Raw genomic sequence first — 72089 nt, 5'->3', positions numbered from 1 at the left:
TGCACAGTAGAGTGATATATGTGACTCTTTGAGGATGGTTCTTCTTATACCCCCTTCCTTAGGTATGTACATTCTCCCTTGAAATCTCAATAGTCCATCTCGTTCAAGGACATATCCCTCAAACTTTGGTTTTATCTACTTCCCACTCTGGAGTGCTGATATAACCTTTAGATACCAACTATCTTCAAAGAGTTTCTCCAACACACGTTCCCTCAAATTGACCCTCAAGGGTACTAGGGAGAAGGTTCATGGCCTCCTGCTTAGTGCATCGGCCACCACACTCTCCTTTCCCTTAATGAATGAGATACCAAAATCATACTCACTCATGAATTCGCTCCACCGCCTTTGTCTAGCATTCAAATCCCTTTGAGTGAAGAGGTGCTTCAAGATTTGATGATCTGTTCTTAACTCAAATCTTCTCCCAACGAGGTAGTGTCTCCACAATTTCAAATCTAACATCACTGCTGCTAACTCTAAGTCATGGGTAGCATACAACTCTTCATGTTTCTTCAATTTTCTAGATGTGTAAGATATTACTCCACCTTCTTGCATCAATATTTCTACCAATCCTTGCTTAAAAGCATCTATGCAGACAGTGAAGTATTTTTCCATGTCCGATACTGGAAGGATTGGTGCACTAGTTAGTAACCTCTTTAGTTCAGTAAATGCAGTGTCACATTCATATGTCCATTCATACCTAACCCCCTTTTCGTTGTAATGTGGTGATGGGTTTTGCAATCCTCAAAAACCCTTCCACAAACCTATGATAATAAACTTCTAGCCCCATAAAACTATGCACCTCATGAGAATTTTTCGGTATTGGCCAATCCATTATGGCCTTTACCTTTTTCAGGTTAACTGAAATCACCTCTCCTAAAATGATGTGCCCAAGATAATGAACTTTCTTATGAAAGAAGGAATATTTTGACAATTTTCCATACAATTGATTTTCCCTTAAGCAGGTCAATACAACCCTTAGGTTCTTTTCATGCTCCTTTTCATTCTTGGAATGCACAAGAATGTCATCCATAAAGACTTTCACAAATTGGTGCAAATACTTCCTGAACACACCATTCATGAGGCTCATGAATACTGCTAGTGCATTGGTTAAACCAAATGGAACAACTATGAACTCATAGTGCCCAAACCGAGTTCGAAATGTAGTTTTTGAGATGTCACATTCCTTAATCCTCAATTGGTGGTATCCAGATCGTAGATCGATCTTTGAGAAAACCGTTGCTCCCTTCATTTGATCAAATAAGTCATCTATTCTAGGTATCAGGTACCTATTCTTTATCGTGGATCTATTCAAGTCCCTATAATCTATACATAGCCTTAAGGAACCATCCTTCTTCTTGACGAAAATCACTCGTGCACCCCAAGGTGTAATACTAGTTCTGATAAATCCCAAGTCTAAAATCTCTTTTAACTGCATCTGCAACTCACAAAGTTCTAGAGTTGTCATCCTATAGGGTGTCTTAGATATTGGTTTTGCACCAGGTTTTAGGTCTATTGTGAAATCAATCTCCCTTACAAGAGGTAATCCAGGCAATTCCTTAGGAAAAACATCCTTGAATTCTGATAAATTTGGGTGTTGATCTAGGTAGGGTCCTTTCTGGTTACTTACAGCCTCGACCATATATAGTTTGCAACCTTGTCAGAGACAACATTTTACCTTCATCATGGATATGAATCGTAGGGACACTCCTCTCTTGATTCCACAAATCTCAATTGACCTACCTTCATCATCTAAATAAATCACCTTCTTCTTGAAACAGTCTACCAAAGCTTGATGAGCTTCTAGCCAGTCCATTCCAATAATTACATCGTACATCCGCAATGTTGTGACGTATGCCTTCAACTTAGTTATACACACCCCAAGGTTTACCTAACATTGGTAAACACTAGGTCCTACTGCTTGTTTTATCCCAGAAGCCATATCCACTTGCTTAAAGTCATCGTGCTCATAGGCTGCCAAACCACATTTTTCTAATGCAACTAGTGAAATGAAACTATCTATAGCACCTAAATCAAACAAAATTTTAAGTCTTACTTTGTTTATCATACCTAAGGTTTCTACCATGACAAATTGGTGTTCCACTTTTTGGTTATCAACTGCTACATATATTCAATGGTGGCTACTTGCTCCCCCCATTGGTTCTTTTCCTTCTCTATGGTTGTTACTAGTTTGTAACTCAGGACAGTCATGCTGGTAATGAGGTCCCCCACATCCCCAACAAGTGATGTGTGGTAGACTTTGAACATAATGTTGTGGAGTTCTTGGGAAGGAGTTCCTTCCCCATAAACCTGGGCTGTTGTGGAAAAATGGTTTTTTTCCACCCTTTAAGTTTAAGTTCTCTTCAACATAACGAGCATGTTCCATAGCTTTTGCAACTGAGGATGGTTTCCACATCTGCACTATTGCCCTAATCTTAGGGTTCAATCCATAAATGAAATGATATGCTTAGCATTGATTAGTATCCATGTAGGAGACATACTTGAACAATTCCATGAATCTAATCTCATATTCTTCTACTATACGATTTCCCTGTACCAAAGCATGGAATGCTCCTACCTGTTGTTCTTCATAATATGCTGTTAGGTACTTTTTCCTGAATCTCTCCTCAAATAACTCCCAAGTTACCCCACCAATTTAGAGCACTATATTTGAGTTGTAATATCACTATTTTAGCTTTTGAATTGGAAGTATAATCTCTTAGTGAGAAGTACTTTCTCATTCCTTCTAACTAGGCTTCTGCACGTTCGCTGGCATGACCTCCAGCAAACTTTGGGAGCTTAATCTTTTGGAGCTCCCTAGTAATGTCCTCGATTGGAGGTCCTTTATCAGAGTATCTTAATCCCTCGAGATTGCCCAACCTTGATGGAGGGTGCTCTACTTCCACTTCAATTATTTGGAGCCCTCTTAAACTCTCATTAATTGCTTCTCGGGAACGCAAGATGAGAGCCAGCTCTGGTGATGGTAATGGGTTATTTGTAGGAGGTCCTTGTGATGACCCTCCTTGACCTTGATTTCTTCGTGTCCTCACTGTTTTGAATTGTTCACATATTTGTATGATACATGAGACTTATCAATTCAACTTAGGACTTGTCCACTCTTAGATGACTCACACACATGTATATAATGATAGTCATAAGTTTTTCTTTTACTATGCTCGTAAACAAGCATTATTAATATTGAGTAGATTCCCAAGGATCTACCAAATCCTCTAATGTGTGAGTTCTTCATAACTTACAAATTTTCTCTTGATACTAGTTAGGGTACTAGTGCAATGTACTTGTAAGTCATGCTCTAATGCTTTATTAACACAAAATTTCTTTCTTTAGTAACCATAATTATTTATTTAATTTAATATTAAAGCTAATTAATAAATTGGTTTAATATATTCAAATAATTAAATTAAATACTAATGTGAATAATACCCTTTTAGTCTTCTCTTCCTTCTATGGTCATTAGTTTCTTCTTCCCAACCTTTATACTATGTTTTAAAATCATTTATATCCATTTTATGAATCTTAAGATTTCTTAGAGGTCATATAAACAACTTTTTTTTGAATCCCGAATGCGGGTGTTTAAGTTGGCTTTAAATTCAATGGGACTGGAGTGGGGTGAGAAAGGCCGCCACCTGCCAGCCTTGTACAGCAAAGTTATTAACCAGTGAACGGATGATCATAGGCATGTGGGCATTGCTATGTTTAAGGGAAATAGTGCAGGCGACCTTGAATTATCTTTCACCTCCGCACACTTTGATATGTTCTGGCTCTCGGCCCCCATGAATGCCATAGTAATAGTGGGCGAGTCTCGAGGTAGGGGAAAGGGTAATAAAACTAGCCTCCGCCATGGGTTCGTTCAAGTGTCTCTCATGTTATGTTGGTTGGATGCAACGAAGCTGGGCTCCTGCTCTGTTAGTTCGGAGAAGCAGCCTCAGTCTATTTCCTTGATTCTCTATGAAGCTTTGGGTTCCTGTCTGATTGTTCGCTTGTCTGGCCTGTGCCCTGCTTCTCTGGTTGCTCGTTCTGGTATCTACAAAGGCGTCGTCGCTGTCAAAATGCCCCGACTCCGCCAAAGGATGATAAGTCGCAGAGGCACCTCTCGGAGGGCGCCCTCTAGCCCTTCATCCCTCTCTCCCTCCAGTGACTTCATTTCAAGCCATTACCCTCGCACTCGCAGCGATAGAGGGCGCTTTCTGTGGCCCAGTCAATTCCTTGAGCCCAATTCTCCAGGTTCCTCATCCTCACCCTCCTTCAGCTCTACAATCTTCACTTTTAATTACACCCTGAACCATCCAAGGATTACCACTCATGTCTCGGTGCTCTTTCTTGAGGAAGCCCAGGAAGGGGGAGAGTCCAGTGCTCATCAGGAGGACCCAGGCTTAGTTTCTGTGTCGAATCCTAGCTCTCCGCGAGCTATGGAGATTCCTGTTAGCAATGTTAATGACATAGTGATAGAGCCAATAGTCCCGGGTACGTTTCTGAATGATGCTACTTGAGCTCAAGATCTGATTGACGGTGGATGGTGCAGAATCGTGGAGTAGCCTCTAGACGCCTAATTCATGCTCTGTAGCCCTGTCTCAGGTTGTGCAGCCCAGTATAGAGGGCTTTTTGCCACAATTGATCATTTTTGTAGTTGTTGTTACGCCAAGGTTAAGGCCTGGATGGTTAACATTGGATCCCCTATGTGGGACTGCATAACATGGTCTCGTCCAAACTCATTGTCTTGGAGTATTCTCTATTTCATTCTGCCTTTCCTTCTGGGCAACTGTTTTTGACGCTAGTCATGCTGTAACTATACACCTTTAATGTGAATAATAGAATAGTCTTATTTAGAAAAAAAAAAAAAAAAAAAAAAAAAAAAACAATTTTTTTTTGAAGAAAAGTTTAGCAAATAACCATGAATGTATGTTGTACTTTTTTCCATCAATTGTCATCATAGGTCAATAGCAAGTGGTTATTTCAAATTATTGTTCTATAACTCCACCCTTTCAAATCCCAATCATTCGTAACTGATGATAATATAAAGAATATATAACACATTGAAATAGTATGAAAGTTACTAAATTCCTCTAGATGATATATGACTAAAAACAATTTTATGTCTATTGCAATATTAATTTTATAAATAATTTTCTCATAAATTTATGTCATAATTGAATATACCTATTATGGTTTATCACTTTTATTTATTTTTTATAACCTCTATATTCTTATGTTAAAACCCTTAAATCATGGCTTCCTCTTTAATATACAGATTTTAAAAGCAATTTCAACTAAAGTTAAAATATTATGAGTAATTCAAACCTAAATGAATATGCTTTGACTTTAATATTTTATTCTATCCACACACACACACACACACATATATCAATTTATTTAATTCAGTGTAATTTTTTTTATATAAACAAGGTCATATAAATTAAAGATATATCACATATATTAGCAAATCATAAAAGTAATAAATGGAAAATAAATGATAAGTTGAAAACCTATAACTAATACATAGACAAGTTACCTTGTTAAAAGGTTGATATTATCTATTTTAAAATTATTCTAATTAAAGTGTTATTTATTTATTTATATAAGTGGTCAAATTTACTCTAAAATTGTTATATGTATTTATTAACAAGTTATAATGTGAGAAGGTTAAAATTTTCGTAAATAATTTATCAAATTTTTTTAGAATCTACATATATATATTTATCATGTAAAAATATTTAAACTAAAGTTATATGTATTATAATTATTAATTGTATAATTTATAAATTATATGGTTTCTTAATAATTTTCTTTTTCTTTTTTAATAATTTCTGGAGAGACACTAAATTTCATATGCAAAGATATTGATAGCAGTATAACAAAGTGTGTTGATAGCAATATAAAAGAGTTATTTTTTTTCACTAGCCTAAAAGAGTAGAATTTAACAAAGTGTGTTGATAGAAGTATAATAAAGTCTGTTTCTTTTCACCAACATAAAAGAGTTATGGAATAAGTTATTACACCTTATTCTAAGAATTTTTTTTGTTTGTTATGGAATAAGCTATTACATCTGATTCTAAGAATTATTTTTTTGCCCCAAAGCTAAGATATAGTAAAAAAGTTATTTTTGTGATCCCATAAAGTTATTATTGATGTAAATAGATTTCCTATTGTCTTATTCGAAGATGGTGTTCCAGAGGATGTGTGTGGCTCAAAATATTGTACATGGTGCAAGATTTCACACACACCAAGATGCTCACCAAAGTTATTTTTGTGATCCCATAAAGTTATTATTGATGTAAATAGATTTCCTATTGTCTTATTCGAAGATGGTGTTCCAGAGGATGTGTGTGGCTCAAAATATAGTACAGGGTGCAAGATTTCACACACACCAAGATGCTCACCATCAAATACCGCGTTAAGAATTCTTCTCACTACCAACGCATTCACATATTGTGCAAGCAATGACAAAGTGATTAAAGACCAGGAAGATTTCTTTTGTGGTTGCTCTTTCTTTTCAAACTAAGTTCAAATAAAATTCATGGTTATGATCTCACTGAAATTCATGGTTTGATATTAGGTGTGCCAATATCCTTTCTATAACCCTATTTCATTGCCTTGTAACTAGGTTCCATCACAAAACATTGCGAGCTTCCTCCCTGTAAATATTTATGACTATAAATATTTATAACCCTTCTTTTAGTTGCCTTGTAACCAGGTTCCATCACAAAACATTGCGAGCTTCCTCCCTGTAAATATTTATGACCCTTTTTTTATCATTGTAACTAAATTTAATTTTTTTGTCAGGAAATCATATACGACAAGTTGGGTTACATTAAACTTGATTTTTTTAGAGGAAAAAAGATTATTAAACTTGATTTCTTCAGAGTGTTTTCACTATAAGTAGCAGCAATACCCTACGCATTTGCGACTAAATATTTGCAGTGGAACTTTGGGAGTTTCCCCTGTTTCTGAGCAATGATGAACAATATTCAAAATTCAGCCCAAGCTAGTGACAGTACTTCAAAGATGGTGAGGATGGGTGTACGGTGGTCATGGAACCTTCGACTTGGTCTCAGTCATGGGTGTTTCTTCTATATGTTGATGATAGATGCAAAAGTTGGGATATGAGGGCTAAGATAGAGGCATAATTTTTGCACTGTAATTTTGTAACCAACCAAAGTATAGGATGCGCAGGGAGGAAGTTTCTGGTTTCTGGGATCTTTGAGACATGTAACCTTTCATTTAACTTTAAAAACCCCTAACTTATTGCATATTCTCTCATTCTTCATCATTCAAAGGAGACATGCTCCACGCTAAAAACTTAGTTCAAATTTAAAATTTTATATACTTGCTCTCTTGTTTAACACCATTGTTTTGTGATATATTTTTTTTTTCAAAAGATTTTAATTTTTCAAAATGTTGATGGTTAAATCTATAAAAAAAAATTACATCGTGGTTACATCTAGCAATGATAAATTCTACTCCTTTACAAATTCTAGGGAAAAAGTAAACATGACATTCTCTCTCTCTCTCTCTCTCTCTCTCTCTCTCTCTCTCTCTCTCTCTCTCTCTATATATATATATATATATATATATATATATATATAAGTCTACTATATATTGATTTTGCTGAAAATATGGAAAATAATAAATAGAAATATAAAAATATTATTTTCCATCATTTAAATTTATGGTCAATGTCATTTAATAATTTAATAATTCAGTTTATTTTGGTTTCTAATATAATTAAATTTGTTTGCAATGTTGTGTGTTGTTTTTTTTTTGCTAATAGGTAGATTTCAAGGTCCAGATTTTGAACCTATGCTCTGATACCATATGTGAGGATCCATCCTAGGGTCCTTTAACTACAAACTAAATTTATTTAATTTAAACACAATAATAAGGGAAATGACTTATTTCTAATTCAACATTTATTTGATGACAATATACAATTAAAATTTATTTACAACATGTTAAATTAGTAAGAATTTCATTGCAACCATTTACATAAGTAATCAATAAATGGAAGAACACATGCTCCAATAGCTTGGTTGAAATGCTCCTAACTACGTTGGGATGCTCCTCTCAACCACCCGATTGAATTTACCTCCCAGCCAACTAGGAATGATTTCCTAGCCCAAGGAACCTCCACAAGTTCCCTAGCCCTCTAGGCCCAAGTCCAACCAGTTGTAGTGTGTCCAAGTTTAACAAACACTCTCGAGATACAAGTTTGAATTCTCTCATTTATCTCTCCATTCTCTCCCTTCTCTTTCTCCACATTCCTTCCCCAAAACAAAATCCTCCAAAACCAAAACCAAGACCAAGATCCCCCCTCCTATCATCCTCATTCCCCTTTTATATCTCTTCCTCCCATCCACCTCAACCACCTATCATTAATGTCATGACTACTCCTTCATCCTTTCATTTAGTATCTTTGACTTTTCTTACCATATCTTATTCAAAATATATTTGAGAAGACACTTTGGGAATAAAATATGGATATTTAATTTATGATTAAATTGGAGAAGACCATATCTTCTCAAAATAGATTTGAGAAGGCACCTACGGATACGGATATTTAATTTGGAAATAAATTGGAGAAGATCATATCTTATCAAAATGGATTTGAGAAGACACCTAGGGAGATGGATATTTTATTTAGAAATAAATTGGAAAATACCATATCTTCTCAAAATAGATTTGAGAAGACACCTAGGGACATGGATATTTAATTTGGAAATAAATTGGAAAAGACCATATCTTTGCAAAATAGATTTGAGAATATACCTAGGGATATGGATATTTAATTTGAAAATAAATTGGAGGAGACCATATCCTATCCAAAATTAAATTTGAGAAGACAACTTGGGAATTGAATAATAACAATAATAGAAGTCATGTAAAATAAAATTACAGTTTCACAAATGTAGCTATATACCAATATTTCTTAATAATTATAAGTCAATATTTTCAAGTTAATTAAACACTAATAAAATTAACATGATAGGATCAAGTAGGGCATTGCATGAAGTGGAAGACCTAATTGGTTTGTGAAGTATTGGGAAGTAAGAATGGTCTACATGGTATAAACGATCTAGCAACTCTTTAAAGACTTAGTAGCCAATGGTCTTTTGTTATTTGCTTTATTTCCTCTAAATTTGTCCTTTCTTTTGTGTCTATCTTTTTGGGCCAAATTAAGGAGGGTGACCTTCTCTAAGCCTCACGAGGTTTAGGTGCTTCATTTCTATTTTGGGAGATTGTCTATGTTTAAAGTATTGACTCTTCATGTTTAATTTGTGTGACTTGTCACCTAGGCCATTTCCATATCTCTAATCATCGGGTCAAATTTCCTCACTGCTCATCCTTTGATCTTTAGAATGAAAATAAATGTGAAAATATATAGGAATACAAAGTGGAAAAATTAGGGTTTGTTTCAGCTCTGGGAAATTCAAGCATAAGTGGAGAGTAGAGAAAGAGGCCATGAGGGAAAAGAAGTCCTTCCTTGTATGGAACGTTGAGATAGCTAAAATTGAAGGTAAACAATTGAAAAATAAGGTTTGGAAAAAAAGGAAAACTCTAATTAGTGGCCAAATCCTAGATGAATTAAATGGATGAGTTAAAGAACCAATTTACCTAAAAACATGGAAAACAAAGTTTTTTAGAATACTCTATTTGCTGAGGCTATGACAAATAAAGACAAATAGTAATATGACATTCTCAAAACAATCAAAGTCTTGAAAGGAAAATAGTATATGGGATAGGTATAATAGTGTTCAAGCTCATTAATGAACTTGATAATAAATACCAAAGAAAGAACTCATATGCCTATAAGGGAAAACGATCAAAACCCATCATTCTAGAGGATAACCTAAAAGCTTGTAAGTTTATATATGGCGAAAAGTTGGAGAAAAACAACCATTAGACCAATTTAATGATGTGAAGGTCCTATCACCAATGATTTGAAGCTTAATTTATATGTCTATTTTCGTCATTACCATTAATAAAATTAACATGTTGTTTTAGTGTACAATTTTCTATATTAATAAATAAAACAACATATCTAAACTCCTTCACCCAATTAGCCAATTAATATCTAAGTAATAAATTAATATCTAAGTAGTAAAGCACCCTTTCTCCTGAAGTAAGACCCATTAAAGACTTAATCACTTCAAGACTCCCATAAAGACTCATGTAATCATTTTTATATATATGTAAAATAATCTCTAAGATTTTAACTTAAAATAAAAAACCTATGAAAAAAAGGAATAGAAATCAATACAAAACAAATATTAACACAAACAAAATACCCAAGTGAATTAAAAAATAAAAACAAATATATAGTTTAAAAGATGAATATATAATAAATATCTATAATTAAAATAAAATAAATAATAAATATATTATTTCATGTTTTTATATAACCAGTTTAGATTTATATTAATTTTGGTATCTCAAGAAATTTGATCCCTAAGCGTTTGATAGATCTACAATCATTTAATTATTAATTATAATTATTAATTGTATGCTTTTTATTTTATTTTTACCAAGTCAAAATGTTCAAGATGACATGTCTAACATACTTGGTTCAAATGTTTACATAGGAGTCAAGTTTACTTTTGAACCTCAAATATAGAAAGACATTTTTAATAAAAAGTGAATTGGGTGAGAGGAATTCTTGGATAAATTATAATATTACAATATTATATGTTACCCAATCTTTATTACCACGCCCCACCCAATAAAAAGTGGCCGGGGTCATTTTCTACAACTAATTATGTATTTAAATATAACATCAAACTAAGATGGATCTAGACTATTTCCCCTTAAATAAGTTATATTTCACATGAATACCATGGATTCTTAAAACCATGGACCATTTTTGTTATTTAATTTTTAGAGAGTTATTCTAATTTTGTTATTTTTATTTTATTTTCACCAAATTAAAATGTTTGCATTACATTAAATATATTAACTTACACATCTCTACCATATTTTAATTTAATTTTCAGTTATTAAAATATTTACATTACATTAAATATATTAAATTACAAAAAAAAAAAATCCACAAAAATCAACCCAATAAAAGTTATCATATAGGTCGCGGCCGCAGCTCTGCAACTATCTGACCTAGGGTTTCGCTCGCAGTCTGCACATTGTTACACACTCTGGCAGGGGGCAGTGCCCTGTTCACAGATCTAAGACAGTGGGGGCTTGCCCTAGCCCAACGGATGAAGCAAGCAGGGGCCAATGGGACCCCTTCTTACAAACAAATAATGATGGACAAAGGTAAAAGTCCTTTGGAAGGAGTGCAGATCATGGGTTCAAACACCACAGGGAAAAATGAGCTCAGCAAGAAGACAAAAATGGATGGCAATACAAAGGAAACCCAGTTTCCACATCGGACAAAAGGCATAAAAATTCTGGAAGGAAAAGACAAACCAGATCCCACTCAAGGAGCGGGAAAGAACAACAAAGAAGTGGAGGATGCGGAAACCTCCCCCTTGAAAGGCCCAAACCCAGAAGAACCGGCTGCAGAAAACAGGCAACAAAAAGACCAGGGGAGATGTAAACCAAAAACTACAGAAAGCCTGAGGGTTATCATCACTGACCCTGAACTGCAAGCCTATAGGGATCACATGGCTATTCATGCAGTGATATGCAAGTTCATGGGCTTTTGGCCCACAGAAAAAGCCTTATGCCAATGGATCAAGAAAACTTGGAAGCCGAAAGGAGATGTTACACTCCACCTGGGGGCCAAAGGTTTCTTTATGGTGGTCTTTGCAAACCTTGAAGACAGAGACCGCATTTTTTATGGAGGCCCTTACTTCTATGCCTCGGCAGGCCTCTACATGAGGCCTTGGAAACCAAATTTCACACCAGAGCAGGAAACTTTCAAGCATGTTCCTATGTGGATCCGCTTGTTTTCCCTCCCTATCGACTACTGGAGACCGGAGACTTTTGAGCAAATCGACAATAAACTGGGCACCTTCATTCAAGCGTCGGAAGAGACCCTCCAAAAAGGGTACACATCTTGCACTAGAATCTGTGTTGAAATGGACGTTTCAGGTGCTCGCCATGAGGTCTATGGTTGGAGTACAGAGATGAAGTCTTATTTCAAGCCATAGACCACGAAAAAATACCTTTTAGATGCAGAAAATGCCATGAACATGGCCACCTGATCCGAGAATGTCCCATGCACAAGCCTGTAAAGAAGGTTAAGGATCCCCCAAGAAAAAATCAGGATGGTTTCGTCTAACCCACAGGTAGACACCACAATAACAGAAGAAACTAACCAAAGACAGGAAACATCAACAAAAGGTCCATGAATGCCTTTGAGGTGCTTGGAGAGGAAACTGAAGCAGAGGAGGATACCCAAACACCAACAGCAGGGTAGGACATCCTGGAAAAGAATGATCAGAACAACCAAATGCTAACTCCAATCTCGATTGATGATTTTCTCTGAGAACCAGGATTGAGGAAAGACGCAGAAGGGGACGAGGAAATGACACTAAGTGAAGTGGGCACAGAGGATCAGGACCTAAATGACACTCTAGAACAAGAAGGAATGGACCTTAACACCATAGTTGAGCAATGGAAACAAAAAGGGGTGGAGCACATTCCAGAGGAAGAGATTGACATAGTCAACTTCCTCTTTCTATCAAGGCAGGATGTAGCCCTGAGAGGGTAGAAAAGGGGTCTAGGTGCAACAAAAGGACTGGGCATCAAGGCACAAAACCTACACCAAACTTATTCTAATGCAAAACACAAAAAGAAACGGGGCAGAAGAACAAACAATGAGGCACTACATGAGCTCGGCCAAATGCTCATCAACTCGAGCAAGATGAAGGTCCTTGAGGCTTTCCCTCTCTCCTCATAATTATAGTTTAACTATGAAGATACTCTCATGGAATGCAAGAGGGCTCAACAGCCAAACCAAACAACGATTATTGAAAAAGAAAGTCACACAGGAAACTCTGGACATTGTTTTCCTGCAGGAAACCAAATGCTCTAGGCTAAAGCTGGAAGGAATAGGCAGAAGATTGGGAAAGAGAATGGAGCACTTGGACGTAGAGGGTAATGGTCTGGAAGGGGGCTTAGCCATCTTCTGGAACCCCCACTCCCTACTCCTCCTTAACGTCGAGGCCTCCAGATCCTACATTTCCATTGAAATGCAAATCCTGGGAGAAGCTGGCACCTACTTATTCACAAATGTCTACAGCCCCCAAAGGCTGGAGGATAAACTACAGCTACTAGACAACCTATCCAAGATGCAACAAAGGCACTCTCATGCTAAGGCCATCTATGGAGGAGATTTCAACATGATTACCTCTCTGGGGGAAAAGAAGGGAGGACTTCAAACCTTAAACAGAGATGCAAAGGCTTTCATTTCTTTCATAAGAATGGCTAACCTGGTGGACATCCAACCAAAAAATGGCATTTTCACTTGGAATAATAAGAGAGGAGGAGACAGGCTTATCGCATCTAGGCTTGATCAGTTTCTAATCTCGGATACCATTCTCCTTGAAGGAATCACAGTGGAATCTGAGATTATTCCATCTGGAGGATCAGATCATTGGCCCATCTCTTTACAGGCAACCATTCTAGGCACACCAAAAAATAGACCCTTTCATTTTGAAAAATTCTGGCTCAGTCATCCAACTTTCACCACCAACATCCAACTTTGGTGGAACGAGCATCTGGACATTAGAGGAACCAAAATGTTTCGGCTCCAAGCTAGATTGAGGCACATTAGAGCAAAGCTTCGAATTTGGAACCAAGAGGTTTTTGGCAACATCTTTGAGGACAAGCAAGCCCTGGAGGATCAGATGACTCTAATACATAACAACTGGATCAAGGGGGACATATCTCAAAACTCCATTAACACGGAGCGTGAACTCCTGCAAAAATGGAATGATAGATGCAATCAGGAAGAGACTTTATGGAGACAAAAATCCCATATTCAATGGTTGAACGAAGGGGAGAAAAATACCAAATTTTTCCATCGCTCAGCCATGGATTACAGAGGCACTAATAAAATAACCAAGCTTAAGGATGAACAAGGAACCTCCTTTCAATCTCATCAGGAGATTGCCTCTATCCTCAGGAACCACTTCAGTCTTATTGCCATAGAACTGGACATCAACAGACAAGAGGCAATCAATACAGTCATTACCTCTATTCCCAAGCTAATCACAGAGGAATAGAACAGATCCTTAGACCACCCGGTCACCCTCCTGGAGGTAGAAGAGGTAGTCAAAGATATGGCCAATGGCAAAGCCCCAGGACCAGATGGATTCACCATTGATTTCTTCAAAGCTTGCTGGGACATAGTGAAGCAGGACATTTGGGCGGTGGTCGAAGACTCTAGAAGATCCTCCTCCATACTCAAATCCATAAACTCCACTTTTATTGCCCTCATCCCCAAAGAAGAGGCTACCTGCACACCTTCTAAATTTCAACCTATAGCCCTCTATAATGTGTTGTACAAGATCATCTCCAAAGTCATGGCCAACAGGTTAAAGCCTATTCTCCCTTTGATCATCTCAGAAGAGCAGTCGGGATATGTGGAAGGGAGGCAAATCATGGACAATGTTTTATTAGCACAGGAAATGATCCACACCCTTCAGTCTCAGAAAAAGGCTAGAATGATCATTCAACTGGACCTCTCAAAAGCATATGATAAGGTTAGTTGGACTTATCTTGAAGCAATTTTGAAAGCTTTTGGGTTTTCCCAGCGTTGGATCAGATGGATTTTAGCCATGGTAAAATCTCCCAGCTTCTCTATTTTAGTCAATGGAGCCCCTTCGGACCCCTTCTTCCCTTCCAGAGGCATTCGTCAAGGAGATCCCATCTCCCCTTTCCTTTTTGTTATCTTAATGGAAGGACTTAGTCGCATCATCAAATCGGCTAAGGATAGGAATATCATCAAAGGTCTTCAGCCCCTAATTCACGCTCCTACAACTACCCATCAACAATTCGTGGATGATACTATGCTGCATGGCACCCCTACTGCTAAGGAGGCCCAAGGTTTCAAAGCCATTTTGAACCTGTTCAGCCAAGCTTCTGGTATGGATCTTAACTTGGATAAATCTTCTGTTTTTTTCTTCCATACACACTTGGCGGTCCAAAAGCACCTCACTAATATCCTTGGTTTCAAGAGGCATAGCCTTCCTTCTAAATATCTTGGCATTCCTCTCACTGGCAAGCCTTGGCAAAAACTCCACTGGGAGCATTTGCTCTCCAAGCTAGAGGACAGGGAGAATTACTGGACCAACAGAGTTTTGAATTTTATAGGAAGACTTGTAATGACTAAGGTGGTTCTGCAAACCATTCCTCTCTACATGATCTCTATCCTCCCAGCTCCAAAAATGGTTATACATAAAATTAGGAATATTCAAAGAGCCTTTCTTTGGTCGAGCAAAGCAGATAAGCATGAGTGGGCACTTGTAGCTTGGACTAAATTATGCAAGCCCAAAATCCGGGGGGGCCTAGGGCTGCAAGACCCAGATACTATCAACAAAGCTTATGGAGCCAAGCTTTGGTGGCAATGGCTCAAGGAACCCCATACACCTTGGGCAAAATTATGGAAGGCCAAATATGTCGAAACGTGGAGATCGGAGGACCTGATCAGAATGACAGATGCCCCTGAAGGTTCCCCTATTTGGAATCTGGCCAGAGCTAACAGCCACCTCATTCAGAACCACTACTTCTGGGAAATTCGAAATGGCAACAAGGCTTTATTCTGGGAGGATGCATGGCAACAGCTACCTAAACTAGAAAACCCCAACTATCTTGCCCTACAGAGATGGTTTCAGGCAACGGGCAAGATACAAGTCCATCAATATTGGTCTGATATCAATGAGAACCAACATTGGAGGAAATGGAACCTAGAGCCTCTCCCCCCGGAGGAAGACATGATAGACCTCCTCAACAACCTAAACTCTGATCTGAATAAGAGAATGATCCGGTCCACTCAGGAGGAGGACCAACTCAGGTGGGGAAAACTCGATGGAGGAACTTTCAACCTCAAGGAAGCCAGAATTTATCTCGAGCACCAGAACCTCGAAGACAAAGTAGCTTGGTACCCAAATGTCTAGAACAATGCTCTCTGGCCAAAGATAAAATATTTTCTTTGGCTTCTCATGCATCGCAAAATCCTTACCTAGGAGAATTTAATGAAAAGAGGTTTTATTGGGCCTTCTAGATGACCCCTATGTAAAAGGATGAGGAAACGATGAACCATCTCCTTAATCACTATGACTGGACCAATAATATGTGGGAATGGATGATAAGAATTTTCAAACAAATAGACAGACACAGAGATTCTATTCAAGACTCCATTGCAAATTGGCGCACAAAATATTCTAGTTGCAATGCGGTTAACACCCTTTGGAGGCTCTGCCCCGGTTTTATAATATGGAACACTTGTAAAGAGAGGAACAGATGAATCTTTCAAAAAGAAGTCAAGCAGCCTAAAACCATCAAAATAATCATTATGCACAGTTTAAAAGAGACTGCCCTTACCACCTGCAAAGTGGAACAGGACAAGACGCTCACTCCCAATGACTCTCGCATCCTGCTGTTGTTTGGCATGAATGGTCTGACAAGTCACAAGGCTCAAGCTGACCACCTTCGACCTGCTCCCATTCCTTCGGCCTGGCTGCCCCCCACCTCGGGATTCTGCAAATTAAATTTTGACGGGGCCTCCAGGGGCAACCTTAGCCCTATAGGGCTTGGAGGTGTCATCCGAAATGACAAAGGTGAAATCCTCCACATTTACTGTAGAGCGCTTGGGGAGGCTACCAACAATGAAGCAGAATTCGCAACCCTGGAACAGGGGCTGCAAATCCTCATCCGGCTGGGTAAAGGCTCTGTTATAGTGGAAGGCGATTCCCTCTTGGCCATCACTACGGTGAAGAGATTGCAAAATGGAACTCGGCCGGAGAAAGTCACAAAGCACTAGAGATTAGCCATGGTTATAGTGCTCATCACGAAACATCTCTCCTCCCTTAGCAGCATTGTTCCACAGGCAGTCAGGTGGAAAGCAAATGTCTTAGCGGATTGCCTTGCCAACCATGTGGTCGATCATCTGATGGAGATCACTGACACCTGTTGGCAAGACGTCACAGAAAACGAGCTTTGGGATCAGTGCACTCTCATCTCGAGGCAAGATCTTACCGGAACATCAAGAGTGGAAGAAGGGTTGCAGGTTACGGCTCATTAGTTACCTATGAGAATTAACAACACACTTAACGCCAAACAAAGGTACAACGGGCGACAGGCCCATGGAGTACCTGGGGAAGGGTGGGAAATCATCCACAAGGACAAAGTTCATCGGACGGGGAGGACAATCAACAAAAAGTATGATCGGTGCCGTCAACAAGACGCAGGGGAGGACACATGGCTTTCAACCAATAGCCTCAAGCGTGGCAGAGTTAAGGCTCTGGATCGGCATCATGAGCAGGAGTTGGGAAACTGTAATGGTAGTTATTATGGCAGGAACAACATATCTCCGATGGCAAAGTGGGAGATCTCAAGCCAGACCTTCCCACCCTCAGCTATATCTAAGGCATCCAACCAGGTGATCAGGACACTGCTTTCTCCTGGCTCATTTCTTAACAATCGCAGTGTTGCTAGGATTTTCATTGTATCCTCGACCTGCAATAACATTATGGTGCGTGAGGGTAGTCGGAATGCTTCCGCTAACCGGGACCTGCAGAAAGCCCGGGAGGCTTATGAGACCCAGACCACTCAGAAAGAAAAATGCAAAATTGAAGAGCTCGAAGCTGTGGTTACAGAGGAGGAAGAATGTTTGGACGCTCAAGCTCTGGAGACGGAAATGGACTGGCTATCTGATCCAGGCACAGTGACTACCAGAGCCACACAATTCGTTCGAACCCAAGGAGAAATGTGGAGAATGAAGACCATGTTGGCCAAAGCGCTCAGCATGCAGGCTGAAGATATCAAGAGAGCTCACCAGGCCATCTCCCTCGTTTCTACAGAGAATTCGGCTAAGCTAGATGCCATGGAGTTCAATTTCAGTGCCCTGACTTAGGAAGTTAGAATCCTTTCGCAAAAGCTGGGTGTCCTCATCAATCTCCTCAGGCTCTCCATCCGTCAGGGATCCAATGCTGCGGTGGAAGTCCCAGCGGAGGTAATTGACACCAGCCAGGTGATGCGCCCCACTCCTCAAAGGATTTCACAGCCCGAGTTCGTGACTGCAACGACCGACCCAAGTGCATCCAGTAAAGACTATGTGATTTTGAAGCTGTAATGGCTTCTTTGTTTCTTGTTTCTCTCTTGTTTTCTATCTCTCTGTCATAGTTGTGGAGGTCCTCCAGGCCCTCTTTCTTTTTGGAACTATTATCAAGCAGCCCAGGGTGGTGGTTTTTTTCTAGTTTAAACCCCTCGTTAGGCAGCCCTGCGTGGTTAGCCTCCGGTTCAGTTGCTTATAGTCATTTTGAGCATGCGTTGATGATTTTGCTTTGTCTGTGCGTACAAACCTTTTGTATCCTATGTATTTTTATAAATTAATATATAACTGCTGGTTTACACAAAAAAAAATATATTAAATTACACATCTCTACCATATTTTAATTTAATTTTCAATTAATCAAAATATTTACCTTACATATATTTAACCAAAATATATATCTATATATATAATTATTTTTAAATATAACATGTGGTTATGATAGATATATATAATTATTATTAAATATAACATGTGGTTATGATAACTTAAAAAAATACAACTGAAATCTAATTTTCGACTTAGCATATCATATAACTTTCATATCTGCATCTACAATAACGTTGATGTTTTAATTTCTAACTCATCTACTTCAACCTTTGCAATTGTGTTTGTACACAAGATTACGTAATTGAGCTTACAATTTAATGTATGTAACAGTGTTTTATATGCCGTGCTTTTACCCTTCCGACCTAAAGAGGCTCCCGATTGGTAGATTACTCCCGAATTTATGTTTCTCAGGATCCCCAAATCCTGATGACAGTTGAGTTTCATTCGCAGGACACTTCATTCGGTAGAGGTTGTCCGCCACTTTAGTGCGAGTTGAATGGCATCTATCAACTAAATGTATGTGATTAATGTGTGAGTGATGTAACAGCCACCTGCCACGACCACTCACATTGTTTGCGATTGCACTGCATTGGCCATCTTCTACCAACCATGACTCACATGTAGTGCAAATTATTGCCAACGCTAATCTCTGATGTATTACGAATTGACATTTAAGACGTTCCGCCACAGTGATAGATAGCTGGCTACCTTTGCCTGCAGTCAGGCCTGGAATTTGACGTCCCACAGGACGTATTTTTGATTTCAAAACGTATTTGACGGCAGGGAAAAAATCTTCCACGTCAGATTAGACGTGTGGTATACGTTTCCAACCCGTCGTTTTGACGTCTAATTTCATGGAGAAAACGTAAAAATCTATAATATGTGTAATGGGAGTATGGGAGTCTGGGACCACCGGACCAGCAGTGCTGCAGTAGTACGCAGTTTAAAATAAAAGCCTTTAACTGCATCACCATCCCACTGCGTACTACAGGGTACTTACCATTGATTATCTAGCGACAATCCGCCGCTCAAATTTAATACGAGACTTGCAATTTGCAAATTGCAATCCACTGCAATCTGCTAGTCACTAGTGCCACAGTGCGTATTCCTCCAGGCTCTGGTGAAGGTCAGGTTCCAGTCTCGGAGGGTTCCTTGTTAAGGATTGCCAGCGATCTTGGATACCAATTACAGTGAGGAGTTCAGATGTGGATGTCAAGCTATAAACAAAAAACCAGCAAACAAGGTAAGTACATTCTGTTTTGTAAAAAGAATGCATGCCTCGACAGTTAATGTGATAAATTTAACAGGTAGGATTGTTCCATCTAAACATAAAGCAGGCATATCATCTGACCAAAAACAAATATTATAAAACCATTTTCTGGTAATCTTGTTTTTAAATTCCCTTACGTTGTAGAATATAAATTGTATTTGAGTACCCAAATACGAGTGCTCTGTTTCCTGAACTTCATCAATCTTATCCCAGTGCCAACCATTTCCAATCTCCAAGTAGGCTGCCATTGCACATTTAACTGAATACATTTCTTCAAACTCTGCTCGGATCTGAATGAATCAGAGCAAATTACTGGTATATATAGATACCAATATATTCTAATTGGTAATATTCATTTTGTTTTAATATAGACCAGGCTTTTGGGCATGCTGGGACTGTGTTCTCGCATAGGCAACAGTAGGCAGGGCTTTCATGGCCGATTTATCTAAACCATTACAGTGAGGCACTTCCTCTGCAACATCCCCTGAAGACCTTGATGCAATCATCTGACTACAGTGAAGTGCCCATTTAACAATGAAATTTATACATAGTGCGGCCCGTGGATATTTGTCCATTCAGTTTTCTATTCCACAGAAAAGATAAAGCTAATGCGTCCCCTCGGTATATAAAAAAATATACAAGCAGCCAAACATGTTAGGTGTTGGATAAGTGAAAGCCATGATGACTCACATTAAAAAATTATGCTCTTTGGTGTTGGATGATTGCAAGCCATGATGACTCACAAATATGCTCTTTTTGCGCTCACTACTTAAAGTTGATGTTTAATCAATTTTTAAATACAAATCAGGAGTTAAAGAAATAAGCTTTGCTTCTCACTGAAGGGACTTCGAAATTCGGAACCAGATTTGGTTGAAGCTTTTTGGACACCTGTGCCTGCCACATGGGGAGGCAAATTACCAGAGACAAAATTCTGTTATGGGTAGCCGCGTATTATAATTTATGACCTTTAAAGTTCCCAACTTCCCACACTCCCGTTCACTTTAATGTAGAGCGTGGAGCCTGTAAATTACCACCTTGGATTTTAGCAAGCGAATTCATTAACATGGCAACCATAGCAATTGACAAAATTAGGGTACAGTGGTTGCGGCATGTGTTAACTACGGATTAAATGGTCACCCTCCAGTGATAACTGCCGCTTAGATGATTACTTGCACTTGATGACTGAATGCAAGTTGCAACGCGATTAAACTGATAGGTTATAGGTTCTAATTTCCTACTCAACCTTCGAAAGAGGCACAAATTGATTAGCTTTTATCACAGGGGAGCACAAGTTCATGCCTAATCCTGTAGAGCCACCCGTCAATTTTCTCAATTAGGGTGACAATTCTTCCAGGCTCATTAATGCCTAATCCTGTAGAGCCACCCGTCAATTTTCTCAATTAGGGTGACAATTCTTCCAGGCTCATTAATGGTAACACATCTTTTGAAAGTCACGGTATTTCTTCCTTACGATTCTTATCGTTCTCATCATTGCGTCTCTATTTCAAAGGATCCTTTTGAGCAGCGGTCATATGTATGCTCGGTACTAGGTTTTTTGAATAAACAGTAAACATGCCTAAAACGCTGAATGGAAATCACAGTAAACATGCTTGAAATGTCGAATGGAAATCACTTGAAATCTCTGTCTTCGCAATCCTTGGGATGTAGGGAGTCTCTTATCAATTCCTTTGGTCTAAGATAGCTCATAATTTGAATTTCCTTTTATCAATTCCTTTGGTCTAAGATATCTTTATTATGATATAAGACGCATAATTTAAATTGTCCTTTATCTTATTGGAACTGAAAGCCGCTAAATTCCTGCCGTCTAAGATGTTGTTTACTACGAATAATGTAAATTATTTATTAGTGTGGAGTAAAGGACATGAAGAAATTGATGCAATGTAAGGGGAAATTAACCGAACCTGGAAACATGGAAAATAATCAAGTCGAGCATTCGTTTGAATAGCTAAAGAAATTAAGGGAAAGAAAAGCGTTTGAATTGGCATCGGATCCCAATTGGCATGGTGGAAATTCCGAAAGATAATCTAGTTCTTTGCATAACAAATACCACTTATATTAAAAGTAGTGTGATAGAATCATGGAATAATTGTAATATAATTAATCGCTGTGTAACATGGACACTTAAGGTGTGCAACACTATATATGGTTGGAAAGTATGGTGGTTTCATTGAGGATATTGGGAGTATTTATGTCTAGGTCACATGTGGATGTTACATGAGAAACTTATAAGTTAACTTGGGGTAAGGTTGTAATTTTGGTTGTAGTGACTCAATTTTTTTTGGTGAAAACGGTTATTTTTTGGTTCTCCTATAAAATTGATTATTGGGCATTAAAAATTGTGATTGGTGTATCTGATGTCTTTCTTGTAATAAGATCTCCTTGGTAGAGTTATTACCCAGATGTTTTAATGTAGCTCATTTTCTATGTGGTGTCCCATTATTCTTCTTCTATTAATGGTTGAGAAAAGGTCAAATTAGAAAAATGTATAGTATTTGTTAGGCTTTTGCAGCTTGTTATATTTTCAATATGCTTGTTTAGCATGAAGGTATTTTATAGAAATATTGGTGTTTAGCTTGAAGGTATTTCATCTAAATATTGAATTTAACATGTTAGTCAACTAATTTCATTATATACACAATAGTTAGAAAGGACTTGATAAAGAATTTGAGAGATGATTTGTTTTAAGTATTAAAGTCATTGATGTATTAAAAAAGTCCCCTCCTTTATACATCTTACTAGAAACAAAATCAAAATATATATCAATTATTGCAACATGTATTATTTTTTTCCAAAAAAAAAATCATTATATTTCATATTGAAATATATGTTGTGTTGACTCTTAGGTCCTAAAAAAAAAACTAGTTCATTAGACCATATAATTAGGAAATCAAAACATACTCAGCTACCATTAGAGCAGTTTAACTGTAACAAATAAACCTCATAATGTGTTATATCAAAAGTATGATTGTATGTTATATCGAAACAAATAAACCTCATACTGTGTCATATCAAAAGTATGGTTGTATGCTATATCGAAACACATATGCTAAGTTGGGAAAAAATAAGGCACTCTTTGAAGGAGATTAATGAAAGTTGAAATGCAAGAGTAGGTGACACCTGTTGGAATGTTAATTCCAACTGCAGCCAAGCTCGTGGACGCAGCATGGACAACGGCGGCATCAGGACTGCGCACCCAAAACCTCAGCAGCGCGGTGGATTGACCGGAATTCGGCATCGGATTCTCTCGGGCCAGCTTTCCGACGAAGGAATAAACCGGCAAGGAGCTCCAAGAAAATTTGGAGCCGCCACGTGTTTCTGACCTGACGTAACGCAACGTCACGTTCTCGGGAGGTAAACTTCAGCAGTTGTATGGTTTCCGATATTCACCACCGCCATCCGATCAGCCTGTTCGTCCTCCGCCGTCGATCGCGTAAGGTGCATACGGGCCTGCAGCAATTTGATAGTTTGCGTGGCGTGTGAGGATTCCCGTTGACCGCCGTAAAAGAGAATTAATAGACTTGGTGGCTGTACGTAATTTTTGGTGGCCCGTTTTAAATGGTTATGGGCACATTAACATATACATAGATCTTGGTGGAGGCCCCTTTAATAAGGTTATGGGGCATACGTCCTTCATGTTAATTTTTATATGTTTTTTTATATATGGCTATTAAAGCCCGTGTGTGGTAAGTGTTATTTTTTATGGTGTTTTGTGGGTGTGGGAATATACCCTGCGTGCAAAGAAAAATGTGTGGTGTTTTTTTTTTGTTGAGGAGTAGTGTGAAAATATTTGCACAGCAGTGCTATCTGCAAATGAAAAGTGTGGAGCGCATATCTTCTTGAGTAATTTTTTTTTATGCAGTTGAATATATTGTAAAATCCAAGCAGGAGGCAAAGCCAAGGAAATGCACAGCAGTGCATGAAGAAAAGAAATGGTGGGAGCACATCTGAAAATGTATTTTTTTTATTATTACCCGGAAGTGAAGAAAAGTAAAACACTGCAAGCAGGGGAGGCATATAATTTCCTTGGGTAAGCATGTGTAAATTTTGTTTTTACAGCAGCATGTAAAAGAAGGTTTCTACACCAGTAAATGTAAAAGGGGGTTTTACTGCAGTAAACCCAGCAGAGTAATTTCTCAGGTGAAAATAGAGTTTTGATGGGTGAATGTAAGTTTTGGTAAATCCCTCTCAGCAAAGAGGATGAATGTTGTTTGAGGCTTTATATTTTAATCAATAGAAATGTTTTTTATGGCTGTGTAATACTGTGTTCAGTCAATTTTTATTAAAAGGCTTCCATGTGCAAAAGGTCCTGGAACAGTGGAAACAGAGCATTGGCTCTGTGGTGTCTGTGTGTTTGGTTTTGGTATTTTCCCGTTTAAAAATACCCAACAGTGGTATCAGAGCTTGTCCAGGCTCTTTGAAGACTCAAAGAAGCTGAAGGAAGGTGTTGTTGCAGCAGTCAAACCTCTCCAGCAGTGTGAAGTTTCAGCCAAAAGGGTAAGGTATTTCTCAAAGCTTTCCTTTGTGTTACTGTTGAAGGAACAGTCAGTGATTTAAAAGAAAACACAGTCAAGTATTTAAAGCCTAGATAAGAATGACAAGGTCAAAGAAGAAATCCTCCAAGCCTGTTAAAAATGTGTCTCCCCCTTCTACTAAACTAGAAGGCAATCCATTAGAATACATTTTATTTGAAACCCCAAAGTTTGATGGAAACTTTGATGTATGGGAAATAATGATGAGGGCTTTCCTAATGTCTGAGGGGATTGAAGTCTGGGAGTCAGTGATTGATGACAGCAAGATGGATAAGGAATCCATGGAGTATGATGCACAAGCAGCGAAACTAATCTTGGATGGACTCCCTGATTCTGTGAAGAGGAATCTTGGAAAATATACATCAGCAAAGGATATATGGGACAGACTGCATGACCTTCATGCAAAGGGAGCACTCACCATGACAATGAGTCAAGAAGAATCCATCATAGAAGCTGAGAATGAAAAGCTTGACCTCATCAAGCTTCAAGTAAGAGAAAGGGATGAAGAGCTTGCCAAGCTTAAGAAGGAGCTTGACCAATGCAAGAAGAAACATCATGAAGAAGTCATATCCATGACAAATCAGCTGAATGAAGCAAAGAAGCAGGCAGATGGCTTGACAAGTCAACTTGAACAAAGGCACATGAGGGTGAACAAACTTGTAGAAGAGATTGGGCAGTACAAGGTAGAGGTCTCCTCCCTTAAGTCCGAACTACAAGAAGCCAAGAAGCAGGCACAAGGAGCTGAAAAGAAAATGAAGAGCAGTCAAGCAAAAGATGAAGAAATCTCCAAAATGAAGACTGATATTATCTCCTTCAAAGTAGTAGCAGCTGAAGCTACTCGTAGCAAAGAAGAAACTGAAGGACATCTAGCAAAGAAAAATAATGAGTGTGAAAGATTGGAAGAAGAGATTGTCCTCCTCAGGAAGAAGGTTGAAGGGATGAACAAGATCATGAAGAGCTCTCAAGCTCTGGATGACATGCTCAGCTATCACAGATCTCCATTTGATAAATCAGGACTTGGGTATGTAGGTGAACCCTCAAACAAGCATGAGGATGTTTTAAGCAAAAGAGATGCGAAGAAGCCAGAAAGAGATGGTGATGCTCCTAGTTCCAGCAAAGGCAAGGAGAAAAATGAAGGCTGCAATAGAAGAAATCCTGCTCCAAGAAGAGAACCAGCTTCAAGAAGAAATGTAGTTGATGGCAAAAAGGCAAGAGGCAATGGTGATCATCAAAGGATCTCAAGGCAGCAAGGCTTCAGAAGTACATCAAGGAAACCTCGATCTCCCAGGTACCAAAGTTCATTTTTTGGTTATTGTTATGCTTGCTCAAACTTTGGTCACATGGCAAAAGACTGTAGAGCATTTCATAAAGATAAATGTTGTGGTCTCCGAAAACCTCCAAGAGACAATTTTAGAAGAAATCATGAAATGTCATTCATGAAAAATGTAGAATGTTTCAAGTGTCATAACATTGGGCATATGGCACGAGACTGTAACTTGACATGGGCTCTTACACAAGCTAGACCCATGCAAAAGAAGAAAGTTACACAAGTATGGAGAAGAAAAGAAATACAGTGTGAAAGCCCCTTAAGCAACACAGCTGATCTAAGTTTGTTTTGAGAAAACCTTGCTGAAAGAAGACAAGCATACATTAAAGGGGAGCTTATAATTTTTTTTGTTGCTGAACTGTTTTAACAGTCACTCTTTGATGAAGACCTTTTCATAAGGGAAAGATATGAAGTTAAATCTGCCATAGAAGCAGAGAAGAAAAAGGGGCAGCGCTCAAATGTAAAGTGCAGCAGTGCAATAAGAAGTATGCAAAGCAAGAAGACCCTCACAGCAGTGGGAAGACAGAATATAAAACAACAATTTGGAATCTTTTTGTGGAGCACATGGATTAGAATGAACAGCAGTTTGAAATTTTTTTTGTGGTGCACATGCATTGAAATGCATAGCAATGGAAGGTAGTTTCCCTTCTATGTAATATGAGAGAACATACTCACAGCAGAGTGAGTATAATACACAGCAGATTGAAATGTTTTGTATTGGGAATGAAAATGCAAAGCAATGAGAAGAAAATGAGAAGGCAAAACACAGCAAAGAATAAATGCCCAGTGGCTGAGAATGCAATGAAATTCTTTCACACAGCAGTAAAAAAAATGTAATGTTTTTTTTGTATGCAATGCAGCATGCAAAGTAATGCATAAAGAAAAACAGGGACAGCAGATTGTTAATGCACATGTGTGAATGAGAGTGTATGTGGCAGCAGAAAATCGAAAGGAACTGCACAACAGTGCATTGTGTAAAAAAAAATGAAGACTAAGATTGTGTGAAGCAAGGGTGCATGAGAAAAGGCAGCAGCCTGTGTTTTTTTTGTGGAGAATGAAGTGCCAAGAGTATGGGCACAACAGTATGATGAAACAAAAGGCAGCGACAGTGCAAATTGCAGCAGCAACACAACAGAAAGTGTATGGACAGCAGCAGCTTGAAGAAAAGTTTTTCCCATCGTGAAGAAGGAGAAGCACACAGCAATGCAAATGTGAAAAATGCAGCAACAAGAAGTTTTGAACAGCAGCACATGCAAAAGAAATTTTCCTTACAGCAGTAAAGGTAAATGTAATGAATTTGTTGTTCATTGAGTTGAAATGCAATATATGCAACAGCAGTGAATGTTTACACACAGCAGTGTAAATTTGTAAATTGGGACAGTGTAATTGTTCCAGAAAAGACAGAGTATTTTGTCTTTGAAAAGTGCACAAGCAGGGCAAGTGTAGACACAGCAGTGTGGGGTAGAAGCAGCAAAGAAGATGGCACAACAGTGCAGCAGAGAACATGCAGCAGCGTAAAAGAACAATGTAATGAGTTTGCACACACAGCAGTGCAATGATTGTTTGTTTTTGAAACTGCATGTAAAGCAGCGTCTGTTTGTAATCCCTCTGTTAATGAGGAAGGTGTTTTTCAGCACAGTCATTTGGTGAAACCCTCTATTAAAGAGGAAGGTGCTTTTCAGCACAGTGATATGGTGAATCCCTCAGTCAAGAGGATGATGCTTTTCAACATAGTCACATGGTGAATCCCTCTGTCATGAGGAAGGTGCTCTTAAGCACAGTTTCAGGTTAATCCCTCTATTAAGAGGAAGACAACTTTGTTTGTTTGTGGAACTGCATCAGAAGCAGTTGGTGAATCCCTCTATGCGAGGAAGATTGGTGAACCCCTCTATGTGAGGATGATATCTTTGTAACAGCAGTGTTGGTGAATCCCTCGATCTGAGGAAGTGCTTGGGTATGTTTGAATGCCCAGCAGTTGAAATTAAAGGGGAGTGTTGGAATGTTAATTCCAACTGCAGCCAAGCTCGTGGACGCAGCATGGACAACGGCGGCATCAGGACTGCGCACCCAAAACCTCAGCAGCGCGGTGGATTGACCGGAATTCGGCACCGGATTCTCTCGGGCCAGCTTTCCGACGAAGGAATAAACCGGCAAGGAGCTCCGAGAAAATTTGGAGCCGCCACGTGTTTCTGACCTGACGTAACGCAACGTCACGTTCTCGGGAGGTAAACTTCAGCAGTTGTATGGTTTCCGATATTCACCACCGCCGTCCGATCAGCCTGTTCGTCCTCCGCCGTCGATCGCGTAAGGTGCATACGGGCCTGCAGCAATTTGATAGTTTGCGTGGCGTGTGAGGATTCCCGTTGACCACCGTAAAAGAGAATTAATAGACTTGGTGGCTGTACGTAATTTTTGGTGGCCCGTTTTAAATGGTTATGGGCACATTAACATATACGTAGATCTTGGTGGAGGCCCCTTTAATAAGGTTATGGGGCATACGTCCTTCATGTTAATTTTTATATGTTTTTTTATATATGGCTATTAAAGCCCGTGTGTGGTAAGTGTTTTTTTTTATGGTGTTTTGTGGGTGTGGGAATATACAGCAATGTGCCTGCGTGCAAAGAAAAATGTGTGGTGTTTTTTTTGTTGAGGAGTAGTGTGAAAATATTTGCACAGCAGTGCTATCTGCAAATGAAAAGTGTGGAGCGCATATCTTCTTGAGTAATTTTTTTTATGCAGTTGAATATATTGTAAAATCCAAGCAGGAGGCAAAGCCAAGGAAATGCACAGCAGTGCATGAAGAAAAGAAATGGTGGGAGCACATCTGAAAATGTATTTTTTTTATTATTACCCGGAAGTGAAGAAAAGTAAAACACTGCAAGCAGGGGAGGCATATAATTTCCTTGGGTAAGCATGTGTAAATTTTGTTTTTACAGCAGCATGTAAAAGAAGGTTTCTACACCAGTAAATGTAAAAAGGGGTTTTACTGCAGTAAACCCAGCACAGTAATTTCTCAGGTGAAAACAGAGTTTTGATGGGTGAATGAAAGTTTTTGGAAAATCCCTCTCAGCAAAGAGGATGAATGTTGTTTGAGACTTTATATTTTAATCAATAGAAATGTTTTTTATGGCTGTGTAATACTGTGTTCAGTCAATTTTTATTAAAAGGCTTCCATGTGCAAAAGGTCCTGGAACAGTGGAAACAGAGCATTGGCTCTGTGGTGTCTGTGTGTTTGGTTTTGGTATTTTCCCGTTTAAAAATACCCAACAACACCCACAAATTTGGGTAGAACGTAAAATGAAGAGCATGAAAAATGCAAAAACGTCATTAAATTTTCATTTGACGGGCATATGGGATTTGAAATTCCAGGCCTGCCTGCAGTAGTAAAAAAATGCGGCATTGGAGTCCTGTAAGTTACGTATACGTCAAGCAAAAGATGGCATTGATATTTAAGAAGTTACCTCACTGTGATAAATAAACACTAGCACTGCAGTATTAAAAATGGTCGTAGTCAGTTTTCGAGGTTTTTCAAAAAAATTCTTAAATTTTATAAATTTTAATTTGTTTAAAATTTGTTAGAATTATAAATTTGACATATCCACCATGTAAATGCTAAATTTTTTTATATATTAAAATTAATATTTTAATTCACAATCTGACCCATCTGTTTCACCAGATCTCAGCCAAACACTCAGAAAACTCAAAACAGTTAAACAACACCTTAAAATTGCTGCCTGCATTAAGGAAGGAGTGAAGTTGAGTTGTACATTATTTAATTTAGAGCAAAGAAAGTGGGGTTAAATCGGGGATAAGTTTCAAAGGATGAAACCCCAGACGAGTCCTCATAAAGCCACTTTCAGGGGAATAGATGCGGTGCTTGAAATATTCTCTGAATTCGCGAATGCCCAATCCAAATTTCACAGCGTATACACAGCTTCGTACACCATTAAATTTGACATACACACATCTTCATGTAAAATTTAATGCATAATCTCACAAGGATCTTCCATTTAACAATATATGCCTAAAAAACAGAACGGCTTACCTTTATCGAAACGCAGTCTTTCGATAAATGCCAACATTAATCACCATACGCATCTGCCATTTACTTTATTAAAATAAAAAAATAAAAATAAAAGTTAGGAATTTCAAATTTATATGGTGGGTGAAGTGGAAATTTTATGAAGGGTATTTGTTTTCCATGTAGTTAGAGGAGGGGTATTTGTTTTTTGTCATGTAGTTAGTTTAAGAGTTGTTTTTAGTGTGATTTTTTGGATTTTTTGGGTGTGTTGGAAAATTTTGAGGTGAAATTTTGATTTGTGTTATTTAAAGGGATTTTTTGACTGTATATATGGATTCAGCACCTTGAAAAATCCTTAGGGTACTTCATTGTGCAAAGTTACCCATCAAACTTGTGATTTCAATAAATCCCAACCAGATTTTAGAGAAATTAAACCGAAAAACCCACAGCAAAAGCTTCCAAAAAATCACACTAAAAACAACTCCTTTACTTTATGTTTTATATAGCTTCTTGTGTTAATTGTGTTTAATTGTGTTTATGGTAGAGGGTATTTGTTTTTTATGTAGTTAGATGAAAGGTATTTGTTTTTCATGTAGTCAGTTTATGTTTTATATAGGTATTTGTTTTCCATGTAGTCAGTTTATGTTTTATATAGGTTCTTGAGTTTAAGGTGGCTTGATAGTTATAAATTTTCTAATAATAATAACTTACTAATTTAGCTTAATAACACAATTTTTTTTATAAAAATGTCTCTCAACAGTTTTTAATTAAAAAATATCATTACTTTAATTTTTTAAATATTTCTTTTTGTATTTACAAAAAAAACTCATTTTCAACCCATGCACCCAAAAATCACTACAATAAATAGCTGCATTTCAAGAAATAAGTGCATTTTTAGCGAATTAACATACAATAATTGCTGCAACTAAATAGGTTGTCTAAATTAATCTCTATCTAAATCAATCATTCATTAGAATTTATACCACACCACTTAAATACTAAATACTTTATCCACTAGAATTTATAACACACCTTTCAAATATTTTTTACAAATAAAATTTTACGCTTCGAAATTTTCAAATAAGTATCAAAAATGCAAGAAAAAACTCCCCGTTGAAAATGCAGGAAAAACTCTTTGTGGAACGTCAAATTCCAGGCCTGCATACCTATATGAGAATTCACACATTCAATACAGGGAACATTAATCGCCTTACGGACTTGCCAGCAATGAAGTTTTACAACGATGTAGAAAAAAGTAAAACTACTAGGTTGCAGAGGCAATAACCTATTTATAGCGTGACTTTTCCGGAAAGTCTGCGTAACACATAAGGATCCATTGAACGATGAGCATTCACATAAATATGTCATTCAATTGAAACCTGCTCTGTGGGTGAGCTGTTTACCCTCTATAAGGTTTCATTTTGTCAGCAGAATACACAATACATATCATGGGCCTGAAAAAGCTGCAGAAACTCATTAATGGGCGCAGCCAAGAAGATGACCAATCTAGGGAAGATGCAGGGCATCGGCATGAGTACTACGGGCAGCCGGTTAGCCCATATAGCCAGTCTCTCAGAAGCTCGTCTCTGTGCATACATGTAGTTCTCGAATTGGAGCAACCCATGACATTTACACAGCTATATGCTTTTGTCGAAACCAATTTGCCAAGGAACCCAGTTTTATCTTGTATAATGGTAATGGCCTTAACCTCTGGTCTTCAAATATTTGTTTTATTAATGAATCACAGTTCTTGTATCTCATTATTATTTCGTGGGCGTTTAATTCATCTGTTGCAATAACGTTATATATCTGCAGAAGGAGGATGGTCAGGGAGTATTACGATGGCAGAAAACGAGAATGAATATTGATGACCACATTTTAGTTCTTGATGATGTCGATCCAGCCTGGGTGGAAAGCTATATCTATAAATCGTCCCACAAGCCTGTTGACCATTCAGGTCCTCGGTGGGAATTCCACGTCTTGAATCATAAAACGAGCGAGACCGGAGCCACTATGGTTATGCGGTTCCACCATTCGCTAGGAGATGGCATCTCTTTGATGTCGTTGCTGTTCTCTGTTGTCACCAGAGTCGACAATCCCCATCTCCCTCCGACATTTCCTACATCTGCGAATGGAAAGACTAAAGCCGAGTCCAAACCTAGTTCCAAGTATTCCACTACCAGTACATCATGTTCAGAGCGTTGGTCAGCGTTTACAGCTAAACTTTTTAACATGAGACCATGTTATACCATGACTTTGGGACGGTATATTCTTGTTGATGTTATAAGCTCTTTCCTGAGAGTTCGGGGATGGATTGATGATAGCCAGTTGCAGCCTATTCCACAAGCATCAAGTCCTGATGAAGACCAACTGATACCTGCCGAGCTATCTTCTGCGACATTTAAGTTGGAGGACATCAAGAAAATAAAAAACTGTGTAGGAGGGGTACGTATAATGTTGTTCATATCGCCGTGGCGTAGGATAAGGAACACTCTGATTATGTTAGCTGTTCAACATTTTGAATATTACAGAAATTCAGTTAGTTATTTGATGGATTGCATATATCAGATTTAGATGTTATAATTCGTGTGCGAATACATAGATTGTATTAATATTTTTGTTTACATCCAGCAGTTCTGAGATTGCATATATCAGATTTAGATGTAATAATTCGTCTGCGAATACATAGATTGCATTATTATTTTGGTTTACATCTATCAGTTTTTCAAAATACATTAGAGATATCTGATTTAGATGGTATAATTTTTGTGCAGATTCCTAGCATTGCATTTTTTTTTAATGTAGATTTTAGATTTGGTTATTTCAACATCTTCCAATTTTTTGTTTTTAATTTAGTAATTTTTTTAATATCAGATATCAAAAGAATTCCTGGATATCAAAAGAATTCCTGGATTGCATTATTTTGATGTATTAGCCTGCTCTCTATGTCTACACTAGACTTTACTATTTCAGCCAATTCGAAGATGAACTTCAGCAAAATGAGAGATAGCCGGAATTCTGTGTTAAATAGTTAACGAAATATCCTATCAAAATTAAAACACATGCTGATGTTTTCTGTTTCTGCCTTGTAGTTATATGTAATTACGATAATTCAGTTGATGTGATCAGTTAGAAGAGAGGTCAAATTTGTATGGCGTACAAATATTTTTGAAGATGTAAAAATTTGTGGAAGATTTGTATTTAACTGTTGTTCAGCTCAAGGAGAGATTAAAATTTGTAGGAAACACAAATATCTTTGATAATATAGAACTGTAGATATTTTAATAGATCTAAATATTTGAAGACATGTATTTAGTGGGTTTGTTTAAATTTAAAAGTAGTCAAATCTTTAAGCTGACATTAATATTCCTTAAAAATCGAAGATTTTGAATTTAGAGAGTTTAGTTTGCGAGTTACATTTAGTAAAATCAATTTTTAATAATTTTTTATTAAAAAATAATGATAATATATTTTAAAATTTTATTTAATTTAATTAGTATTATTAATCTATATTAATTTTTGATTTATAAATGTTTTAAGTTGGAAATTTATTCTTGAGTGTACAATTTGAGGAAAGATTTGCATCTAAATAGATATGATTCTTCCTACTCTTGGTAGATCTGAAGTTGATCTGAAGTTGAGATAGATTTATGATGATTTTGAACTAATATAGTAATAAAATATTTTAACTATAAGAAATTTTCTATTTTCACTTGTTTGATACACTATGTACATAGCTTATGTTTTATAATTCACATTCTCTATTGGAAATAATGGAGAATATTGTATTATTGGAGAGACTTTGTTTCTCTGTACGTGTGTCCTAGATTAGGATTAGTTGTTATTTTCTAGAAGTCAGTTCTAATCTCCCTAAATTGATGTAAACTTATATATTTCTGACTTTATGATTAATTGAACTGAGCATTCTCTACTTGGGCAGTCTCTAGGCGCATCTTGCTCACCTGTGACCTGCTAGTTTCAAATTATAAGTTTCAACTCCCATATTTTAACACGGTATCAGAGTTGGTGTGCCTTAGTGGTTGAATTCACTGTCATAGTAGCAGAATTGAGAGCCTTACTGGGTGGAATGCCTTAGTGGCACATTCGAGAGCCTTAGTGGAAGATTCGAGGGCCTTAGTGGCATATTCGAGAGCCTTAGTGGCTGGAGTGCCTTAGTGGCGGATTCGAGGGCCTTAGTGGTAGAAATAGAGCCTCAGTGGCGCGAGAGAAGTTTTTTTTTTTCTCTATGAAAAGTTGCAGCAATGAGGGTTTTTGCCCTATTTCCCGCACTCGCTAAAGAAGGCAGCAACGTGGAAATTGTGGTCGAAAAATGCATTGATTGCCAATAACTTAGATTGATCTTTTGTAGCGTGGTCCAATACCATAAACCGGCACTGGTGTAGAGGAGGGTTGATTGGCTCGATCGATCCCAGTGGATCGGGTTCTCGATTAGTTGTGTGGATGGTGCATCGTGTGGATCGACTCAAATATGGGTCTTTGTACATCGTAGATGTCGAGATTGTACAGATCCCTTAGGAGATCACTGTTGAGATCGTGTTAAGGATCAGATTGAATCCGACTCTTGGAGATCACCCTAGATATTTCCCCATTGGTACATTTTTTTCCTTTTTTTTAGATCGCATATCTAATTTTTGTTGTTGGCTAGATCGACTGTTGGAGATTGAGGATCTTGAGGTAGATCCATAGATTGATCCAGTCACAATGAATAATCATATGGAAGAAGCGTACCTGAATGAGAGCAATAAGCTCGACGGGTCGAATTATTCAAGTTGGAAATTCAAATTGCAGACATTGGTTGAGGGGAGAAGTGCGTGGGTGATTGCAAATGGGGATGAAATGAAGCCGAGTATAACAGGAGGTGGAACAACAAAAGAAATTCAAGATTGGGAGAAGAGGGAGAACAAAGCGAAAGCGCTGCTGAAATTGTCTGTGAAAGACTGTATCATCCATCACATCAAAGAGAGCAAATCCACAAATGATATTTGGGTAAATCTCAGGGATCTGTATGAAATAAATAATACAAATCATTTATTATTCCTGAAGAGTAAGATTCTCTCCATTATAATGGAGGAGAATGAATCAGTCACTACATTCATCTCTCGGATCAAAGAGCTTAGAGACAAGTTGGGCGATATAGGGGAGAAAGTGGTGAACACTGATCTTGTCATGATTACCATGAATCGTATGAATGATAATTATCAGATGTTTATTAGAGGCTTGAATGCAAGGGAGAAAGCTCCCAATTTCGAAGAAATGATAGGGATATTAGTGCAAGAGGAAGAGATGCAGATGAATATGAAGGATCAGAATGCAAATCTCGCATTGTGGTGAAGAAAAATCCTTTCAGAGGGAAGCCAGGAGCAGCAGAGAAAGGCAGTGGTATGCCCTAAAGAAATTCACCTCAAGGTATGTCTTCGACCATAATAGATTCATGAATCAAGTGTTTTTTTGTGGTAAATTTGGTCACATTGCTAAACATTGTTATAAAAAGAGAATTGATGAAGACAAACACACATAAGAAACATACAGGGCACTTTGCTGACGAAGACCAGAATCATGAACTCAAATTGTTTGTGTCTGATTCTTCTCTTTCTGGTGAAATTGATGAGGCTGAAACCTGGTTTGTGGATTCTGGAGCATCCACTCACATGACAAGGAATAATCGTTGGTTTGAAAGCTTTAAAGAAACCAACAATGGTGCTAATATCTACATTGGTGATGACAGAGCCTACCTGATCAAAGGGTATGGAGACATTCCAGTGATATTGCCTTATGGTAATATCAAAGGCATCCAACATGTGATTTATGTACCAGGAATTAAAAAGAAATTGTTCTCTGTCTCTATGATTGTAGATCAGAACCTAAAGGTAAAGGTTTTTAAAACCTATTGTGTCATAAAGGATTTGTTGGATAAAAAGAAAATGGTTGCATCTGGAATACGAGTTGGAGGTCTGTACAATTTGAATGTCACAAACGTGCCACACCAAGGTTTCACTTCAACAACGATGACAACAAAGAATCTTTGGCATCAAAGATTCAGACACATCAATCTTCCTAACTTGTTGTTGCTATAAAAACAAGGTATGGTTAATGGAATCCTTGTTTTAAAAAAATGCACATGTTGACTGTGAAGGATGTGCACTTGGGAAGATGCACAAGGATGAATTTCCCTCAAGTTTAAATAGAATAAAGAGAGATATCCTTGAACTTGTGTACACTCACATATGTGTACCAATATAGACAAGATCATTAGGAGGAGAATTTTATTTTTGATTATTTGTTGATGATTGCATACGGTATACTTGGGTATATTTTCTAGGGAATGAAAAGTCATACATTTGAATATTTTAAAGAGTTTAGAAGTTTGATTGAAAAATAGACAAGGAAGATCACCAAAATTCTCCACTCAGATCAAGGGGGAGAATACAAGCTAGGAAACTTCATCAAATATTGCAGGGACCATGGGATAATTCAGTGGTTTATAGTACCTCACACTCCACAGCAAAACGAGGTTGCAGAGAGAAAGAACAGAACTCTAGTGGAGTGTACATGTAGCATGTTGAAAGGTAAGAAGGTCTATCTAATGGTTTTTAGGCAGAAGTTATTAATACTGAAGTCTATTTAAAGAATAGGAGTCCAACAAAGAGCCTTGATCTTGAGGATCCATTCAAGGCTTTATATGGTTTTAAGCGTGCAGTTAGTCATTTAAGAGTATTTGGTTCAAAATCCTTTGCACATATTCCTAAGGAGGATAGGAAGAAATTGGATGATAACTCCATAAAATTCATATTTGTAGGGTATTGTTTTGAGTTTAAGGCATACAAATTGTTTAATCCATCTACTCACAAGGTGTTTGCGAGTAGAGATGTTATATTCCATGAGCAAGTTGATGAAGGGAACAGAGACAAAGGCTATGAGGAGTGGCACATGCCTTTGCTAATTGAAGACAACAATGAGGAAATTAAAGACATCCATGAGCAACAGTAGCAATAACAAAAAGAAGAATCAAGTGATGCAAGTACATCCAACAATCCAAGTCCACTAAGGAGTGAGCAAGACAGATTTGAGGCAAATCCACTACCGAGGAGATCAGGTAGGCAAACTCAATTACCAACAAAGTATAGAGATCATGCTCTTATAACCAGTATTTTAAATATTGTTGATCCCTCAAATTATAATGAAGCAAGTCAACATGATGAATGAAGGGCAGACATGAAAGAAGAATATGAGTCAATAGTGAAAAAAAAACCTAGGATTTAGTTGAACTGCCAGAAGGGAAAGAACCTATAGGTTGTAAATGGTTATATAAACCTAAATTTAAAGCAGATGGCAGTGGAGACAAATATAAATCTAGGTTGGTAGCTTAAGGTTACTCACAAAAAGGAGGAATTGATTATGAGGAGATCTTTGCTCTTGTAGCTAAGTTAAACACTATTAGAATGTTAATAGTTTTAGATACAAAGAAACATTGGAGTCTACACTAACTAGATGTGAAGACTGCTTTTTTAAATGGAGAATTAAAAGAAGAGGTATACTTTAAACAACTTGAAGGGTTTATCAAATAGGGGCAGGAACATTTAGTCTGCAAATTAAGAAATGCATTATATGGATTAAAACATGCACCCAGATCATTGTATGAAAAATTGATTGTTTTTTCTTCCAACATGATTATAAGAGGAGAAAAAATGACCCAAATATTTATATTGTGTTTGATGAAAGGGGCAAATTGTGTTGATTTCTTTATATGTAGATGATCTAATTATCATTGGAAATGATGATGAATTGATTAAAGAAATGAAAGTGTAGATGTCGCAAGTTTTTGAAGTGAAAGACCTAGGAGAATTACATTATTGCTTGGGTCTGGAAGTTTTGAGGGACTTTGGACATACTTTTCTCACTCAAGGATAGTATGTCAGAGGTTTACTGAAAAAGTTCAGATTGGAATAGTGCAAAGTTGCTTCAACACCTTTACAACAAAATCTAAAACTTCAGATGGAAGATGATTTGAAAGAGGTGGATGCCACATTGTATAGACAACTAGTTGGGAGTTTGATTCATTTGACTACAACTAGACCTCACTTAGCATTTTCAGTGAGTGTGTTAAGTCAATTCATGTCAAAATCTCTTGAGAATCAGTGGGTGGCAACAAAAGGTGTCGGTGGTAGCAAAAGGTGTCTTGAAATACCTTCAAGGAACCATTGATTTTGGTATTAAGTACACTAATCTTTCTGATGCTAATTTGACAGGTTTTTCAGACTCAGACTAGGTAGGAAACCTGGAAGACAAAAGATCCATATCAAGATATGCTTTCAATGTCAGGTCCAGGGTAATTGCGTGTAGCAGCAAGAAGCAAAGTATTGTATCCTTATCTTCTGCAGAAGCAGAGTATCAAGCAGTGTGTGCAGCCATGTGTGAGGCAATTTGGTTGAGGAGACTTCTCCATGATGTTGGAGAAGAACAAAAAGATGCTACAATAATCAGATGTGATAACCAAAGCTCAATGAAGCTAGTGAACAATCTTGTGTTTCACAAAAACACAAAACATATTGATACTCAGTTTCACTTTGTTAGAGAGAAGGTTTAGTCTAAAGAATTTTTTATTGAATATTGTAATACTTGTGATAATGCAACAAATATTTTTACCAAGCCCCTTGGGAGGATTAAATTTGAAATGTTTAGGGAGATGTTAAGAGTACTGGTAAACCCTTTCTCTATTACGAAAGATTGTTGAAAATAATGAAGAATATTGTATTATTGTACTTATGTCTTAGATTAAGATTAGTTCTTATTTTCTAATATTTGATTTGTAACTCATATTAATCTTGTTATTATTATTAATAATTTTAAAATATCATATATATAAACTTTATATTATGCATGGAATAAATTATAAATCTTTCACAATATGAAGTGACTTTAATTTGATATTTTTTTTTGTTATTTGTTATTAATATTTTTTTGTTTAAATACTACATGTCAATTAACATGGAATAAATTATTCAAACTAAATTAATTTATTTTTTTATTATTTTTAAATGTTTTATCTATTTATATAAAATTAAATTAATGTAAAATTAAAATGAAAATTAAAATATTCTCAATAATCAACATTGATTTATTTATTATTATTTTTTAATTTGTTAATCCAAATATTCTTTTATTGTTTTTATTTATCACATTAGTGAACAATATCTCCCTCTCTATGCAACAAATATATGAACATTTGTTTATGAAAAATATATATATCGCAACAAATATCTGAACCTTTGTTTATAAAAATACATATATATATAATATTTACATTAATGCGGCATTCAAGCCATAGACAAGTCTAAAATAGTTGGCTAGAGGCTGAAGTCAAAGTGCTGAACATGTGACATAGAGGCTAACAGAGGGGAGAACACATAACAGTTGTCATAATGAACTAGAGGAAGAGAAAACTAGAAGGAGGCGAGGTTGGAACACTTACTCATGGAGACTTTTGTGACAGAGGTTCTTCTTCCTTAATTGGCACAGGGCCAAAGAAATCACTGTCGTCGAGATAAGAACTTTCTTTAGTCTTGAAGTCGCCTTTGACTCTTTGCAGAATGCTTTGACGTGGATGGTAGGTCGTCTCCAAGAGGTGTAGATGAGGGTGGAGGGTCAGCCCCAAGAGTAGCTGATATGGAAGGGATGTCAACAGTCGTGTTTGGCGAAGACGAAGGCGAAGCTTTCAGGGATGACAGGAGCAGGATGATGCTGACATAGTTGGCCATATCACTGAGAGCTTCTTTGAGTTTTATTATGAAGTGATCCAAGTTGAGAGGGGGAGCGTCCGTCACCAACATGTTCTCCTCGCGGCCCTTAAGGAGACGACCCAGGGTTTTCCTCAGGGCACAAGTGTGATCGAAGTGGATCTCGGTAACTTCAAGGCCAACAACTTATCGTCAGTGTCACCGTGGAATGTTGGGATCAAAACATTCAGCCCCCAAGTTGTGCTATAAGGGGAGCGGAGGCTTTCCCTTACCATGGCCACCATAGCAAGCGAATCCACATTCCCAGATCATTGAGACAGAGGGCGTGGACTTGTAGATAGTAGAGGGAATGATCTCGCGGGCGAGAAGAGTAGTGAGCATGCAGGTGACATAAGGATTGAGTGTGTGGGCATGAGAGGGAAGGAGCATGTATCCAATAAGAAGAATGGATTTGCAGGACAAAGAATGCATGAAGATGACAGGAAGTGGTTTGCAATTAGTGACGAGCTTGGTTGTGGAGCAGGGAAGAGATTTGCCTGCGGAGGAGGATAGGAATGCTCCAGAGCATTCTAGGCCTTGTAATATCCCCAACCAATTGACCCAGTTGGACTAATTAAAACTAAATAAATAATTAAGGGGCATAGAGCCCCGTGTAATTCTCAACCAAAGTATTTAACAGTGGTTTCTTTCAAGCCATCAAGATTTTAAGAGGGCGGAGGAAGAATGATAGCAGAAATGGAATTTGAATCTTCTTCTTTGGCATTTAGAAAGCTCAAGCGAGTTTTCAGGTGAGACTTGAATATTCTTGTTTCACATTTAGAAAGCTCAAGCAAGATTTCAGGTGAGATACTCAGCCTAGCTTCAGTGGGAATTATTCTCACCCTAGTTGGCAACTCAGCTCCGGTGGTTCCTGAAATCACCCTATTTGGCTCAATTTCTTCTTTGAAAAGAGAGGTTATTTGTATTTATTGTTTCTCTGAGCACTGATTTGATTTCATTCATTACAAGTATAAATTGACCCCTTAATTCTTTCACGGTTCAGAAGTTGGGCCGAGAGACCACGAAGGCGAGGAAGATGCCCAATTCTCAGGATCGGTCCTACCATTCATTATTCCAGGGTCTCAACGTTATTACATGGCCGAGTCACAGTTTGGCTGACAGCTGATGCATGGGTCACGCATTAGAAAAAGGGTCGTCCTCGACCAAGTTTTTGTGGGAAGAAGCGGTTGGGAAACCGCCACAGATCCGCCTAATTCTACATTGTACAAGAGCGCACTGGAGGACCCAGTACCACCACGTCGAGGGAGAAAGAGGGCTGAAGATGGAATCGGAGGCCGAGCGCGACTGCACAAGATCAAATTGTGGAGCCGACAGACATCGTTCCCCACCGCCAACAGAGGAGAGTCATTACGCCTATCGGGGGTCACTGAAGGATCAGGGTCAAAATTCGGGGAGCGAGACAGTGGGTTCCTGGTGTCAGAGATCTTCACAACAGAGGAAGAGTTGAAAGGCCATTGATTTCCCAGGCCTACGACGCCGAGCAGCTGACTGTATATCGTTGTTGCAGAAACCTCGTTTCGGGGAATCTGCCACCTGTAACCTCTAAAAGAGCCAAGGCGGCATAATCAATGAACTCATCCCTTGTGTAATCGATGGGATATATATGTATGACCGACAACGAATCGATGGTAAGCATTGGTAAACACCTTCGGCTGAGAAGTAATATAATTATATATCTGATTTGTGGCTCGGTTCCACTTATTTGGGCTGGGCATGGTTGTTGGCATAACAAAAGAAACCTGCTAAATATGTTTCTTTTGGGTAATGACCCAAACCCTTCATAATATTCCCGTATGTGTTTTCTTTTGGGTAATGACCCAAACCCTTCATAATATTCCCGTATGTGTTTGGTGAATTTTAACGTAACTATTATTACAGTGGTATCAGATCCACATTCTTGGCCAGTTGTGGGATGCCAAGAAAAAAAACCCAAAAAGGGATTGCTATCAATTGGAAAGAGAGAAAGGTTAAAAGTCAAGGATGGAAAACAAAGAGATCAACACTAATGACCATGGAGAGTCAGAAGTGTTACATGACCTCATGGGTGATCACAAAAGTACCAGCTTGAAGATGCACTACAAAAGATTGTCGCCACTCAAGACACGATTTTGGAACTTCTCAAATTGCAGATCGGGCAACTTAAGTTGCAAAGCAATAACGGGGAAGGTGGCCCCCATTCAGGTGGGGGGTCCATCACATGAACATGCCAACCTTTGAAGCATCCCATTCAACAGACCAACTATGCCTCCATTCTTGGATGATCCCTCCAGGGAGCAAGACTCTCCTTCACCAATTGCGGAGACAGTTACAGCTTGGATGAAGGAATATGATGCGTTCCTCCCCAACATGAAAGAAACTTTAACCGTCAATGGATATTATTTCATGAGGAGCAAACAACAAAAGAAGGCAATAGTATATGGGGATCTTCAGTCAAACCCAAGTCTACAAAAGGCTGTGGGGAAAGTAACTCTTCCTTACTTTGATGGATCAACAAAGTGTTCTGCAAGATCATGGGTGCAAAAGTTGGATACATATTTCCAGCTTAATCCCATACATGAGAGAGATGCCATTAATATGACACGCTTCATCTTGATGGAGAAGCACACGAATGGTGGCAACATGGGATGATCACTCTAGGACATGTAAACATAATCTTTTATACAGAATTCACGCAAATATTGATAGAGAGATTTGACAGGAAGGGCCCTGAACTGTACATTCGGAAGCTAGCCCAACTACGGTAGACAGGTAGTGTTGACTCACATATCACAAAATTCCAGAGGCTTATATTAATGGTCACCGACCTCTGAATGGTTTGGATGATCATGTTGTTCATAGAAGGGTTTTCAGAACCCCTGCAAGGTTGGGTTAGATCCTACCAACCCATGACCTTGCAAGACACAATTAGGAGAGTAAGGGATATGCAAGATGCAGTACCCAAGGCTAGATTCCTACCCAAACCAACTATCCCTCAAAGGGGGAAAGGAAGTCAAGCAGTAGGAAAGGGAGCAGCTAGGGAAGGGCAAGTTGGACGATGAAACTAGGAAAGATATTAGGAGGAGAAGGCTATGCTTCTCTTATCATGAACCTTGGGCACCAGGGCATTGATGTACTAAGGGAAAGGCACATTATATTGAAGTATTTTCTAAGAGCAGAGATGAAGAAGAGCAACTAGAGACAGATCAAGGAGATTCACAAGGTATAAGGGAAATATAGGAGGAGATTCAAGAAGGGGTTATTTCTCATCTTACAGGGGTCCCAAGAAACTGCACTCTTTGGGTTAGGGGCACCATACAAGGACAAAAGGTGACCGTGTTGATTGATGGTGGTTCCTCCCACAATTTCAATGATGTAAAATTTGTAGCTAGAAGAGGATTGACAACTGAAGAATTCAGAGGATTTATAATTTTGATTCATGGGAAGAAGGAGCGAATCACATGTCATGCACTAAAATAGTCCCTAATATGAGTCTAACAATGGGGAACTATACAGTTACAAATGACTTTTTCATTGTGGATTGTCCAGACTCCCATGTAGTGCTAGGGGTTCAATGGATATATTCAATTGGGACTCATACAGTGAACTATCAAGACTTGAAATTTGCATTTACAGGTCCAGATGGTAAGAAGGTGATGTTAAGGAGAACTAATGCATACCCGCTGAAGATTGTGACATCTAACAAGATGGAGGTAGATCTTTGACATGGGTATATATGATGGGTTGCGGAGTGTCGAATCATGGAGAAGAAACCAACAAAACAACATAAGGAGTATCCCCTTGACATCATGGCATTGTTGCAAAAACACCATAAGGTTTTTGGAGATATACCACTAGGACGACCACCAGATAGGGGATTTGAGCACATCATTGAAAGGATGTGCATATACTATCGAGTGCTAAACAAAAAGACCATAAAAAATCGGTATCCTATCCCTATGATCGACTAGATGATGGATGAGATAAAGGGGGGCAAGTACTTATCAAAGATTAACCTCTACTCGGGTTATCACCAGATCAGAGTTCGAGATGAGGATATTCCAAAGAAAACTTTCAAATGCCACTATGGACATTATGAATTCCTAATGATGCCTTTTAGATTGACCAACACCCTTGCAACATTTCAGTGATGAATGAACCATGTGTTTTACAAGCATCTATGAAAATTTTTGTTAGTCTTCTTTGATGACATCCTGATTTATAGTTGAACATGGGAGGAGCATCTACAACATTTGGACAAGGTTTTGGGATACTAGAGGCACGACAATTCTATGCCAAGATATCCAAATGTTAGTTTGGCTTGAAAAAAATGTTATATCTCTGTCACCTCATTAGAGGCCAAGGCGTCAAAGTGCACTGGTAGAAGATTGAAGCCATTCTCAATTGGCCCACTCCCAAAAATGTAACAGAATTAAGGAGCTTCTTGGGTATTTGTACTTATTATAGAAGATTTGTTAAGGGATATTCATAGCTGGCAACACCTCTTACTAACCTGACAAAAAGGGGAGCCTTTGTATGTACAAAGACAACATAGGAGACATTTGATTGAATGAAGGAAGTGATGGTTTCATTCACATTTCTAGCCTTGCCGGACTTCTCCCAACCATTCGTATTGGAATGTGATGCTTCTCGGGAGAGAATTGTGGTTGTTTTAACACATAATCATCATCTGATTGCTTTTGATAGTAGGGAACTCTAGGATAATGAGTGCTCTTATTCCATTTATGACAAAGAAATGTTGGCAATTATGCATGCACTCGCCAAATTTCAGCCATATCTAGTAGGCAAGAGGTTCAAGGTCAAAATTGATCATAATAGTCTGAGGTACTTCCTAGATCAGACAAGATTGAACGAGAGGCAACAAAAATGGGTTAGCAATATTCAAGCCTATGACTTCGAGATCGAATAAGTCAGAGGCAAAAACAATGCAGTGACAGATGTTTTGTCCATGAGACCACCTGCCTTCTCCCTCATAGACATTGCAGAAGACTGGAAGTCCCATCTTTTAGTGGAATATTCAAAGAACCAGTCAGCCTGTGAGATTCTTGATGGACAATCATCAGAGAACCGATATAGATTTTTCAATGACATTATCTATTATAAGGATCGAATCTATCTAGTACCTGAGTACCAACCAAAGATGAAGATCATACAAGCAACTCACAACTCCACTGCAGTAGGACATCCGAGATTTCTAAAGACTTACAGGACCATTAGGGAGAGGTTGACATGGAAGGGACTCAAGAGGGACATTACCAAATATGTTTAGGAATGTGGTATGTGATAGAGAAATAAGGTTGAACATAGACACCTGACAAGTTTGTTACAATCGTTGCCCATTTTGGAACAAAAATGGGAGAGTGTCTCCATGAATTTCATTACAGGGCTACCATCATCCTAAGGAAAATATTGTATCTTTGTGGTGCTAGATCGTTTGACCAAATATGCCCACTTCTTTGCATTTTCTTGCAGAAGATGTACATATCAAATAACAGAAATATTTTTCCCAGGAGTATTTCGTCTATATGTTTTTCCCAAAACCATTGTGAGTGATCGTGATAGCAGGTTCATGGGAGCATTCTGGCAAGAGTTATTCAATCTAGCTTGCACAAAACTTACTCCTAGTACAAGTTACCACTGGTAGACATATGGACAAACAAAAGAAGTAAATAAATGGGTGGAAGGTTACTTATGAAACTATGTCATAGGGAAACAAAGAGCATGGCCCAAGTTGTTTTATTTAGGAGAATATTGCTATAACACCACTTATCACATGTCCATGGGGAAGCCACCTTTTTGAGCCTTATATGGATATGAGGCACTTACTTTCGCAGACGCAACATTTGGAGATATAAGGGCACCATTACCAAAGGATTGGATCTGGGGATGCTAGGATATTCTCCGGGCACTCAAAGATAACCTACAGACAACTAAGAATCAAAAAAAGTTATATGGAGATTGACAAAGGCTAGAAAGGAGTTTCAAAGTAGGAGATATAATTTACCTCTGGCTACAAACGTACACACAATCTACCTTGAAGCAGAAAATAGTAAAAAAGTTAAAGCCACAGTTCTACGGGCCCTATCGAGTTATCCGAAAAATAGGAGAAGCTACATATGAATTGGAGCTTCCGACAGAGAGAAGAATTCATAACATATTTCATGTTTCTTGTTTGAAGAAGGCGGTAGGGCAGAACGTCAAATCATCACCTAATTTACCCCCATTAGATGAGGAGGGATATCTTCAACTAATTCCAGAGGAGGTGTTGGAGGTCCAAGAAAGTATGCTTCAGAGTAGGACCGTCAGTGAGTATTTGGTATGCTAGAAAGATCTTCCCGTCGAAGACACCACTTGGAAAGGAGAGCACATATTGCAGCATTTGTCATTGAAATTACTTGAGGGCAAGCAATTTCAGGTAGGGGGACAACCAATTGATCGAGTTGGACCAAGTAAATAAATACATAGTAAGGGACATAGAGCACATGGTTTTGGCCCAGGTAATTGTCAACCAAGGTATTTGCCAATGGTTTTGTGGTTTCTTTCAAATAGCAGATATGGAATTTGAATCTTTTTCTTTGGCATTTAGAAAGCTCAGGGGATTTTTCAAGTGAGGATTTCAGGTGAGATCCTCAACCAAGCTTAAGTGGGAATTATTCTCACCCTAGTTGGCAACCCAACTTCCCTGGTTCCTGAAATCACCCTAGTTGGCTCAATTTTATTTGTATTTATTGTTTCTTTGAGCACTGATTTCATTCATTATAAGTACAAATCGTCCCCTTGATTCTTTCATGGTGCAGAAGCCGGGCCGAGAGACCACAAGGCGAGGAAGACGCCCAATTCTCAGGTTCGGTCCTACCATTCATTATTCGAGTGTCTCAGCGTTATTACATGGCCAGGTCACTGATTTGCTGACAGCTGATGCACGGGTCACGCAGTAGAAAAAGGGTCGTCGTCGACCAAGTTATCGTGGGAAGAAGCGGTTGGGCAGCAGCCACAGATCCGGCCAATTCTCCACTGTACAAGAGCGCACTGGAGGACCCAGGACCACTACGCCGAGGCAGAAAGAGCGCTGAAGACGAATTCGGAGGCCGAGGGCGACTCCACAGTATCAAATTGTGGAGCCGACAGGCATCGTTCACCACCGCCAACATAGGAGAGTAGTTACGCTTATCGGGGGTCATTGAAGCATCAGGGTCAAAATCCGGTGAGCGAGAGCGTGGGTTCCTGGGGTCGGAGATCTTCACAACAGAGACAGGGCCGAAAGGTCATTGGGTGCCGAGTGTCGGAGATCTTCACAACAGAGGCAGGGTCGAAAGGCCATTGATTTCCCAGGCCTCCGACGCCAAGCAGCTGACTGTATATCGTTGTTGCGGCAACCTCATTGTGGGGACTCTGCCACCTTCAACCTGTAAAGGAGCCAACGCCGCATAAACAATGAACTCATCCCTTGTGTAATCGGTGAGATGTATATGTATGACCGGCAGCGAATCGGTGGTAAACATGGGTAAATTTGTAAACGCCTTGGGCCGAGAATTAATATAATTATATATGTGATTTGTGGCTAGGTTCCATTTATTTGTTCTGGGCATGGTTATTGGCATAACAAAAGAAACCTGTTAAATAATTTATTTATTTTTGGTTAATGACTCAAACCCTTCATGATATTCCCGTATGCATTTGGCGAATTTTAATGTAAAGATTATTACAGGCCACCATAGCAAGGGAATCTACGTTCCCGGATCATTGAACCAGAGGGCCTGGACTTGTATATAGTATAGGGAATGGCCTCGCGGGCAACAAGAGCAGTGAGCGTGCAGGTGACACAACGATTGAGTGTGTTGGCATCAGAGCGAAGGAGCATGCATTGAGTAAGAGGAATGGATTTGCAGAACAAAGAAGGCATGAAGATGCAGACAATGCCAGTGGTTTGCAAATAGTGACTGGGTCGGTTGGGGAATAGGGAAGATTCGGACTTATCAATACAAATTAAAAAACAATAAACACTTAATTTTAATATTATAATTAATAAAAAATATTAAAATTTTACATATAAATATATTATTTAGTTTATAAAAATATATACTCAACCTACTAAATATCAAATAAAAATCCATCTCGACTGTGACCGTCTACTCGTTGTACAGTTAGTTATGGAGTGTTGACTTGCTTCACAAATTGTGAACGATGTCCTGACAGGAATAATTTCATACTGCTTAGATTTTAACGATATTATACCGTCCTTGGATTTGAATAGGTGACAAATACCATGGTCTATAAATTACTGGCCATATAAATCAATGGTGTGTAAGTGGGTGTATAATCATAGCCTTGCATAGCCGAGTGTGTATCCTGCTCTACAGCATTGAATATTGTGAATGTTTTACAGGTTGTTAGATTTAAATAGGTTAAGGATATGGCTCTCCACACACCACCAGTGGCCGGCTGTGTGTGCTGCTATACGATATTGAATACTGTATGGTTAAAACGTTGTTAAATTTAAATTGGTTAAGGATATGACTCTCTATACACCACCAGCAACAACATCTGACAGTCATACATAACCAATCACAACACATCGTCTGTTTAGTTATTAACTAGACATACTTGCATATTCACTTGTCAGCAGCTATGCAAGCTAGCGAGGCCATTGGTATATCTTCATGACTTATTAGAATTGTACTTCTCAGTTATATCTATATCTATAAGATTTAAGTTTTCGGTTTTTTAAGATATTAACTTCATTTTGTATTTAAAATTATAATTAAAATTACGAAAATTGTCTCACCAGAGAACGAACAATCCCTTTTTAAATATTACCATTCGACTTCTTTATTACCTCTTCATGGTTGAGTATAAATGCATTCATTCTATGTCCCTCACAGCTAATTGTTTCGTTTAAAACAATAGACCTCTTAGTCATTAGTTCACTCTTTCATTTTCACCTTAATAAAATTTCATTGCGCTGATTGCTGTTTGTAAGCAGTCCAGTTGGGGAAGATCCCTTCGGTGGAGGGACTAGGTAACCATCTACAAAGAGGACAGATGTAATTATTTACCTGTGTGTTATGTATCCAAAGAGAATTGAACCTAAGTTATTATAGGAGCTTAATTCTGATGCATCCAAGGAGAATTGAACCCACACCTTATGACAAAGTGTTAAAGATTTGACTAAGTTAAACCAAGTGAAGACTATAAATTTGGCAGTGGTTTAACCAACTAAATTACCCATTAAAATTATTTATCACTGCACTGGGTTTTATTTTTTAAAGATTTAAATAAAATAAAAATAATTATTTTATTTTATTTACATGTAAATAGATATAAATATAAAATTACAATAATGATGGTGAATTTGTTTCCACAATTACCTGGGTTTAAGTCTCCATAAATCTGGTGTATCCTACTTATTCTCCTTTCTATTTTTTCTTTTAAGTTTGGCAGGTTCACATCTTCATCATGTCCAATATAATATTTTATATGGGGGAATTGAAGCAATAACTTTGCATCAAAGAGTGTCTTAACAGAGTGTCTATCCAAGACCACTAAACTATTTTCATTTCTATTTAAAAAAAATAAAAATCATTCTCTTAAAAAAAATTCAAAAATTTTTTTTTTTACATTTGATTAAATAAAATAAAAATAATTGTTAATTTATATTATTTTAAAACATAAAATTAAGCTTATTATCCGTTATTTCAATTGGTTATACAATACTAATACTTAGTACTAATAGTTTGTGTAGTGGTCTCTATGTTAAATGTGTAATTTCAACGCAGCCGAAAACCACCAAACAAAACCACCTATCTTGTTCGCACCGCCTTTTGGCAAAGGCTGTTTTTCCTTGGAGCCCTCCGAACACATTCAGCATGAGACACGCGTCCCATGTACGAGCACCCAAAAACCACTTTCCCCGGACAGTAAAGTTCGTTTGAGTTGTGTGAGGTTGGTGTGCGAATTGCGTCCGATCGGGTCAACACATGTGGACTCACTCCAACCTGCCAGAACGTTAATCTTACTCTTACCGTGGCTTCTAATTAATGCATTTAATGCATAGTCATAGTTTTAGGTAGAAATTTTAAATTTTAATGTTTTTATTACTTACGGAGGTATGGGTAAGTCCTTTTTTTTATTTAATTTTGGTTGCACGTAAGTATGGGGAAATTAAGATAGGTATGGGCAAGTCAACGTGTGATTAAGTTTTTGTTTTTTTTGATATATGTAATTTTGTGTTCATCTTGTGCGAAAAGTGAAATGAAAAAAAATAGAGCACAGCAGTGCCATGAAAAAAAACTGAGCTGGGGTTAATTGGTGGATATGTAATGCATCAAGCGCAGAAGCGTGAAAAGGATGAAAGAAGTTTTTTTTGTGATTGAAATGTATTCTCCGGCATTATGAATATAATGAAAATATAAGATTTTCTTTTACAGCAGTAAAAGTAAGTTTTCATGTAAGGAATTTCTATTCTTACAACAGTAAATGTAAATGTTCTTTTACAGTAGTAAATGTGAATGTAGATTTTACACAGCAGTGTAAAAATCATTTTTGTAAAAGAGAGATCGAGTTTGTTTTGTAAATTCCTCTCTGCACAGAGGATGAAATATGTAACAGTCTTTTGTTTTAATCAATAGAAATGCTTTATGGTGTTGCAATGGTCTCTTCTGAGTTAATTTGGTTTTAAAGAGGTTCTCTGCAAAAGATCCTGGACAGAGGAAACAGAGAACTGTCTCTGTAGTGAATTTTATTTGGTTTTGGTATTTTCTCCATTAAAAATACCCAACAGTGGTATCAGAGCAAGGCTTAGGCTCTTTAAAGAAGTTAAAGAAGCTGAAGGGAGAAGGTTGTTGCTGCAGCAAGATCTCTCAGGCAGACAGAAGACACAGACAGCGAAGGATTCAGGTATTCCCCAAAAGCATTTCTCTTGTTATTGCTGAAGACTGTCAGTTTTTTTTAAAAAAAACCACAGTCAAGGATTTAAAACCATAGTTCAAGATGCAAGGAATGGCAAGCACAAGCATGGGTATGTTCAACACCCAGCTCCCACACTTTAATGGGAAGAACTATGACTACTGGTCTATAACCATGAGAGCTTTGTTCATCTCTCAAGATATATGGGAACTAGTAGAATATGGGTTTGAGGAACCAGCAGATGAAACTGAGTTCAATGCATTAACTCAGGGAGAGAAGGATCAACTGAAACTCAACAGGAAGAAGGATGCAAAGGCCATTGTCTTGTTGTATCAAGCAGTGGACCAGAGTATATTCCCAAGGATAGCAGCAGCTACAACATCACACAATGCATGGCAAACTCTCAAGACAGCCTATCAAGGCATGGAGAGAGTGAAGACAGCAAAATTGCAAATGCTGAGAAAGGATTTTGAAAACTTGAACATGAAGGAGTCAGACAACATTGAATCATTCTTCACTCATGTGATTGGTGTAATCACACAAATGAGAACTCATGGAGAAACAATTGAAGATAGAAGAATAGTGGAGAAAATATTGAGGGTCTTACCCTCAAGGTTTGATGCCATAGTCACCACCATTGAAGAGACAAAGGATCTCTCAAAATATTCAGTTGATGAGCTACATGCATCACTGATGACTCATGAGCAGAGGTTGAGTAGGAATGAAAACTCATCTCTTGAGCAAGCCTTCAAGACCCAGATGTCCTTTGGAAGAGGAAGAGGTCAAGGCAAAGGAAGCAAAAGAGGAAGAGGAAGAAGCCAGAACAGAGGAGGAAGGAACAGCCCAGCAAATGCACAAGGAAGAGGCAACAATACAAATCAGAACCAAGGTCAAGGCAGCAGTCAGCAAAGAGATCAGTATCAGGCTCAAGGACAAAGGTATGATAAGTCTAATGTTCAATGCTATTATTGCAAAAAGTATGGACATTATGCTAGTGATTGTAGAAAGAAACAACATGATATGAACAACAGACAAAATGCAAATGTTACAAGAGAAAACAACAGTCAAGAAAATGTCCTGTTAGCTTGTAACATGGCTGAAACACATAGTGAAGACATTTGGTTTTTAGACTCAGGTTGCAGCAACCATATGACAGGGAATATAGCCCTCTTCTCAGCGTTAAATCAGAATTTGAAATCAGAGGTCACACTAGGAACTGATAGTAAAGTGTCTGTTATGGGAAAAGGGGAGGTAAAAATATTTTCAAAACAAGGAGAAAGGAAAACCATAGCAGATGTATACTATGTCCCCGGAATGAGATGTAACCTCTTGAGTGTTGGACAGCTTATCCAAAAGGGTTACAATGTTTATTTTGTAAATGATGTGTGCACCATCATGGATATACCACCCAGCAAAAGATGCATTGCTGAGGTAAAAATGACAAGGAACAGGATGTTCCCTCTCCGGATCCGGGCAGACTTGAAGAACAAGAAGGAAATGGCAGCAGTCACCCAAGAGGCCTTCCAAAGCGTGCCAAAGGATGAGAACTGGTTATGGCGCTTGAGATTCGGGCATCTAAATTTTGGAGGTCTAAACTTATTGAGCAGAAAAGGAATGGTAAAGGGATTACCGTTGATAGAAAAGCCGGACAGCCTTTGTGAAGGTTGTATATTGGGCAAACAACATAGAGAGAGTTTTCCATCAGGGAAAAGTATAAGGGCAAAGGCACCCTTAGAGATTATCCACTCAGATTTGTGTGGACCAATGCAAGCTCCATCATTAGCTGGCAGCCTATATTTCTTGACATTCATTGATGATTTTACAAGAAGGACTTGGATATATTTCCTCAAGAACAAAAGTGAAGTCTTTGAGAAATTCCAAAACTTCAAAGCACTTGTGGAGAACCAAAGCGGGCTGCACATAAAAGTATTGAGAACTGATAGAGGAGGTGAGTATATCTCAAATGAATTCCTAAAGTTTTGTAGAGAAAATGGAATACATAAACAGTTTACAACTCGATACACCTCACAGCAAAATGGAGTTGCTGAAAGGAAGAACAGGACCATCATGGAGATGGCAAGGAGCATGTTGAAGGCAAAGCATTTGCCAAATGAGTATTGGGCTGAAGCTGTACATTGTGCAGTTTATATTTTGAACAGGTGTCCTACAAAGGCAGTCATGAACAAAGTGCCAGAAGAGGCATGGAGTGGGAGAAAGCAAGGAGTCACCCACATGAGAGTTTTTGGGTGTGTGGCCTATGCACACATTCCAGATCAGCTAAGGAGGAAGTTGGACAGCAAAGGGGAGAAATGCATCTTCATTGGATACAGTGATGAATCCAAAGCCTACAGGCTGTACATTCCATCTACCAAGAAGTTCTTTGTCAGCAGGGATGTTCAATTCATTGAGGAGGAAGCTTGGGATGGAAGCATAGAGAAAACGGTGAACATTAAAAACTGTTTGTCTCATGATGAAGATGAAGAGGAGGTGGCTGAAATGAATCCCCAAACAGCAGCACCAACACAAGGACAGCAAGGTACACCATTGAGGATCAATGAGAGTGCTTCTCCAAGCACACCACAAGGAGAAAATTCAAGTGCATCTTCAAGCACTTGCACACCAAGTGAAAGAGGTAAGAAGTTTAGAAATCTAAGTGACATTTATGATGAAGGAATGAATTCCTTATTTGCCTTGTTTTGTCATGTTGATGATCCTATTCATTTTGAAGAAGCTATTAAAGATAGGAAATGGATAGAAGCTATGGATGAAGAGATGAATGCCATAGAGAGAAACAAAACATGGGATTTGGTTGAGCTACCAAAAGGCAAAGAAGTCATTTGTGTGAAATGGGTCTACAAGACCAAGAGCAATGCTGAAGGCAAGATTGAAAGGCATAAAGCAAGGCTGGTTGTCAAAGGCTACAAGCAGCAGTATGGGAGAGATTATGAGGAGACTTTCGCCCCGGTTGCAAGAATGGAAACCGTGAGAGCAGTGCTGTCCATAGCAGCTCAAAACAAATGGAAAGTCTACCAAATGGATGTGAAATCAGCATTCCTAAATGGAGTGTTAATGGAAGAGGTTTATGTGGAACAACCTCTTGGCTATGAGAAGAAAGGTGAAGAGCACAAAGTGTGCAAATTAAAGAAAGCTCTTTATGGGCTGAAGCAAGCGCCAAGAGCATGGTACAGCCGGATAGATTCATATCTCTTGGATAATGAATTTGACAAATGTGAAGGAGAACCCACAGTCTACATCAAGGAAAAGGATGGTAAAATTTTAATTGTTGTCTTGTATGTAGATGATGTTATTTTCACTGGAAATGATATTTATCTCATTGAGAATTTTAAATCAGTCATGAAGAATGAATTTGAAATGACTGACATGGGGTTGTTAAGATACTTCTTAGGCATAGAAGTAGATCAAAATGAAAAAGGAATTTTTATATCTCAAGCAAGATATGTAAATCAAGTTTTGGGCAGATTTAAGATGGAAAAATGCAAGGCAGCAATCACTCCCACAGTGATGGGATTAAAGCTCAGCAGAGAGGACAGCAGCAAGGATTTTGATCCTAGCTTGTATAAAAGCATTGTGGGCAGCCTTATGTATTTAACAGCAACTAGGCCTGATTTAATGTATGCTGTTAGTTTGATTTCCAGGTTCATGGAGAGGCCAAAGGAGGCACATTGGCAGGCAGCAAAGAGAATTTTGAGGTATGTGAAAGGTACCAAAATGTTTGGAATTTTATATCATGCCTCAGAACATTCAGATTTGGTTGGGTACACAGATAGCGATTGGGCTGGAAGTGTAGATGATCGGAAGAGCACTTCCGGTTATGTTTTTAACATGGGTTCAGGAGCCATTTCATGGGCTTCCAAGAAGCAATCCATTGTAGCATTGTCTACAGCAGAGGCAGAATATGTGGCAGCTACAGCAGCAGCATGTCAAGCAGTTTGGATGAGAAGGATGTTGAGAAGCTTAGGCCAGGAGCAGGCAAAAGCGACAGTGGTCTTTTGTGACAATAGCTCAGCTATTGCTTTGTCAAAGAATTCAGTGTTTCATAAGAGAACGAAACACATCGACACAAGGTTTCACTACATCAGAGAGTTAGTGAACAATGGAGAAATTGTCCTAGAACATTGCAGGACCCAGGAACAGGTTGCGGACATCTTGACAAAGCCGATGGATCAGAAAAGCTTTGAATTTTTGAGGAAGTGTCTGGGTATGACCGAATGCCCAGCTGTTGAAATTAAAGGGGAGTGTTAAATGTGTAATTTCAACGCAGCCGAAAACCACCAAACAAAACCACCTATCTTGTTCGCACCGCCTTTTGGCAAAGGCTGTTTTTCCTTGGAGCCCTCCGAACACATTCAGCATGAGACACGCGTCCCATGTACGAGCACCCAAAAACCACTTTCCCCGGACAGTAAAGTTCGTTTGAGTTGTGTGAGGTTGGTGTGCGAATTGCGTCCGATCGGGTCAACACATGTGGACTCACTCCAACCTGCCAGAACGTTAATCTTACTCTTACCGTCGGCTTCTAATTAATGCATTTAATGCATAGTCATAGTTTTAGGTAGAAATTTTAAATTTTAATGTTTTTATTACTTACGGAGGTATGGGTAAGTCCTTTTTTTTATTTAATTTTGGTTGCACGTAAGTATGGGGAAATTAAGATAGGTATGGGCAAGTCAACGTGTGATTAAGTTTTTGTTTTTTTTGATATATGTAATTTTGTGTTCATTTTGTGCGTAAAGTGAAATGAAAAAAAATAGAGCACAGCAGTGCCATGAAAAAAAACAGAGCTGGGGTTAATTGGTGGATATGTAATGCATCAAGCGCAGAAGCGTGAAAATGATGAAAGAAGTTTTTTTTGTGATTGAAATGTATTCTCCGGCATTATGAATATAATGAAAATATAAGATTTTCTTTTACAGCAGTAAAAGTAAGTTTTCATGTAAGGAATTTCTATTCTTACAACAGTAAATGTAAATGCTCTTTTACAGTAGTAAATGTGAATGAAGATTTTACACAGCAGTGTAAAAATCATTTTTGTAAAAGAGAGATCGAGTTTGTTTTGTAAATTCCTCTCTGCACAGAGGATGAAATATGTAACAGTCTTTTGTTTTAATCAATAGAAATGCTTTATGGTGTTGCAATGGTCTCTTCTGAGTTAATTTGGTTTTAAAGAGGTTCTCTGCAAAAGATCCTGGACAGAGGAAACAGAGAACTGTCTCTGTAGTGAATTTTATTTGGTTTTGGTATTTTCTCCATTAAAAATACCCAACACTCTATTTTTTTTTTGAATATATAGAGGGGACGTTACTTTCCGATCAATTTGGCCTAAAGTCATTGCTCATCCACCTCGATTGTCCTCAAATACTCGTGGTGCAATTAATTTTTGAATTCTGACTTGCTTTACAGACTCTGAACGATGTGCTGACGGGCATAATTTTATACGGCATGCAACGCTACTTGCAGATTCACCTGTTAGCTGGTATGCAAGCCAGACAAGCCATTGGTTTATGTTTTACTTAATTGCCCTTTCATACTGGAGTCTAGCCATTGTAACGAAATTAAGAATGCCCGCATTTTTTCCATGTCCCTCGCTAATTATACACCTTAGAAACAATAATCCTGGTAGTCGTTAATTTAGATTCTGTCCCAGTCCAGTTCAGATCTTTTCGATAAAATGGAATTTTATTTCACTGATTCTTGTTTTGAAAGTGCTGCAGTTGGAGAACAGATTAGTTTGGAAGATGCTTATGAAAAGGGAAATGAGCTGACACAGAACCCTGTTACTGCAAAACAGTTGAAGAATTTAAGATTCACAGCATTATGCGCAATAAACACGAGATCGTCCCCTGGACTACAGGTTCTTTTGCACTAAATAAACCATCAATCAGTAGTTTTGAAAGACAGACGTTTAATTATCAGCTATTTACGCTTTTGATGATATTGTTTGAAACAATAGATTAAATTTGTGTACAGAAAATAGAGGACATGTTAAAATCAAAATCAAAGGCAGCGTGGGGAAATCAGGTTTTTTATTTGCCCGTGCGGATACCATTTTCCGTAGGGAAGGTGGAGAATGATCCTCTGGAGTTTGTGAAAAGGGCAAAATGTACGTTAGATAGGCGAAAAATGACTTCAGGTTTAATCGGACGCAGATTTTTGAGATACGTAGCAAGGCTGAAAGGACCACGGGTCTGGACGTCTAACCTACAATTAATTTGTGTATAAATGTTTAATCCAAAAAGTGTTATCAGCAATGTTCCATAATCTCATATCCAAATGGTGCAGGGATTTTCTAGGTATGTTTTCAAAACAATGGCCAGCGCAACGCTGGGGATATCAAATATGGTTGGCCCTGTTGAGAAGGTAGCCATCGGCGGAAATCCAATTAAAACATTTTCCTTTTTTGTATCGGGTGGACAAGGACTTCAAGTTTTTGTATCCGGTGGACAAGGACTTCCAGTGAGTACACACTATTTTTTCTCGATGTTCATCCTAATTCTCTGAAGGGTAAAGTTTATAAATTTTGGCTAGTCTAATATGAGAATTATAAAATATTTATTGATATTTTTATAAAAATATTTAAAATTTAACTATAAATAAATATGGTTGATATAATTTTAGTGATTTTTATTGTATTGTAAAATTTAGGCTACTCAAAAATATAAATTGGTGATTTTTTTTTGAAAAATCATGGAAAATTAACTCATTTTAATATTAATCCCTAAATTTTTTTAATTTTAATCATGGAAAATTAAGCCACTGGCGAATATTAACCTTTAAAATTTTCCAATTTTAGTCATCCTATTAAATATAATTAATAAATTAAATATTAACTATTCAACCTACATAGTGTAATTTGGTAATGATACAAAATCTAATAAAATTATAAATTTTGAAATATTTTAAAATTTTAATAAATATAAATAAAATCAGAATTTTCTAGGTCTCTAAACTATTCCAAAATATACAACGGACAATATTCCAAATTCTGCCATAAGAATGTCTAATTTAACAATTTGACCATCAAAGATAGTTTTTTTTGTTAGTAATATGGAATATCTCTGTCCTTGCAGCCGGTGGCTGTTTATATTCTGAGCTATATGGGCACCGTTGCGATGCAAATAAGGTTCAAGGTGGTTATGTCGATCCGAAGATGCTGTCCAAGTGTTTGACGGAAGCTTTTAACGAGATGAAGGAGTCTTCCATTCGTCAATAAGTCCTGATATGTTAGAAAGTGGTACCCTGCTCATATAATGTGTGGTAACGAGTGTGCCAGAACGGGTTTATTAAACTCCAGATGGTTTGTCTATAACGTTCGTTCTGTTAGTGTTGGTGACAAAGGATCACGTAACATGGTTGATATTATTTTAGCAGCCAAGGTAATTCGATTAGTAAGGGGAGTCATGCAATTAAAGGTTGTCATGCAGTTATAATTTATTTTTCTCTGTAGAAATAACTTCAAAATCATAAAATTGGAATATTTTGGCGAAATAACTTCAAAATGGTAAAATTGGGATATTTTGGCGATTAAATGGTTATGAAGATTATACATTTGTATTACAAGTTATATTATTTTATTGAGCCAAGTGGCTTATTCTGCAAACCAATGTGATGGTGATGTGCAAGTATGTTGACATGTATCCTCTTAAAATAGAAATAAAATATTATCTAAATGAAAAATCAAATTGACATGTATCTTCTTAAAATAAAAATAAAATATTCTCCAAATGATCAATGTAGGCTATAATAGAAAACAAAATGAATATGTTACAAGTTATATTTTGCACTTTAAAAGAAGTTTTCACCTAAAGAAATTTGATCCCTTTTGGCTCATGTTAGATCCGGAGTTAGATGGAACTTTAATAGTCCCAAGGAAGTAAGCCTCTAGCAATCAATTAATTTTCTTGTTGAACACTATTAGTAATGTAAGTTATAATATTAACTTTGAAAAAGCAAATATATATATTTTCTCGCCACATTCTAGAGCCCAGTATGATGTGTAACATGATGTGTAACCATGTACATTCGTCATTAAAGTTGAAATTATTTTGCTCATGTTGGCCAAAAAAAATGAAAAAATCTAAAATTTAAAATAATTAATTTAAGTGTTTTATATAGTTATTCAAATAACTATTGAATGCATAAGGTAATTGTATTATTGTAATACAATTATCTAATGTGTTTAATAGTTATTTTAAACATTAAAATTCCAAATCACATAAAATTTTAAACATCTTTACTCTTTACTAAAGTCAATACCATTTAGTAAGATAAAGTAAAAAGTTATTTCAACACAAAGAATCCAAAATCTTGCTCCAAAATATTTTAAAATTTATTTTTATTAAATATTTGTAAAATGAATAAAGGAAAACCATATCTTATAGATATATTAAAATCTCTAAAGATATGAATATTTCCACATCAAAGTTGTAATATTTGAAAATTTCGTTATCATGCTATGTAAAAAGTATCATTAAATCTAATATTAATATAATATATTATAATATTAATATTAATATTAATATGATAAATTTAATAACTTCGGATTAATACGATATTAAATTTGCTATATTATAATATATATTAATATATCATCATATATATTAACTCTAGATATATAGAGGAGGGAAGAACAAAGACAAAGTGATAGAGGTAGGGAGATAGAGGGAGGGAGAGGAAGGGATGAGAGAGGACTTAGAGACGAGAGGAGAGGGAGGGAAGAACAACCACATAGAGAGAGAAAAGTGGAGAGAGAGAGAGAGAGAGAGAGTGGCAAGGGAGAGATAGAGTGAGGGTGTATATGTTTGGGGGTTAGATAGAGAGATAAAGAAGGAGAGATAGAGAGAAGAGGGGGAGAGAAGGAGAGATAGTGACCACGTTGGAGAGAGAGAGAGAGAGAGCCTAATAGATAAGGGGAGAGACAGAGGGAGGCAAGAGAGAAATGGAGAGAGAGGAAGGAAGAGAGCTTGGATGTGAGAGAGATAATGAGAGAGGAAGGGAGAGAAAGAGGGAGGTAAGAAGAAAAACACAAAGAGATAAAGGCGGAGAAAGAGAGAGGGAGTGATAAATGAGATGGAGAGAGGAACAGAGGATACCAAGAGGGAATAGAGATAGAAGGGGGGAGAGAGGGAGAGAAGGGGAAGAAAGAGAGACAGAGAGAGGAAGAGGGAGGGAGAGGAAGAGAGAGGGATAGATAGATAAATATGGAGAATGAGTGTGTATGCTTTGGGGGTGATATATATATATAGAGAGAGATAGATATATAGATGGAAGGCAAAGAGAGAGAAGAAGAGAGAGTGAAAGAGAGGCATAGATACATTGACATGGAGGGAGGAAGAATGTGTGTTTGGGGAGAGGGGTGAGTTAGAGAGACAAATAAGGAGAGATGGTGGGAGATATATATAGATTGGGGGAAGAAGAATTCTTGCACTAGATGCATTGATTTTAATGTAGATGGGGATTTCTAATCCTATTTGATTGCTTACATTGAATGGGATAAACTAAAGGACATGGGAGAGGAGGAGTGAAGAGAGAGAGGAGGAGAGGAGTGAGAGGGGGAGAAGGTTAAGAGAGAGAGACAGAAACACAAAGATGGAGGGGGAGAGAGATAAGGAGGGGGAGGGAGATAATAATAGGGTTAGAGGAGAGAGAGGGAGAGAGAGAGAGATGCCTTCATAGAGAGGAGGATAGAGCTACGACAAAGAGATGGACTTGGAAGGGGAGAGAGGAAGGGAAGAAAAAAAACATACAAAGAGAAAAGTGGAGCGAGAGAGGGGGAGTGAAAAGGAAGAGATGGAGAGAGAGTGTGTATGTTTGGGGATGAGATAGAGAAACAAAGAAGGAGATATGGAAGGAGATATACATATAGATAGAGGTGGTAGAGAGGGAAGAAAATTTCTTGCACTAAATGCATTGAATTCATGGTAGATGGTGATTTCTAATCCTATTTGATTCCTTCCACTAGATGCATTAATTTTAGTATAGATTTTTATTTCTAATGATACTTGATTGCTTGCAGTAGATGCATTAATTTTAGTGTAGATGTTGATTTATAATCCTATTTGATTGCTTGCACTAGATGCATTTTTCGCATAGGCGACCATGGAAAAATCGTCATAAATTTCTCTCTCAACGTCACATTCAAATTTCGTAAAAATTGAAAGAAATATGATGGATTTTAGTTTGTTGGGTATCATTTTTAGTGCCAAAGGTCAAAACAATGATACATGAAACTTCGTACAAGTTCGCCCTACTAAACAAGTCTATAATCAGGTCATCGTGGGAGATTGACCATAACTCTTTCTTGGAGAATCCAATCTCGATCAGATTTGTGGGGTTGGAAAAAGGACTCAAAGTACTACCACAAGATCTAATTTCTCCCCTTGGAGATATGAAATTATAGAGATAAATCAGATTAAATATTGAGCTCCTACAAAGCGAAAAACAATGTTTACTTGTTTTTAAAAATTGCATAATTTTTGTTTGAGAAAGTAGTTTGAAGTGATTCAAAGGGAATTGTGAAGCATAATTATCATTAATTGATGACTTGAAGAAAGAAATGGAAACACCTAGTAAGCAATCCGAAATTTCTACTATGACACATGAAGAAGAGGAAGAAATGCAATTTTATATTTGGAACCCAATTAGTTTGTATGGTATCTGTGACTTTTCTCTCGTAAACAAATTGCCATTTGACCAATTTTTAAGGAGGAAATGATAGCACATTATGAGGATACAAAGGGAAACACCTTCTTTAGCACATTGATAAATCTCAAACAAAAGGGCTCAATGGTGGAGCACATTGAGAAATTCCAAAAATTGAATACAAGGGTAAATGATATTCCGAAGGAGCATAGTATTGATGTGTTCATAGGGAATTTAAAGGATAACATACAACATGATGTTCGCCTTTGGGAACCTGATTCATTTGAAAAGGCATTCAGGTTGGCAAGAAAAAATGAAAGAAAAATTATGGCAACAAGGAAGCGTACCACTCACAACTATAAAGATGGAAGTGTTTTTGCCTCTAGCCTTCCACAACCTACAAGGTTGACACCACAACAATTGGAAGAAAAAAGAGAAAAAGGGATTTGTTATAGTCGTGATTGCAAATACACTAAAGGTCATAAGTGTGCGGAGAAGAAATTATTTTACATAGATTGTGAAGACGAGTTGGAATATTTGAGTCATATTGTATCTCATGAAGTTGTTAAGGTAGACTTTAGAAAAATTAAATCCATTAAGGAATGAAAAATCGCCACATCCATAAAGCATCTACGAGGATTTTTTGGGTTGACAGGGTATTATCATAAGTTTGTTAAGAATTATGGCAAAATAGAAGCATTCCTAACAAAATTATTGAAGAAAGATGCATTTTCTGGGACTCTAGGAGCAATGGAGGCCTTTGAACATCTTCTAAGGGGAAATGTACTAAGCATCAGTCTTAGCTACACCAAACTTCATAGAAACCTTTATTATGAAATGTGATGCCTCAAGAAATGGAATTGGTGTTGTTTTAATGCAAGAAGGAAGACCCATTGCTTATTGTTATTAAGAGGCTAATTTTGAAGTCTTTGATCTATCTCCTTCTATTTTTTGAACTGGTTGCATAACATTTTATTTGATTGCTTGCACTAAATACATTGATTTCAATGTAGATTTTAGATGTTGATTTGTAATTCTATTTGACCGCTTGCACTATATGCATTAATTTTTGTGTAGACATTGATTTCTAATTCTATTTGATTTCTTGCACTAGATGCATTGATTTAAGTGTAGATTGTGATTTCTAATTATATTTGATTATTTGCACTAGATGCTCTGATTTCATTGTAGATCGTGATTTCTAATCCTATTTTATTGCTTCCACTGGATGCATTGATTTTAGTGTAGATGCCGATTTCTAATCTTATTTAATTGCTTCCACTAGATGCATTGATTTTAGTATAAATGTTGATTTCTAATCTTATTTGATTGCTTCCACTAGATGCATTGATTTTAGAGTAGATGTTGATTTCTGATCTTATTTGATTACTTGCATTATATTCATTGATTTTAGTGTAGATGTTTTCTAATATTATTTGACTGTGTGCATTAGATGCATTGATTTTAGTGTAGATGATGATTTATGATTTGATGTAACTCATGTATTATGGTATATTATATTAAATTGATTGGATTACCAATGTGCATTGCTTTGAATGTACGAACAAAGAAATGATTGACAATTTGCATTGATTTTTGTATTATAATAATTCAACCTATTCATATTGGAGAGCAAGAGAGACAAGGTATGATGTTTACTACAATCGTTTGAGTTATAGAATTGAATGGTTTACAATCTGAACTATCCTTTTCATAGAATCGATATGAAAAGATGGAAAAACTAATAAATAATTTAAGGATTTTGCAAATCTAACCACTCATTTAAAATAATCAAAATTAAATTATTTCTTGAATTTTGCAGAACAAACTATAGATACAATAAAATCATCAAAATATTTTGAAGGAAATAAATTATTTCAAACACTAGCAATGAAACAAATGATTTCAAGAGTAATCTTGATGCAAAAAATTATTAAAACTACTTTTCAAAATATATTTAGTAATACCTAGAGGGATACTATTAGGAATTTTTAATTGTCAAAAGTTGTTACCTAAAATTAGATGAAATATATATGATGCACTATCAATCCTCTTGCAAACTATCAGCAAAATTGTCTGGCTTCTTTATCACCAACTAATTACTAACAAAAAATTACATATACATATAGAAATATAACACAAAAATTGTAACATTCACAAGCATTACTATCCAAATCCAAATACATAAACATACAAACCACTCAAAGCATCCAAGAGCAGACGTACAAACCATTCAAGGCAACCCACAAAAATAAAAATAAAGAAGAGAATGATATATGCATCTCAAACAAAGAAACCATAATGTAAATTTCAAAGTATGATGTTTATCTCAAAATATACATAATAATGATAATATGAAAATGTGTCATTATCGCCCTCAATTGGAACCACACTAAATCCATCTAACCCCAGATCTATCATGCACTAGGAGGGATCAAATCCCTCGAGGTGCAACCCTTTCCTCAAATTCCACAATCCAAAAAGAAGGTTTGCACCTCTAGGGATTTGATCCCTCTCGGGGCATGATATATCGAGAGTTAGATTGATCTTTAAAAAAATTATTTTCCAAATATTTGATGAGACCATTATTTTAAAGTCTTATTTTAGTCTTTGTACAATACAATACAATATGGTACAATACAATACAATATGAATACAATATGGATAACTGTCTTAGATTTTACAACCATAATTTTTGGATGCAATTGCAATATTTGTGCCATAATTTTTATAGATTTGTTAAAACGTTTTTCAGTGTTAAGCTTCATAGTAAAACTACTCAAAATTAAAATCTTTAAAAATAGCTCATACTCATTTAAATAACATATTATTTACTATCAATTAATGCCCATTATAATTTAAATATTTGCATAAAAAATGAATATGAATAAGATTTAAATAAATATACTTACACGTATTAGCTCTGAAAGGAACTCTCCTCCATACCACGTTGTCTCATTAGGGGACAATGGTTAGACGATGAAATAATCTCTAGCCATTGGATCATCCGTGAAGAATGTTGTACGCTGTTGAAAATATTGGAATGTCCGAGGCGGTTGAGAATATTGGAATGTTGTAGGCGGTCGAGAATATTGCGCTTTGTAGAAGCCCCTTTCGTGATGTTTTCCATTCTTTAAGACATTTGTCTTAATGACTTTGCGACAGCTGTGACTCCATGACTTTGAGACCGTTGTGCCATTAATGATAAGCCCCCTGCACATTCTTGGCGAGTCGCAACAAGGAGGAATTGCGAATTCCACCATTTCAATACCATGCCAAAGAACTCATTTGAACTCGCGGTTGCCAAAGAAACGCTTTGCAACAGAGTCCCTCTCCATGAGATGTGAGGCGACAAGGGGAAAAATTTTGGCCGCGGATTTCATTTGCACTGGTGGTTTTACTAGAGTTTTGTAAAGGTTTTACTTCTTTATGTTTCAAGTTTATTGTAATTGTTATTCTGTTTTAACTTTATAGGAGTTGGTGCAGTTGTCGGAGGGGGTTAAGTCGATAATTGTTGCAGACCACTTGACTTGAAGACATTGGCTATCAAGTTTCATCCAGCAGCACGACATCATGTTCGAGTTTTGTTTTATGGATTGATAGAATAAAAATCATTATTTAAAGAAAACAATAAAAATTCCTTCATTTTGGGAACCTCAGGGCAATGAGCAAATTGGAAGGAAGGAATTATTAATAGAAAGTGTATCTATTCCTCCCAACACTGATACATAATCATGCACTAGAAATGTTTTCTTTCTCGAACATGCCATCCCTGCGTTGTGCGACCTTGAACATTTTCCATAACATGTTTCTCAATCCGAACAAGAGAGTGAATAAGTTGTGCAAAGAACTCATATTCACCAATAATATCCAATGTTATTTGCTTATGTTCCTTCGTAGCACAAATAAGAAGAGTAGCTCTCGTCGTTTTTTTTCTCCTTTTCTCTCTCTCGGGTTTGCAAGTACACGAGCAGCATTAAATTGTATAAATTTTTGTTAGTGGTTATGTCAATCTCTGGGATAGAGTGAATGTGTATTTAAATTTTCTCCAATTATATTTTTCTTTAGTATTTGTAATTACATTTCTGTGTGTTTTTAAAAGGGTTTGGTGATTTTGGAAGAAAATGTAATGATTACCTGATATCGTCTTCCTTTTAAAGGAATATCAGCAAGTAATTATGATTTTGGTGTTATGTTGATGATGTCTGATAGTTGATATAGAGTAAATGCACTTTAATTCTCTCAAATTATGTTTTTTTTTCAATATTTGCTATTACAATATACGATGATTACATGATCTCATCCTCATTTTAAAGGAATATTAGCAAGTAATTTTGTGTTATTAGTGATGTGCAAATTTGTTGCTATTGATGATGTCATTTACATAAGTTACACAATATTGCGTTAACTACGGTTTTTTTTCCACTTCAAGACAGTGAATTTGAAGCTGTCAACGAGAAAGTAATTATTAAATTATAATAACAGTAAAATTGACTTGAATCAAGGAACTGAATGAAACTTGCCGACCTATAAAGATTGTAGGCATTTTTCTAAGGCATTTGATAAAGTCGTGCAATTAAGGTCAACTTACCTTGATAGTTGATACAGAGTAAATGCACTTCAATTCTCTCAGATTATGTTTTTTTTTCAATATTTGCAATTACAGTGTACGATGATTACATGATCTCATCCTCATTTTAAAGGAATATTAGCAAGTAATTTTGTGTTGTTAGTGATGTGCAAATTTGTTGCTATTGATGATGTGGTTTATGTAAGTTAGACAATGTTGCGTTGACTCCGGTTTTTTTTTTCCACTTCAAGACAGTGAATTTGACGCTGTCAACGAGAAATTAATTATTAAATTATAACCACAATAAAATTGACTTGAATCAAGGAACTGAATGAAAGCCTACATGATGATGATGATGATGATGGTTAACGTCCACTGAGACCAAATTGGTCTATCAGACCTACAATTTTCTTAATTTTTACTTGTCTGGCTCCTCGTCTTTCTTGGTGAGATTGGTGTTGTAGCTTTCTTTCTTTTCTCTACGGTCTTCCAACTTCCTTTGTCTTGCATCTCCTTCATCTCTTCTGGTTCTTGGGACATTGGTGCCTTAGCTTCGCGATCTATAGTCGGAGAAGTTTGGTTTAGGAGATCTGATTTGCTGTTAAATGAAGATTTATTTTCTGCGGTATTCAAATCCTCATAACTGTTGATTTGTTGGGGCGGGCTTTCTCCTTGCTTGCTTTGAGAGTTGTTTCCTTCTTCCTTGATTTCTTGTGACTCAGAGTTTTCTCTAGAATATTCTTCTTTGATGACAGTGTAGTGTTCTTTTTGTGCTCCTTCCCACCATGTAGATCTGTGGTGGTTTTTTCTAGCAAAATTTTTCTCAGAGGCTTTTGGGCAATTTTTGGCTAGATGCCCCGTCTCAAAGCACGATCGACATCTGAAGAGGACACTTTCATAATCAAGCTTCTGGTTCCACACATAGTCTTTACTTGTTAGGTTTATTTCAGCTGGGAATCCGACGCTGAAATCCATTTCCACATAGATGCGTGCATAGGTGGTTCTGGCATATTCCTCTGTTTCTGGGCACCTGCAGTAAAATTTCCCAATTGCATTTCCGATGGCTTTTAGCGAGGAGAGATTCCAGAGATGCAAGGGTAGGCTTGGCAATCTCACCCAAACTGGTGCTGAGGTTATCACTGCTGTAGAGGGATCGAATGATGGGTTCCATGGCTTCATGAATAGGCCTGATTTTTCCGAAAACCAAGGGCCGAAATCTAGAATACATTGTCTGCTTTCAGGATTTTCAAAATCTACTATAAAGAAACCTCTAGCACAGGGGTAGATATTAATTTCATCAAAAATGATAGGCTTCCATACCTCCGAGATCCAATTGTGGAGTGCTATCAGCCGCGGCCAAAAACCATTGAACCGGCAAATTAGGGCACTTTCGGAGAACTTCAAAGCTTCATCGAGTGAGTCCTGGACCACTTGGATAGTGGGAGATGGGGCTTCACTCACGATATGGGCAGGAGATTGCCCTCCAGAGGCGGATGAGCCACCAGTTATTTTTGCGAAGCTCGGAGCCATATTTTACGCAGATCTGCACCAGATCTATACCGCAGATTCAATTCAATACCGCAGATCTATACCGAAGGCTAAAAAAATATCTCTTCCCAATCTTGGGAGAAGGTATTAATTTAATTTAGGATTGAGATCTAAAGAGAAAACTGTGGAAGAGATCTGCGGAGAGAACTGCGAGATATGCTACGCCCTTCACTGAATGCAATAGTTTATATATATATATATATATATATATATATATATATATATATACGCCCTTCACCGGAACCGCAGATCAGAAGAACCGCAGACAATTCCACAGCACATAAAATAATATAGTTTATATATATATACGCCCTTCACCGAAACCGTAGATCTGCCGGAGAAAAATGCGAGATATGCTACGCCCTTCGCAGATCTGAAGAACCGCAGAGATGGTAGGCATTTTTCTAAGGCATTTAATAAAGTCGTGCAATTAAGTTCAACTTACCTTAGAGCTTTGTTGGGTTTTCGGTAGGGCATCTTCTTTATTGTTATTACTTCCTAGAGACTGTTTTCTTAAGATAAATCTTAAATTCATTTAATAATAGCAAATTTACTTGAAAGCTCTCTAAGAATTCTCACTAATTGATGTAATGAAGGGATTTTATGGGATTTAAGGGATTCTAACTTGGAAACAGTTTTTGAAAATGCAGGGCAAGAATTTGTTTGAAATTACTAGCTCTTCTCATGTGAGAGTTACTAGCTCCTCTCATGTGAGAGTCGCATGTATAATGGTTATATAGATATTTTTCCATTAAATTGCATTAATTAAAAAAAATCACTTACACCATTATTAACGATGATGAAAATGATGCAGTAACATCATTTACATTTTTAATTGCATTTTGTTTATTGTTTCAATGTAGTTATATGTCCTTTTAGTTTAATTCAACCATTGGCAAGCTTGTCAAAGGAATTTGCAGCAAACTCAGTTCATGAATTCTGTGCATATTCTTATTTGCATACGTATACATTTCATGGCCATTCTAAACAAATTGGGGTTAATGTATGAACCCTCTTCAGAATATATAGTTCTCTCTACAATGTATAGTGAATCATTTTACAATTCTAAGGAACCTGTTACTCTGAAAAATCCTCTGGAATGCGGTATGTAATTTGCAGAAATAATATTTGAAGTCAGAATTAAATTATCTCATGCATTTGAAATATTTTACGTGAGTCTTCATTTTACAATATTAACATCAATTAAAGAAGCTTTGTCTGTTATGTGGTAACTTCTTTTTGAATGATATTATTTTTTCACAAATTTTTCACCCTCCCCTCTCTCTTCATTGTGCTTAAACACCTTTTTAGCTTCCAATCAATAACCCTGCTTCCCATACGCATCAATCACATCAATATTGTCAGCGTAGCATTTACAAATCGTGGGAAGCATCAATCACATCAATATTGTCAGCGTAGCATTTACAAATCATTCCTCGAGCAAAATGAAACCTTTCAAACCATGCCCCTGTTTCCTAAGCATGCCCTCTCCTAATGATATTAATTTTTCTCCAATTTTTCACCCTCTTCTCTCTCTTCGTTGTGCTTAAACACCTTTTCAGCTTCTAACCAATAACCCCGCTCCCAATACTCATCAATAGCATTAATATTGGCAGCATAGCATCTACAAATCAATCCTCCAACAAAATGGAACCTTTCAAACCATGCCCCCGTTTTTCCTAAGCATCCCCAGATCTATATACATAATAATAATAATAGTTGATTGAGAGTACTCATCAAAATTAGTAATAAAATAAATTTTATTATTATTATTATTATTATCTTTTTGGTTATTTTCAATAATTTTTATTTTTATTTTATAAGATATATTTGGTATAGAGAGTAAAGGTTGGGATTGTTGGTGTATAATTAGCGCTTTCAATAATGAAGATTTCATGCAGTTTTGTTATTGTAGTAGATAACAACCAATTGTGTCTTTGTAATTCATTCTAAAAAAATTAGAATTAACTATATGTAGTGGTAGTAGGCAAGACCTTTTTTCTCACCATTTATGACTAAATCTTTTGAGTTTTTATGAAGAAAATTGATATTTAAAATTCTCCTTCAAGAGGTTCTAGGGGATATGTCTTTAGAAAATATTATTTCCATGGTCTATAAATTACTCACAAAAATTTGATTCAAAGAAAATCCACTTAAGAATCCAATTTCTATTGTCTCTAGAAAATATTATTTCCATGGTTTATAAATTACTCATGAGAATTTGATTGAAATAAAATACACTTAAGAATCCAATTTCTATTATTATGGGTTAGAAATGGTTTAAACTATTGACTTTTGTATTTTAATTCTCTTCTCGCTTTTGAATACATTTCAAACTCTTTAATTGGCTTCATAGATTGTGAATGCTTAGGATTATTGACCTAAATATATGCATTATTAATATCTTTTTGCAAAACAACCCGTCACAATCACTATAAATAAAATGGACACTAAAATCTTTGAACCCCACACAATATTCAAAATTTAAATTTTATAAATTCTCAATGTGAACTTTTTAAATTTTCTTATAGTGAAAAGTGTATTGTTAAAATTCAAATATTGTTAAATTATTTATATATATATATATTTCTTGTTTTGGTGGCACGAGAATTTGTTCTTCAAATTATATATGGCATTTATTTTAAATATTAATTTCATCATATTACATTTAAATAAATATTTTATAAATTAAATTTTTAAATTATTTTATAAACTATTAAAATTTAATAATAATTTATTTAATTTATGTGGTAAAGTAAATAGTTCTAGAGTATCCAACATGATCACGTAACATATCAGATCTTCTTCATCTATACTATTTTTCAATATGCTACTTCTTTATCTATATTATTTTTTAATATTCTCTTCAATATGCTACGACTTACTCGGTTTCTTTTGCAACATGTGATGCAATTGCTAGTTTATGTGTTCCTGAGCACTTTAATAAGTAGGAGTAAAAATGTAAATTTGAATATTTACTACCCACTAAATCACCATTATTTGTGTTCCTGAGCACTTTAATAAGTAGGAGTAAAAATGTAAATGTGCATATTTACTACCCACTAAATTTATGTCCCTGCCTCTTGAAAGGCAATTAATTTTTCCACTCCATATATCAATTTGCAATTTTTCTAAATGCATAATTTCCACTTAAATGAAAGAGAAACCAATCAAATTATACGAGTTCAATTTTAGGTCTAAACATATCTTAGATATATTAAAAAAAACATATATATTTTATAATAATGAATTTGAAGACTTAATTAGATATTGTTAGTATAATTATATGATTAATTATATATTGTTAGTGCCTTTTAAAATTGTAAATGAGAATGTTTAAGTGATTGAATGTGGTTTACACAGTGGTATTGTCCAATAGAAAAAAATTAAAAGTAAAGATATAGTTGCATATAAATTTTTGTAGAGGGTAGGATAAATATTTATATAAAAATAAATAAAAAATTGTAGAAAAAATAAGAAGTTTTATGTAAGTAAATTATTGTGTTTATTTTCCGCAAGCACCCATAACATTTTAGTATGGCACTGAAATAAGTAACTAGTTTTATTGAAGTTTTTAAAATCATTAAAATATTACAAAATTGTGTTGTAAATATACTGAAAAATAGATTGTATCGGGAGGCCATCACAAACATTACAAGGAACGAGATGAATCCATGGCACATCGAGGCAATATAATTACGAAATACATTCATTCATGGAATATCTACACAAATATTTCATTTTAAAGAAGTTTCTTTATTTCATTTTAAAGAAGTTTCTTTATCTTAGAAAAGTGAAAAAGAGATATTAACAAAGCATTCAATTTTGTTATTTTTTACTTTTTAGGGGTAATAAAGAGATATTCTGGATTTAAGACTTTTGTGGTTAATCTTTGTTGGGATTTGAAATGTTGATAGAAATAATGGTTTTTACTGTGGGTCCTCCGGTTAAAAAAGAGATATTAACAAAGCATTTAAGATTGTTATTTTTAACTTTCTAGGTGTAACAAACGCAGTATACTGCATTTTTGCACGATATTTAAAAGGGAAAGATATTTAAACCTAATTATTTATTTAACATGTAATTATGTGATATTTTTGAATGTTAAAGTTTATCATTTAATTTTCTTAATGTTACTAGTTTCCCCGGTTAATATTAGGCCATGGAACTTATCTCTCCACCATGCCCAAGTGATCATGAGATATATTTTACATACTTATAAATTTCTAAATGATTAATTCAATCTCCTCTACTCAAATAGCACTAGCAATGAAATTATTGTAACACAATACTATCGGAAATTTAGAAAAGTTGTTTTTGCATAAACTGATTTATTCACTAAAAATATAAGATGAAGATGGATATTTTGATAAGTGAAATAAATTTTAAAAACTAAAATTAAAAAAAAAAAAATTTGGTAAGTTTAGGGGTACTTTTGTATTAAATTTTTGAAATAAGGTAGGCATTACAAAAATAGTATCCATGTTCATATGGTCTTAACCTGCCCGCCAGATTTGTTGACCATCTAGCTGCATTGTAAGCAGTTCGAAACCAAAATTGTTTGAGGTTCTCTAGTAAAGCTATATGAGCTTGACTGACTGTATGAACTATTGACCATAAGCCTAAACTAGATAAACCAAAAAACGATATTGTTCATCTAAACATGACTAGTGAATGTAAAATCTATAGTAAGCTATTGTACTGGAATACTCATTAGAAGACTCCATCAATGTAGGGTCTTTAGCATTGGAGCCCAACAGCTCGGTCGGAAGCATACATGGAATGTGCCTCTCAGTGCGAGCGAGGTGTGAATTCTACTATTATATTAGAATTGAATAATCTAGAATTCT

General features: G+C 36.9%; 1 protein-coding gene across 2 annotated transcripts; it reads left to right on the top strand.

Moving 5' to 3' along the window:
* Positions 1-31114: 31114 nt before the first annotated feature.
* Positions 31115-58009, top strand: LOC149156374 (wax ester synthase/diacylglycerol acyltransferase 11-like). Of its 2 annotated transcripts, none has more exons than XR_016263312.1 (7): positions 31115-31439; positions 31561-32190; positions 55884-55956; positions 56195-56334; positions 56451-56666; positions 56774-56936; positions 57551-58009. XR_016263312.1 is itself a non-coding variant. In XM_089443619.1 (7 exons), exons 1-7 carry the CDS (start codon positions 31194-31196, stop codon positions 57647-57649), a joined length of 1578 nt encoding a protein of 525 aa, XP_089299745.1. In that variant the 5' UTR covers positions 31115-31193; the 3' UTR covers positions 57650-58009. The 2 variants fall into 2 exon arrangements, 1 of the variants encoding a protein (XP_089299745.1); XM_089443619.1 differs by having other exon boundaries at positions 56763-56936.
* Positions 58010-72089: the final 14080 nt, after the last annotated feature.

This window comes from Pinus tabuliformis, chromosome 9 (assembly GCF_031772625.1).
Source record: "Pinus tabuliformis cultivar Carrire ecotype Pingquan chromosome 9, CPIR1, whole genome shotgun sequence".
In the NCBI taxonomy this organism is placed as follows: domain Eukaryota; kingdom Viridiplantae; phylum Streptophyta; class Pinopsida; order Pinales; family Pinaceae; genus Pinus; species Pinus tabuliformis.
The sequence above is the reverse complement of the archived record's forward strand: the minus strand, read 5'-3'. Positions and strand labels throughout refer to the sequence as shown.

Excerpts from the sequence above, each read along its gene's own strand:
- LOC149156374 (XM_089443619.1), top strand. The coding sequence starts at position 31,194 with ATGGGCCTGAAAAAGCTGCAGAAACTCATTAATGGGCGCAGCCAAGAA. Across the intron at positions 55,957-56,194 it reads GCAGATTCACCTGTTAGCTG|TTGGAGAACAGATTAGTTTG; the intron begins GTATGCAAGCCA and ends AAAGTGCTGCAG. Across the intron at positions 56,667-56,762 it reads CAAGGCTGAAAGGACCACGG|GGATTTTCTAGGTATGTTTT; the intron begins GTCTGGACGTCT and ends CAAATGGTGCAG.